This window comes from Gobius niger (assembly GCF_951799975.1).
Source record: "Gobius niger genome assembly, contig: SCAFFOLD_31, whole genome shotgun sequence".
In the NCBI taxonomy this organism is placed as follows: domain Eukaryota; kingdom Metazoa; phylum Chordata; class Actinopteri; order Gobiiformes; family Gobiidae; genus Gobius; species Gobius niger.
In genome coordinates, this window is record NW_027639303.1 from 163,575 (window position 1) to 229,630 (window position 66,056).

The window sequence follows — 66,056 nt, forward strand, 5'->3', positions numbered from 1 at the left end:
GAGCGCCACCTGCTGGTGCACATGCGGCTGCACAGCAGAGACAGACCTTACAGGTGCTCTGTGTGTAACAAACGCTTCAGGACAAAGTTGTATCTGCAGAACCACACGAGGACGCACACCGGAGAGAAACCTTTCAGGTGCCCCTTCTGTGAGCGAGCGTTTGCTCAGAAGTCGAACCTGCGCTCGCACATGAGCGTCCACACGGGAGAGAGGCCTTACAGCTGCTCAGTCTGCCCCAAAACCTTCAGGAAGAAGTGGAACCTGAAGAAACACCAGCAGACGCACGACAGCGGGACGACTGAGAGCCAGGGCTTCAGCGTGTGGGCGGAGGAGGGCGGGGCCAGTGTGGGCGGGGCCAGTGTGGGCGGGGCCAGTGTGGGCGGGGCCAGTGTGGGCGGGGCCAGTGTGGGCGGGGCCAGTGTGGGCGGCAGATTCACCACGCCGTGAGACGGTGGACGAAACTAAACTAAACAACCCCTTTGTTGAAACAGCCTCAGGTCAAAGTTCAGCAACAACTTTGATTTAGTTTTTATTTAAAGTTGAGTTTTCATGTTTTTGAACTCGGTTCTAACGTCTCACTTTAAAATCAGTCGTTCATTAATGATTATTTCCTTCTGATCAGAGGAAACATTTGTGATTTTGATTGTTCTGTGGGAAAAACGTGATGTCAGTGTCTCGTGTTCGTGACCTTTAAACTGAAGGTTCAGCTCAGACTCACCTTTTATTTGGAAAATGAGACGTTTGTTTTTGGTTCTTGTAATTATGACATAAATGTTTCTCTGATGTGAAACGTGGCCTCGTCTTCAGGTTTATTTAAAGCTCGAGCCGCGAGAGAAAAAACGCCTTCGTTCAAATAAAAGAAACAAAAACGACACAAAGAAACTGAAGCTTTGAAACGTCTGTTCTTTCCTCGGGTCGTTTTCACGTCGGGACATTTAGTTTTACTGTTTTTTTCTTGGTGATGAAGTTTGTGAATCTTTTGACTGAAAATAAAAGCTTTGTACTTGAACACAACTCTGGTCGTTTCCACATGTTCTCCTGAATCAGCACCTCCTGAACCAGCACCTCCTGAACCTCCTCCTGAACCTCCTCCTGAACCAGCACCTCCTCCTGAACCAGCACCTCCTCCTGAACCAGCACCTCCTCCTGAACCAGCACCTCCTCCTGAACCTCCTCCTGAACCTCCTCCTGAACCAGCACCTCCTCCTGAACCAGCACCTCCTCCTGAACAAGCACCTCCTGAACCAGCACCTCCTCCAGAACCTCCTCCTGAACCAGCACCTCCTGAACCTCCTCCTGAACCTCCTCCTGAACCAGCACCTCCTCCTGAAGCAGCACCTCCTCCTGAACCAGCACCTCCTCCTGAACCAGCACCTCCACATTGAACAACAGAAAGTCTGTTATTGTTTGTGTTTATACTGTTGTGTTTGGTGCAGTGGCCTGTCCTGACCGGAGGGGGCGGACCTGTGTCCGGCTGATACGTCACTTCCTGTAGCCTTCAGAGGCGCTAGCCTTTAGCCGTTAGCCTTTAGCTCCGAGCTAACTGCAGCGTAAACATGTCGAACCCGGAGCTGCTGCGCGCGTTAGTGACGCAGCGTCTTTGCGCCGCGGCTGAAGACGTGTGCGCGCTGTTCACCGCCGCCATAGCGCAGTACGAGCGGCAGGTGGCGCTGTTACAGAGGACCGTGGAGGAGCACGAGCGCAGGAGCCACGCGGAGCAGAAACCAGGTACAAACCTTCCCCTCCTGAGGCTGAGGCTCGTCCTGCTCAACGAAACAGAAACAGAAACAAACTGCAGGAACAGCAATGTCTGATTTACTTTTTCTATTTGTCATTTTAGAGAAATAAATAAATAACATGATTCATTTTTCTGCAGAATCATTTCATGTCATATTTCATTTAAATGTTCTCGTCTCGACCCAGAAACAAAGTGTAGTTTATGAATAAACAATGTCCTGTAGTTTAACCTCTGTCCTCAGTTCAGCTTCAGGAAAAGACAGTTTATTTGTGGAGCACAAGACAAACTCAAGACAAGTCAAAGCTTCAGCTGCAGAAATGACAAGAAAAACAAATCAAATCAAATCAATAAAACATCAACATAAAACTGATCAGTCACAGTAAAAGGCGAGAGTGCAGATCAAATACTTTCATATTCAGAGTAAAAAGAAGTGTTTTCAGCTGGAGTTGAACATAGTCAGAGCTGAGGCCTGTCTCACAGCCTCATGAATCCAGAGCTTTAGCCTCAGCGTGTTTAGTCCTGACTCTGGAGCCACCAGCAGACCCCTCCCTGAGACGGCTTAAACGGCTCTAGCGTGTCATGAAACCATGAAAGACTCAGAGCAGAGCTGTTCTATTGTCCGGGTGAAGCCAGTGCAGAGCCCGGAGCACTGGACTAATATGCTGGTGTTTCCTGGTTCTGCATGTTCTGCAGCTCTGACAGTGAGCAGCTGTTACAGTATCTGACCTGCTGCAGACAAACACATGGATCAGTCTCTCTAAGTCTGGTTTAGACTCTGTTCCTCTGATCTGAATGTGTTCCAGGAGGTAAAAGCTGCTGATGTTGTTGCTTTGATGTGACTAAGTTCAGGTCTGAGTCCAGGATCACTCTAAGATTTAGAGAAAGAGCCTCAAGGCGACAGAGAGTATCTACTGACTCTCCTGTATCAGTGACAGAGAGTATCTACGGACTCTCCTGTATCACAGACAGAGAGTATCTACAGACTCTCCTGTATCAGTGACAGAGAGTATCTACAGACTCTCCTGTATCACAGACAGAGAGTATCTACGGACTCTCCTGTATCACAGACAGAGAGTATCTACGGACTCTCCTGTATCACAGACAGAGAGTATCTACAGACTCTCCTGTATCAGTGACAGAGAGTATCTACGGACTCTCCTGTATCACAGACAGAGAGTATCTACAGACTCTCCTGTATCAGTGACAGAGAGTATCTACAGACTCTCCTGTATCACAGACAGAGAGTATCTACAGACTCTCCTGTATCAGTGACAGAGAGTATCTACAGACTCACCTGTATCAGTGACAGAGAGTATCTACAGACTCACCTGTATCAGTGACAGAGAGTATCTACAGACTCACCTGTATCAGTGACAGAGAGTATCTACAGACTCTCCTGTATCAGTGACAGAGAGTATCTACAGACTCTCCTGTATCAGTGACAGAGAGTATCTACAGACTCTCCTGTATCACAGACAGAGAGTATCTACAGACTCTCCTGTATCAGTGACAGAGAGTATCTACAGACTCTCCTGTATCACAGACAGAGAGTATCTACGGACTCTCCTGTATCACAGACAGAGAGTATCTACGGACTCTCCTGTATCACAGACAGAGAGTATCTACGGACTCTCCTGTATCACAGACAGAGAGTATCTACAGACTCTCCTGTATCAGTGACAGAGAGTATCTACGGACTCTCCTGTATCACAGACAGAGAGTATCTACGGACTCTCCTGTATCACAGACAGAGAGTATCTACGGACTCTCCTGTATCACAGACAGAGAGTATCTACTGACTCTCCTGTATCACAGACTGAGAGTATCTACAGACTCACCTGTATCAGTGACAGAGAGTATCTACAGACTCTCCTGTATCACAGACAGAGAGTATCTACTGACTCTCCTGTATCACAGACTGAGAGTATCTACAGACTCTCCTGTATCACAGACTGAGAGTATCTACAGACTCTCCTGTATCACAGACTGAGAGTATCTACAGACTCTCCTGTATCACAGACAGAGAGTATCTACAGACTCTCCTGTATCACAGACAGAGAGTATCTACAGACTCTCCTGTATCACAGACTGAGAGTATCTACAGACTCACCTGTATCACAGACAGAGAGTATCTACAGACTCTCCTGTATCACAGACAGAGAGTATCTACAGACTCTCCTGTATCAGTGACAGAGAGTATCTACAGACTCTCCTGTATCAGTGACAGAGAGTATCTACAGACTCACCTGTATCAGTGACAGAGAGTATCTACAGACTCTCCTGTATCAGTGACAGAGAGTATCTACAGACTCACCTGTATCAGTGACAGAGAGTATCTACAGACTCACCTGTATCAGTGACAGAGAGTATCTACAGACTCACCTGTATCAGTGACAGAGAGTATCTACAGACTCTCCTGTATCACAGACTGAGAGTATCTACAGACTCTCCTGTATCACAGACAGAGAGTATCTACAGACTCACCTGTATCACAGACAGAGAGTATCTACAGACTCACCTGTATCAGTGACAGAGAGTATCTACAGACTCTCCTGTATCAGTGAAACATGTACAAGTGGAATAATAGGGGTCCCATGATTGACCCCTGGGGGACTCCACAGGTCATGGCAATGAGTTGAACCAAGTGTGGTCCAGTGTGGACCAGTGTGGTCCAGTGTGGTCCTAGTGTGGTCCTAGTGTGGTGGTCCAGTGTGGTCCACTGTGGTCCACTGTGGTCCAGTGTGGTCCTAGTGTGGTCCTAGTGTGGTGGTCCAGTGTGGTCCACTGTGGTCCACTGTGGTCCAGTGTGGTCCTAGTGTGGTCCAGTGTGGTCCAGTGTGGTCCTAGTGTGGTGGTCCAGTGTGGTCCACTGTGGTCCAGTGTGGTCCAATGTGGTCCTAGTGTGGTCCAGTGTGGTCCACTGTGGTCCAGTGTGGTCCTAGTGTGGTCCAGTGTGGTCCTAGTGTGGTGGTCCAGTGTGGTCCACTGTGGTCCAGTGTGGTCCTAGTGTGGTCCAGTGTGGACCAGTGTGGTCCATTGTGGTCCAGTGTGGTCCACTGTGGAGGTCCACTGTGGTCCAGTGTGGTGGTCCACTGTGGAGGTCCACTGTGGTCCAGTGTGGTCCTAGTGTGGTCCAGTGTGGTCCAGTGTGGTCCTAGTGTGGTCCAGTGTGGTCCTAGTGTGGTCCACTGTGGTCCTAGTGTGGTCCACTGTGGTCCTAGTGTGGTCCTAGTGTGGTCCACTGTGGTCCTAGTGTGGTCCACTGTGGTCCTAGTGTGGTCCAGTGTGGTCCTAGTGTGGTCCTAGTGTGGTCCACTGTGGTCCTAGTGTGGTCCAGTGTGGTCCTAGTGTGGTCCACTGTGGTCCACTGTGGTCCAGTGTGGTCCTAGTGTGGTCCTAGTGTGGTCCACTGTGGTCCAGTGTGGTCCTAGTGTGGTCCTAGTGTGGTCCACTGTGGTCCAGTGTGGTCCACTGTGGTCCTAGTGTGGTCCTAGTGTGGTCCACTGTGGTCCTAGTGTGGTCCACTGTGGTCCACCGTGGTCCTAGTGTGGTCCACTGTGGTCCTAGTGTGGTCCAGTGTGGTCCACTGTGGTCCAGTGTGGTCCTAGTGTGGTCCAGTTTGGTTCACTGTGGTCCAGTGTGGTCCAGTGTGGTCCACTGTGGTCCACTGTGGTCCAGTGTGGTCCACTGTGGTCCACTGTGGTCCACTGTGGTCCACTGTGGTCCTAGTGTGGTCCTAGTGTGGTCCACTGTGGTCCACCGTGGTCCACTGTGGTCCACTGTGGTCCTAGTGTGGTCCTAGTGTGGTCCACTGTGGTCCACCGTGGTCCAGTGTGGTCCACTGTGGTCCACCGTGGTCCAGTGTGGTCCAGTGTGGTCCACTGTGGTCCAGTGTGGTCCACTGTGGTCCAGTGTGGTCCTAGTGTGGTCCACTGTGGTCCACCGTGGTCCAGTGTGGTCCAGTGTGGTCCACTGTGGTCCTAGTGTGGTCCACCGTGGTCCAGTGTGGTCCACTGTGGTCCACTGTGGTCCACTGTGGTCCAGTGTGGTCCACTGTGGTCCAGTGTGGTCCTAGTGTGGTCCTAGTGTGGTCCACTGTGGTCCACTGTGGTCCACTGTGGTCCAGTGTGGTCCACTGTGGTCCAGTGTGGTCCACTGTGGTCCTAGTGTGGTCCTAGTGTGGTCAACTGTGGTCCACTGTGGTCCAGTGTGGTCCTAGTGTGGTCCAGTGTGGTCCTAGTGTGGTCCAGTGTGGTCCTAGTGTGGTCCTAGTGTGGTCCAGTGTTGTTCAGTGTGGTCCACTGTGGTCCTAGTGTGGTCCTAGTGTGGTCCAGTGTGGTCCTAGTGTGGTCCACTGTGGTCCAGTGTGGTCCACTGTGGTCCAGTGTGGTCCAGTGTGGTCCACTGTGGTCCTAGTGTGGTCCCAGTGTGGTCCCAGTGTGGTCCACTGTGGTCCTAGTGTGGTCCTAGTGTGGTCCACTGTGGTCCTAGTGTGGTCCAGTGTGGTCCAGTGTGGTCCTAGTATGGTCCTAGTGTGGTCCACTGTGGTCCAGTGTGGTCCAGTGTGGTGGTCCACTGTGGTCCTAGTGTGGTCCACTGTGGTCCTAGTGTGGTCCAGTGTGGTCCACTGTGGTCCTAGTGTGGTCCACTGTGGTCCTAGTGTGGTCCACTGTGGTCCTAGTGTGGTCCTAGTATGGTCCTAGTGTGGTCCTAGTGTGGTCCACTGTGGTCCTAGTGTGGTCCTAGTGTGGTCCACTGTGGTCCTAGTGTGGTCCACTGTGGTCCTAGTATGGTCCTAGTGTGGTCCACTGTGGTCCAGTGTGGTCCAGTGTGGTGGTCCACTGTGGTCCAGTTTGGTCCAGTGTGGTCCACTGTGGTCCTAGTGTGGTCCACTGTGGTCCTAGTGTGGTCCAGTGTGGTCCTAGTGTGGTCCACTGTGGTCCTAGTGTGGTCCACTGTGGTCCTAGTGTGGTCCTAGTGTGGTCTAGTGTGGTCCACTGTGGTCCTAGTGTGGTCCCAGTGTGGTCCAGTGTGGTCCAGTGTGGTGGTCCACTGTGGTCCTAGTGTGGTCCACTGTGGTCCACTGTGGTCCTAGTGTGGTCCAGTGTGGTCCTAGTGTGGTCCACTGTGGTCCAATGTGGTCCAGTGTGGTCCACTGTGGTCCACTGTGGTCCAGTGTGGTCCACTGTGGTCCAATGTGGTCCAGTGTGGTCCACTGTGGTCCTAGTGTGGTCCAGTGTGGTCCTAGTGTGGTCCACTGTGGTCCAGTGTGGTCCAGTGTGGTCCAGTGTGGTCCAGTGTGGTCCAGTGTGGTCCACTGTGGTCCAATGTGGTCCTAGTGTGGTCCACTGTGGTCCTAGTGTGGTCCAGTGTGGTCCTAGTGTGGTCCAGTGTGGTCCAGTGTGGTCCAGTGTGGTCCAGTGAGGTCCAGTGTGGTCCTAGTGTGGTCCACTGTGGTCCTAGTGTGGTCCAGTGTGGTCCACTGTGGTCCTAGTGTGGTCCACTGTGGTCCTAGTGTGGTCCACTGTGGTCCTAGTGTGGTCCTAGTGTGGTCCACTGTGGTCCTAGTATGGTCCTAGTGTGGTCCACTGTGGTCCAGTGTGGTCCAGTTTGGTGGTCCACTGTGGTCCAGTTTGGTCCAGTGTGGTCCACTGTGGTCCTAGTGTGGTCCACTGTGGTCCTAGTGTGGTCCTAGTGTGGTCCACTGTGGTCCACTGTGGTCCTAGTGTGGTCCTAGTGTGGTCTAGTGTGGTCCCAGTGTGGTCCAGTGTGGTCCAGTGTGGTCCTAGTGTGGTCCTAGTGTGGTCTAGTGTGGTCCACTGTGGTCCTAGTGTGGTCCTAGTGTGGTCTAGTGTGGTCCACTGTGGTCCTAGTGTGGTCCCAGTGTGGTCCAGTGTGGTCCAGTGTGGTCCTAGTGTGGTCCTAGTGTGGTCCAGTGTTGTTCAGTGTGGTCCACTGTGGTCCTAGTGTGGTCCACTGTGGTCCTAGTGTGGTCCAGTGTGGTCCTAGTGTGGTCCTAGTGTGGTCCAGTGTTGTTCAGTGTGGTCCACTGTGGTCCTAGTGTGGTCCTAGTGTGGTCCAGTGTGGTCCTAGTGTGGTCCACTGTGGTCCAGTGTGGTCCAGTGTGGTCCAGTGTGGTCCAGTGTGGTCCACTGTGGTCCTAGTGTGGTCCACTGTGGTCCTAGTGTGGTCCAGTGTGGTCCTAGTGTGGTCCAGTGTGGTCCAGTGTGGTCCACTGTGGTCCTAGTGTGGTCCTAGTGTGGTCCAGTGTGGTCCACTGTGGTCCTAGTGTGGTCCCAGTGTGGTCCCAGTGTGGTCCACTGTGGTCCTAGTGTGGTCCTAGTGTGGTCCACTGTGGTCCTAGTGTGGTCCAGTGTGGTCCACTGTGGTCCTAGTATGGTCCTAGTGTGGTCCACTGTGGTCCAGTGTGGTCCAGTGTGGTGGTCCACTGTGGTCCAGTTTGGTCCAGTGTGGTCCACTGTGGTCCTAGTGTGGTCCACTGTGGTCCTAGTGTGGTCCAGTGTGGTCCACTGTGGTCCTAGTGTGGTCCACTGTGGTCCTAGTGTGGTCCTAGTATGGTCCTAGTGTGGTCCTAGTGTGGTCCACTGTGGTCCTAGTGTGGTCCTAGTATGGTCCTAGTGTGGTCCACTGTGGTCCAGTGTGGTCCAGTGTGGTGGTCCACTGTGGTCCAGTTTGGTCCAGTGTGGTCCACTGTGGTCCTAGTGTGGTCCACTGTGGTCCTAGTGTGGTCCAGTGTGGTCCACTGTGGTCCTAGTGTGGTCCACTGTGGTCCTAGTGTGGTCCACTGTGGTCCTAGTGTGGTCCTAGTGTGGTCTAGTGTGGTCCACTGTGGTCCTAGTGTGGTTCCAGTGTGGTTCCAGTGTGGTCCAGTGTGGTCCAGTGTGGTCCAATGTGGTCCTAGTGTGGTCCACTGTGGTCCTAGTGTGGTCCAGTGTGGTCCTAGTGTGGTCCACTGTGGTCCAGTGTGGTCCAGTGTGGTCCAGTGAGGTCCAGTGTGGTCCTAGTGTGGTCCACTGTGGTCCTAGTGTGGTCGAGTGTGGTCCACTGTGGTCCTAGTGTGGTCCACTGTGGTCCTAGTGTGGTCCACTGTGGTCCTAGTGTGGTCCTAGTGTGGTCCACTGTGGTCCTAGTATGGTCCTAGTGTGGTCCACTGTGGTCCAGTGTGGTCCACTGTGGTCCTAGTGTGGTCCACTGTGGTCCTAGTGTGGTCCAGTGTGGTCCACTGTGGTCCACTGTGGTCCTAGTGTGGTCCACTGTGGTCCAGTTTGGTCCAGTGTGGTCCACTGTGGTCCTAGTGTGGTCCACTGTGGTCCTAGTGTGGTCCTAGTGTGGTCCTAGTGTGGTCCAGTGTGGTCCAGTGTGGTCCAGTGTGGTCCAGTGTGGTCCTAGTGTGGTCCACTGTGGTCCTAGTGTGGTCCTAGTGTGGTCCACTGTGGTCCAATGTGGTCCAGTGTGGTCCAGTGTGGTCCTAGTGTGGTCCTAGTGTGGTCCTAGTGTGGTCCACTGAGGTCCTAGTGTGGTCCTAGTGTGGTCCACTGTGGTCCAATGTGGTCCAGTGTGGTCCAGTGTGGTCCAGTGTGGTCCAGTGTGGTCCACTGTGGTCCTAGTGTGGTCCTAGTGTGGTCCACTGTGGTCCAATGTGGTCCAATGTGGTCCAGTGTGGTCCTAGTGTGTTCCAGTGTGGTCCTAGTGTGGTCCAGTGTGGTCCAGTGTGGTCCACTGTGGTCCAATGTGGTCCAGTGTGGTGGTCCACTGTGGTCCTAGTGTGGTCCAGTGTGGTCCACTGTGGTCCAATGTGGTCCTAGTGTGGTCCACTGTGGTCCAGTGTGGTCCACTGTGGTCCAGTGTGGTCCAGTGTGGTCCACTGTGGTCCAATGTGGTCCTAGTGTGGTCCACTGTGGTCCAATGTGGTCCAGTGTGGTCCTAGTGTGGTCCAGTGTGGTCCTAGTGTGGTCCAGTGTGGTCCACTGTGGTCCAGTGTGGTCCAGTGTGGTCCACTGTGGTCCAATGTGGTCCTAGTGTGGTCCACTGTGGTCCTAGTGTGGTCCAGTGTGGTCCAGTGTGGTCCAGTGTGGTCCTAGTGTGGTCCAGTGTGGTCCACTGTGGTCCAGTGTGGTCCAGTGTGGTCCAATGTGGTCCAATGTGGTCCAGTGTGGTCCACTGTGGTCCTAGTGTGGTCCAGTGTGGTCCAGTGTGGTCCAGTGTGGTCCTAGTGTGGTCCCAGTGTGGTCCCAGTGTGGTCCAGTGTGGTCCTAGTGTGGTCCACTGTGGTCCAGTGTGGTCCAGTGTGGTGGTCCACTGTGGTCCAGTTTGGTCCAGTGTGGTCCAGTGTGGTCCTAGTGTGGTCCACTGTGGTCCTAGTGTGGTCCCAGTGTGGTCCCAGTGTGGTCCAGTGTGGTCCAGTGTGGTGGTCCACTGTGGTCCAGTTTGGTCCAGTGTGGTCCAGTGTGGTGGTCCACTGTGGTCCAGTTTGGTCCAGTGTGGTCCACTGTGGTCCTAGTGTGGTCCACTGTGGTCCAGTGTGGTCCACTGTGGTCCACTGTGGTCCTAGTGTGGAGGCATGTGACGTTCCCGCCTGGGCCGTAACACTGTGGCCTGGTTCACTTTTGGTTTATGCCGTGGTTTAGTATCGGCCCCAGTGTCGATGTTCTAACCCTCCAGACTGACCTTCACAAGCAGCTCTATAGTCAGTCTCAGGGTCTGACTCTGTGATGTTCAGTCAGTCTCAGGGTCTGACTCTGTGATGTTCAGTCAGTCTCAGGGTCTGACTCTCTGTGATGTTCAGTCAGTCTCAGGGTCTGACTCTCCGGGATGTTCAGTCAGTCTCAGGGCTCCTCAAACTCCTGCATCTCTGGGTTAAACTCACGCTCTGGATGTGAGACTCAGCGTGTGGAGGATTCAGTCAGCAGCAGAGTTGTAGCGCCCTCTAGTGGTCAGCACACCCACACTACAGTAGCTTTACATGGACAACAGTCACAGAGGTTCATCTGAGTCTCTGAGTTCAGGACCTTCATGGCCAAAGGTCAGAGGAACTTCCCTGAGCGTCTCAAAGTGAGTTAACGAGAGTCTCCTCTGTCCCTGCAGGTGTTCAGGCCATGACCGTCGCTGTGAAACAAGAGGAACCGGGTCACATCAAAGAGGAAGAGGAGCCGCCCCTCGCTCCTGGACCTTCTGACGCTCCTGCCGCTCCTGATGCTCCTGGATCTTCTGTCCGTGTGAAAACAGAGGAAGACGAGTCTGAGCATTACCTGACGCAGACTGAGAGCAGGGCCGTGGACACAGCAGAGGGTGGAGTGGGCGGAGCAGCAGTCGGAGCCACGCCCCCCCTGTCTCCCAGCGCGCCCCCCCTCCCCTCCAGCTCCGTGTCCCGGCAGAGCAGACGCCACTCCTGCCCCGAGTGCCAGAAGAGCTTCACGCGGCCGTCGGACCTGGAGCGCCACATGTCCGTCCACTCCGGCCTCAGACCTCACAGCTGCTCCGTCTGCGGGAAGAGCTTCAGTCAGAAGATCAACCTGAAGCGCCACATGCTGACGCACTCGCAGACGCCGCGGCCGCCGCCCGAGAGGAAGCACAGCTGCGGCCGCTGCGGGAAGAGCTTCACCAGGAACTCAGAGCTGAACCGCCACGCCGCCGTCCACACGGGCCGCAGACCCTTCAGCTGCTCCGTGTGCGGGAAGAGCTTCTACCAGAGGAGTCACCTGAAGCAGCACAACGCCACGCACTCTGGAGAGCGGCCCTTCAGCTGCTCCGTCTGTGGGAGGAGCTTCAGCGACCGCGGGAACCTCAGCACACACCTGAAGACTCACTCAGGGGTCCGGCCTTTCACCTGCGCCTTCTGTGGGAAGAGCTTCACCCAGAACATCAGCCTCACGAGACACCTGCGCCTCCACACGGGGGAGGAGAACATCAGCCTCCACACGGGGGAGGAGAACATCAGCCTCCACACGGGGGAGGAGAACATCAGCCTCCACACGGGGGAGGAGAACATCAGCCTCACGGGGGAGGAGAACATCAGCCTCCACACGGGGGAGGAGAACATGAGCCTCACGAGACACCTGCGCCTCCACACGGGGGAGGAGAACATCAGCCTCACGGGGGAGGAGGGAGAGAACATCAGCCTCACGGGGGAGGAGAACATCAGCCTCACGGGGGAGGAGAACATCAGCCTCATGGAGGAGGAGAACATCAGCCTCATGGAGGAGGAGAACATCAGCCTCCACACGGGGGAGGAGAACATCAGCCTCACGGGGGAGGAGAACATCAGCCTCACGGGGGAGGAGAACATCAGCCTCACAGGGGAGGAGGGGCAGGGAGGAGAGCATGTGCAGGAGGCCATGGAAAGTGATGATGAAGTTTAACGTATGACAGACTGGCCTTGTTAAAGGAACAGGTTCTTCCAGACTGAGATCTGTTCTGACTGATCTTAGACGAGTTGATACGTACCTGTCTGGTCTTTGTGTGTGCCCTCAGTCACGCACAATGACTGCCCTTTATGCCCTTTATGCCCTTTATGCCCTAGACTCAGTTAGACTAAAATGAACTTACACCATGCAGCTGCTCATCAGAAGTCTCTGGACGTCCCTGCAGCTGCTCAGACTTTGTTGTTTCTGCTTTTGTAAAGGTTTGTTCCTGTTTTGAGTTTAGTAAAATCTTTAACTGTTGTTTTTGTCGACACTGAAGCAAAAGTTTCACTGAATTAAAATCCTTTAAAAATGACGTTTGATGTTTCCTCTGATGTTGTGGCTTCTTTAAACCTTAAGTGAAGCTGAAACTTTAGTGAAAAAAAAAACATAAAGTCTCTTTAAAACTCTCTCCTCTATTTTCAACATTTAAACTTTCACCTGGAAACTCAAAAATACAAAACATGTTTCATTATTTCTCTAAGATTTATTTTGGAAAAACACTTTCGTAATCTCTGATCCCAAACCTGATTCATTAAGATTTTAATTTTAAAAAACACACATTTTTACAGACTTTCCACAAAAAAACATCTTATTTTAATCTAAACCAAAATCTTTTGTAACAAAACAAAAACACATTTAAACCCGACTCTGAAGATTATTTCCATGTGAGAGATTTAGTTTTCCTCATGTTCACGTCGGGCTCCTGTGAATCTGCCGGGTCTGAAACTGAAGCTGCTTTACCTGATTTTAATCCACGTTAACAATGAATGAATTTAGTTTTCACGGTTTGTGAAAGTTTTACATTTTAATGTTTCTTTTACTTTTTAACGGCTTTGGTCACAATGTTTCTATTTCTAAATAATGAATCAAACTGAGTCCAACAGCAGCGGAACCAGTTTCAGTTTCAGCTTCAGTTTCAGCTTCAGCTTCAGCTTCAGTTTCAGTTTCAGCTCCAGTTTCAGTTTCAGCTCCAGTTTCAGCTCCAGCTTCAGCTTCAGTTTCAGTTTCAGCTTCAGTTTCAGCTTCAGTTTCAGCTTCAGTTTCAGTTCCAGCTTCAGCTTCAGTTTCAGTTTCAGCTTCAGTTTCAGCTTCAGTTTCAGCTTCAGTTTCAGCTCCAGCTTCAGCTCCAGCTTCAGCTTCAGTTTCAGTTTCAGCTTCAGTTTCAGCTTCAGTTTCAGCTTCAGCTTCAGCTTCAGCTTCAGCTTCAGTTTCAGCTTCAGTTTCAGCTTCAGTTTCAGCTTCAGCTTCAGCTCCAGCTTCAGCTCCAGTTTCAGCTCCAGCTTCAGTTTCAGTTTCAGCTCCAGTTTTAGTTTCAGCTCCAGCTCCAGTTTCAGCTCCAGTTTCAGCTCCAGTTTCAGTTTCAGCTTCAGTTTCAGTTTCAGCTCCAGTTTCAGTTTCAGCTTCAGTTTCAGCTTCAGTTTCAGTTTCAGCTTCAGCTTCAGTTTCAGTTTCAGCTCCAGCTTCAGTTTCAGCTTCAGTTTCAGTTTCAGTTTCAGCTCCAGTTTCAGCTTCAGTTTCAGCTCCAGTTTCAGCTTCAGTTTCAGTTTCAGTTTCAGCTTCAGCTTCAGTTTCAGCTTCAGCTCCAGTTTCAGCTTCAGTTTCAGCTTCAGTTTCAGCTTCAGTTTCAGCTTCAGTTTCAGCTTCAGCTCCAGTTTCAGCTCCAGTTTCAGTTTCAGCTCCAGTTTCAGTTTCAGCTCCAGTTTCAGCTCCAGCTTCAGCTTCAGTTTCAGTTTCAGCTTCAGTTTCAGCTTCAGTTTCAGTTTCAGTTTCAGCTCCAGCTTCAGCTTCAGCTTCAGTTTCAGTTTCAGCTTCAGTTTCAGCTTCAGTTTCAGCTTCAGTTTCAGTTTCAGCTCCAGCTCCAGCTTCAGCTTCAGCTTCAGCTTCAGTTTCAGCTTCAGTTTCAGCTTCAGTTTCAGCTTCAGCTTCAGTTTCAGCTGCAGCTCCAGCTTCAGCTTCAGTTTCAGCTTCAGTTTCAGTTTCAGCTTCAGTTTCAGCTCCAGCTTCAGTTTCAGCTTCAGTTTCAGCTTCAGCTTCAGTTTCAGCTGCAGCTCCAGTTTCAGTTTCAGCTCCAGTTTTAGTTTCAGCTTCAGTTTCAGCTTCAGCTTCAGCTTCAGTTTCAGCTCCAGTTTCAGCTTCAGTTTCAGCTTCAGTTTCAGTTTCAGCTTCAGCTTCAGTTTCAGTTTCAGCTCCAGTTTCAGCTTCAGTTTCAGTTTCAGTTTCAGCTTCAGTTTCAGCTTCAGTTTCAGCTTCAGCTTCAGTTTCAGCTTCAGTTTCAGCTCCAGCTTCAGTTTCAGCTTCAGTTTCAGCTTCAGCTTCAGTTTCAGCTGCAGCTCCAGCTTCAGTTTCAGTTTCAGCTCCAGTTTTAGTTTCAGCTTCAGTTTCAGCTTCAGCTTCAGCTTCAGTTTCAGCTCCAGTTTCAGCTTCAGTTTCAGCTTCAGTTTCAGCTTCAGTTTCAGTTTCAGCTTCAGCTTCAGTTTCAGTTTCAGCTCCAGTTTCAGCTTCAGTTTCAGTTTCAGTTTCAGCTTCAGTTTCAGCTTCAGTTTCAGCTTCAGTTTCAGCTTCAGTTTCAGTTTCAGCTTCAGCTCCAGTTTCAGCTTCAGTTTCAGTTTCAGCTTCAGTTTCAGCTTCAGTTTCAGCTCCAGTTTCAGCTTCAGTTTCAGCTCCAGTTTCAGTTTCAGCTTCAGTTTCAGTTTCAGCTTCAGCTCCAGTTTCAGTTTCAGCTCCAGTTTCAGTTTCAGCTTCAGTTTCAGCTTCAGTTTCAGTTTCAGCTTCAGTTTCAGTTTCAGCTCCAGCTTCAGTTTCAGCTTCAGTTTCAGTTTCAGTTTCAGCTCCAGTTTCAGCTTCAGTTTCAGCTCCAGTTTCAGCTTCAGTTTCAGTTTCAGTTTCAGCTTCAGCTTCAGTTTCAGCTTCAGCTCCAGTTTCAGCTTCAGTTTCAGCTTCAGTTTCAGCTTCAGTTTCAGCTTCAGCTTCAGTTTCAGCTTCAGCTCCAGTTTCAGCTCCAGTTTCAGTTTCAGCTCCAGTTTCAGTTTCAGCTCCAGTTTCAGCTCCAGCTTCAGCTTCAGTTTCAGTTTCAGCTTCAGTTTCAGCTTCAGTTTCAGTTTCAGTTTCAGCTCCAGCTTCAGCTTCAGTTTCAGTTTCAGCTTCAGTTTCAGCTTCAGTTTCAGCTTCAGTTTCAGTTTCAGCTCCAGCTTCAGCTTCAGCTTCAGCTTCAGTTTCAGTTTCAGCTTCAGTTTCAGCTTCAGTTTCAGCTTCAGCTTCAGTTTCAGCTGCAGCTCCAGCTTCAGCTTCAGTTTCAGCTTCAGTTTCAGTTTCAGCTTCAGTTTCAGTTTCAGCTCCAGCTTCAGTTTCAGCTTCAGCTTCAGTTTCAGCTGCAGCTCCAGCTTCAGTTTCAGTTTCAGCTCCAGTTTTAGTTTCAGCTTCAGTTTCAGCTTCAGCTTCAGCTTCAGTTTCAGCTTCAGTTTCAGTTTCAGCTTCAGTTTCAGCTTCAGTTTCAGCTTCAGTTTCAGTTTCAGCTTCAGCTTCAGTTTCAGTTTCAGCTCCAGTTTCAGCTTCAGTTTCAGTTTCAGTTTCAGCTTCAGTTTCAGCTTCAGTTTCAGCTTCAGTTTCAGCTTCAGTTTCAGTTTCAGCTTCAGCTCCAGTTTCAGTTTCAGCTCCAGCTTCAGTTTCAGTTTCAGCTTCAGTTTCAGCTTCAGTTTCAGCTTCAGTTTCAGCTCCAGCTTCAGTTTCTGCTTCAGCTTCAGTTTCAGCTTCAGTTTCAGCTCCAGCTTCAGTTTCTGCTTCAGCTTCAGTTTCAGCTCCAGCTTCAGTTTCAGCTCCAGCTTCAGCTTCAGTTTCAGCTTCAGTTTCAGCTTCAGTTTCAGCTTCAGTTTCAGCTCCAGCTTCAGCTTCAGCTTCAGTTTCAGCTTCAGTTTCAGCTCCAGCTTCAGTTTCAGCTCCAGTTTCAGCTTCAGCTTCAGCTTCAGCTTCAGCTTCAGTTTCAGCTTCAGTTTCAGCTCCAGCTTCAGCTTCAGCTTCAGTTTCAGCTTCAGCTTCAGTTTCAGCTCCAGTTTCAGCTTCAGTTTCAGCTTCAGTTTCAGCTTCAGTTTCAGCTCCAGTTTCAGTTTCAGTTTCAGTTTCAGCTTCAGTTTCAGCTTCAGTTTCAGTTTCAGTTTCAGCTTCAGCTTCAGTTTCAGCTTCAGTTTCAGTTTCAGCTTCAGTTTCAGCTTCAGTTTCAGCTTCAGTTTCAGCTTCAGTTTCAGTTTCAGTTTCAGTTTCAGCTTCAGCTTCAGTTTCAGCTCCAGTTTCAGTTTCAGCTTCAGCTTCAGTTTCAGCTTCAGTTTCAGCTTCAGTTTCAGCTTCAGCTTCAGTTTCAGCTTCAGTTTCAGCTCCAGTTTCAGATCCAGCTCCAGTCGGTGCTGAAGCCTCGCATCATGTCTCTGTCAGAAGCTGGTCAGTGACATCATCTGCAGACCTTCTGGAGCTGAAGAGCGTCAGAGTCAGAGCTGCAGACCTGTAACATCAGGGCAAAGGTTAACCCTTGTTGCCCCATAAGTCAGAGTTACACTCGTGGTCACCATTTTGTTTCTCTAATATTTCACTCATAAAATAACATTTTGAAATAAATGTGGTTCTATCTTTAGTTTGACTTCATAAAAATGCACTGATGGTAAATTTACCAGTTTTTATTATGTTTTGAGTCGGTGGGACATGTTTATGTAAAAAAAGTCACATTTTGAGCCAAAAATGTCCCTGTAACACTGAAAATCCTGAAGTGGATGTAACTGGAAGTATTTGGTGAATTGGGCACTGGGAGAGGCTCAAAGGTAGAGCAGGTTCTGTTTCTGAAAAATGTTTCATTATTGAATGAGAGCAAATAGTTACACTCGTGGTCTCTGGCAGAATCCCATTCATTTCAATGGACATGAGCCGATCCTCCATGTTTTCTGTCTTTGACCTTTTGTCCCCACTTCATTTGTGCTTCAGATATGAAACCATTATTATGTTTCCATCCCAGAGGACCTCCTCTACATGCACATTCACCAGATTTTGAATTCACATATTTTTACAATAGTTACAGGCCCTAAAGCCTGAAAACAGCAGCAGCTCCATTCACTTCAATGGCAGTGTCCTCCATGTCTGTGATTCCAGCTATATTTTTGACTTTGGCCTTTCATACCAACTTCATTTCAACTCCAAATCCATAGCTTTGTTAAATATACTCTCCACAGAGCCTCCACTACATGCACATGTACCACATTTTGAATTCAGTCATTTTTTCATAGTTTTAGGACCCAAAAACCAGTGCTATAACCCAGTTTCCAAATACAGCCAAACTGTGATTCTCGCTCTGTTATTTCAGGAAAGTCTCTATATTCTCATCAAAAATCTGCTCAAAGCAGAGTTTACATCTTAATTCATGAACTTTTATCAAAATATTAAATGTTCAGGGCAGTTTGACAGATATATATTATACAAAATCATCTTTTTTGATCATGATCTCTCCTAAAACTACTCAGACACTGATATGCATCAGATTTTATGATCTGTGATAAAGTTTTGAGTGTTCACAGCCTTTTGTCTCTGCAGGTGAACAGTAGAGCAGCTCATGTTTGGTTCAGGTGACGTTTATTAACACTCAAACTAAACTGTACCAAATACAGCTTCAGCTCCAACACAGAGACAACACATCACAGTGAACATGTTCCTGGACCTTTAGAACAAATAAAAACACAATTCAAACACAGACACATCGTCCAACACAGACGTTCCTCCATCACAGCTCAGTTAGAAAAACAAACGACCCACAGTCCACATCTGCACCAGCTGCTCTAAGAAACATTTATTTATATTCCATTTTATATGTCCTGTTATTTTTGTGAATATTTAAAATGCTTTCATTAGGTTTTTTTCTGAATTTGACCATATTTCCACATTCTGAGGCCGTATTTGACACAGTAAGTCCGAGAGTCCACACAGGTTTACATGAACATAACACAGGCTGTTCACCTGCAGAGACACAAGGCTGTAAACACTCAAAACTTTATCACAGATCATAAAATCTGATGCACATCAGTGTCTGAGCAGTTTTAGGAGAGATCATGACCAACAAAGATGATTTTGTATAAATAAATGTGCATTTGTTTGGTGTTTATAGAATATCAGTTGTTTGTATAACTTTTACAGCTTTGTTTTTCCAAACACATTCTGCTCTACTGTACTTTACTTTCACCGTCAAACTGCACTGAACATTTAATATTGTGATTAAAGTTCATGAATTAAGATGTAAACTCTGCTTTGAGCAGATTTTTGATGAGAATATAGAGACTTTCCTGAAATAACAGAGTGAGAATCACAGTTTGGCTGTATTTGGAAACTGGGTTATAGCACTGGTTTTTGGGTCCTAAAACTGTGGAAAAATGACTGAATATAAAATGTGGTACATGTGCATGTAGTGGAGGCCCTGTGGAGTGTATATTTAAAAAAGTTATGGATTTGGAGTTGAAATGAAGTTGGTATGAAAGGCAAAAGTCAAAAATATAGCTGGAATCACAGACATGGAGGACACTGCCATTGAAGTGAATGGAGCTGCTGCTGTTTTCAGGCTTTAGGGCCTGTAACTATTGTAAAAATATGTGAATTCTAAATCTGGTGAATGTGCATGTAGAGGAGGTCCTCTGGGATGGAAACATAATAATGGTTTCATATCTGAAGCACAAACGAAGTCGGTACAAAAGGTCAAAGACAGAAAACATGGAGGATCGGCTCATGTCCATTGAAATGAATGGGGTTTTGCCCCAGAGACCACGAGTGTAACTATTTGCTCTCATTCAAAAATGAAACATTTTTCAGAAACAGAACCTGCTCTACCTTTGAGCCTCTCCCAGGGCCCAATTCACCAAATACTTCCAGTTACATCCACTTCAGGATTTTCAGTGTTACAGGGACATTTTTTGGCTCAAAATTTGACTTTTTTTACATAAACATGTCCCACCGACTCAAAACATAATAAAAACTGGTAAATTTACTATCAGTGCATTTTTATGAAGTCAAACTAAAGATAGAACCACATTTATTTCAAAATGTTATTTTATGAGTGAAATATTAGAGAAACAAAATGGTGACCACGAGTGTAACTATTTGTTCTCATTCAAATGAATGAGAAAATTCAAAAATTGCATTAACACAAAAGTTTGACTATTTCCACTTGGAAACTGACCAGAGTCCGAGTTTTCCTCAGGAGTAGATTTTTGATATTTTATGACTGTTGTTTGTTCAGGATTTGGTGTTTTGTTACATACACGAGGCCTACAAACTGAAAAAAAATGAAAAGCACATTTTTTTTGTATCAGGCCATTAGTCTGAAGCTACACTAGAGATAGAACCCAAACTTATTGAAAAATTATATTTTATGGCTGAGATATTAGAGAAACAAAATGACCCCAGGTGACCACGAGTGTAACTCTTTCTCATAACATTGTAATCACTGAATCAAAAAATGCAAAAAAAAATACTGGTAAAAGTCATGGATGTTACGCATATCCGAGAACTCAGACCATTTGATAAAACTATGACAGAGAAACACATGGACAAAGTGGCCCTGGGGACGACACAAGGGTTAAAGCGTGAAGCAGACGCGCTTCACGCTCAGTTTGTTCATCTGTCCCTGATCAGAACAGAGTGAATGTACTCGAGTATCTGAGGACTTTACTCGAGTTTATGTTTCAGAATCAAATAATATAAAATAACAAATCAATACTACAAGTACTGCAGTACTTTCACCTCAGGAACCTTGACTTTAGTACAAGTACAAGCTGTTTTATACTTTATGGACCCCCTCGCAAACGAGATGGAACATCTCAAGGGGCATCCCATAAATAAACTTACTTACTAACTTACTTACTCGAGTAACAAAACGATTGTAAGCCCCGCCCCCTCCCTCTATGCCCCGCCCCTCCCTGTAAGCCCCGCCCCCTCTCTTACTCGTGAGTCCTTCGGTGACGCTGCTCAGCGACTGGACGGTGCTGCCTCCTGCAGGCGGCGCTCTGTCACTGCGGCTCTGAAGGACAAACATGTGTCAGCGCGGTCACATGACGAAGGTCACATGACAAAGAGTCAGCGTATGTTTTTAATTGAAATATCTTCTGATTTCCGTAACTATGAGCTCCTAATGCTGCAAATTCAACAAATGACCATTTCCAGTGAATTACAAGCTTTAAAATGTAGAGAGTATGTGAGTAATGTATGAGTAGCAGAATAATCTGGAACAGTGGATTTTGAAGGTTTTTACTATATTTACTTTAGAAATAAATACTGTTGTCACTGTCTCCACATTTAAATGATCCTCCACCAGTTACAGACTGAACATGACGCTGACTCTCAGTCGACAGTTTAGGAAATCAGAGAAACGCTGAGTCTGATCAGACTCCAACATACAACATCACAAAACATGTCAGCGTGTTGACATGCTGATATGTCAGCATGTCAACACGCTGACATGTTAGCATGCTAACATGTCAGCATGTTACTTCTAACGGACTGTTGTTCAACAAAGCGCAGGACGAGAGGAGGCGAACTCGAGGCCGGGCTTAGTGCTGCAGGTGAAGCTCCTTTAAACATCTCTTCACAAAGGTGTCACGTTAGCCTTTAGCCTTTAGCCGCGAGTGCTAATCTTCTCTTCATCAGTGTTTCAGTGGATTTGAGCTGAATCTCTGGCAGTTTAAAGCACCTTGTTCTAAACGGGGCTAACTGGACTAGCTCTTTGCTAACAACAACAGAGCATCCACAGGTGAACGCCCTGCCCCCTGCTGGCCGGGAGCCTCTGCTTCAGGTCAGTGTCATGTGACCGGGACCAGATCAGACTTCACATGTAAACGACTCTCCCTGCCACAGACACACCTGAGGGTTCTCCTGAAGGTTCCTCTGAAGGTTCTCCTGAAGGTTCCCCTGAAGGTTCTCCCGGAGGTTCCCCTGAAGGTTCTCCCGGAGGTTCCTCTGAAGGTTCTCCTGAAGGTTCCTCTGAAGGTTCTCCTGAAGGTTCCCCTGAAGGTTCTCCCGGAGGTTCCTCTGAAGGTTCCCCTGAAGGTTCTCCCGGAGGTTCCTCTGAAGGTTCTCCTGAAGGTCCTCCCGGAGGTTCCTCTGAAGGTTCCCCTGAAGGTTCCTCTGAAGGTCCTGGCCTGTGGAGAAGCTGAGCAGCAGAGTGAGCTCCTGAGGATCCTCTCGAACCGCAGCCGACAGCAGCTGCAGCAGAACACATGTGGTCACTATGGTAACGGTGTGGTCTCTCAGGTCACATGACAGAAGAGTCTGACCCGTCCGAGGCGCGGCTCTCCCAGCAGCGTCCTGAAGGGGGCGTGGTTCTGGGCGTGGCTCCTCAGGTGAGCGCAGACGTGGTCCACCTGCTGCCGCCAGAACCCTACAAACAAAGGAAGGACCACCCAATGAAACCACGTCACCACAGGGGGCGGGGCCTCACGTCACCACAGGGGGCGGGGCCTCAGAAACCACGTCACCACAGGGGGGCGGGGCCTCAGAAACCACGTCACCACAGGGGGCGGGGCCTCAGAAACCACGTCACCACAGGGGGCGGGGCCTCAGAAACCACGTCACCACAGGGGGGCGGGGCCTCAGAAACCACATCACCACAGGGGGCGGGGCCTCAGAAACCACGTCACCACAGGGGGCGGGGCCTCAGAAACCACGTCACCACAGGGGGCGGGGCCTCAGAAACCACGTCACCACAGGGGGCGGGGCCTCAGAAACCACGTCACCACAGGGGGCGGGGCCTCAGAAACCACGTCACCACAGGGGGCGGGGCCTCAGAAACCACGTCACCACAGGGGGCGGGGCCTCAGAAACCACGTCACCACAGGGGGCGGGGCCTCACGTCACCACAGGGGGCGGGGCCTCAGAAACCACGTCACCACAGGGGGGCGGGGCCTCAGAAACCACGTCACCACAGGGGGCGGGGCCTCAGACTGACCTCTCCCGGGGCTGACGCCGTTCTGACTCCGCCTCCTCGGACTCTGGTCTGGCCTGGTCCTCAGAGCAGTGGCTGATGGGAAATAGAGTCCGGCCGTCTGAGTGCCGCGCTCTGCTGTGGGCGGGGCTTTCCCAAAGGGGGCGTGGCTCTCAGCATTAACCTGAATCAACATGGAAACAGAGTCGGATGCCCTTCCATTGTCCTGTTCATAAATGTGTCTCACCTGATTGGCTGCGGCGCTCTGTGTGGGCGGGTCTCCACAGGCGGCACAGAAGAGGGCGGAGTCAGGGGCGGAGGCTCCACACCTGAGACATGTGACGCACCCATGTGAGCCACAGGGGGCGCCGTCGCTCAGCGCAGAGTCACAGAGGACACAGCGAGAGCAGGAGGCGGGGCTCAGCGCTCCACAGCCACAGGGGGCGCCGTACTGCTGTTTACACAGGATACAGCTGTTTATATACAGCTGTTCACACTCACTTACAGCGGCTCAGTCTCACCACGGGCTGTAGGGGGCGCTGTAGGGGGCGCTGTAGGGGGCGCTGTAGGGGGCGCTGCTCGCTGAACGAAGCGTCACAAACGAAACACGACTTTGAAGAAACCGGACAAAGAGACTCACAGCAGAAACACGACCTCATCTGAGGGGGCGGGGTCAGAGAGGGGGCGGGGTCAGAGAGGAGGCGGGGTCAAAGAGGAGGCAGGGTCAGGGAGGGGGGCGGGGTCAGAGAGGAGGCGGGGTCAAAGAGGAGGCAGGGTCAGAGAGGGGGCGTGGTCAGAGTTAAAACAGTTTTTCTTGTAATGAACTCAGCCTTAGTTAAATCGTGATGAGTGGAGCGTGTGCTACCTGTGCGCGCTCTGCAGGGGGCGCTGCAGCAGGGAGCGCCTCAACACCAGCTCCACACACAGAGCAGTGAACAGCTGTAGGGTCTGACGGTCTGGGCCCCAGGCAGACTGGACACCTGCAGGAAGCGAACAGAGTCAGTGTGAACACGAGAGAGTCAGAGGAACAGCTGTTAGAGTCGCCCCGATGGAAGGGTGGGGGGTTGGGGGGGTTCTGGGGGTTTGAGGGGGTTTAAGGGGTTCTGGGGGTTTGAGGGGGGGGTTCTGCGGGTCAGTGTAGTTCTCCGGCGTCTGACGTGTCTCACCTCAGAAAGTCGGTCTGTCTCTGGATGCGGTTCTTCTCAGTGAGACTCAAAGCCTTTAGGAAACTCTGAAACACAGAGTCAGGACTAAACAAAGGGCAGTTCAAAGCCTTTCAAACCCAAACAGAGTCGTGTAAACCATTTATGTTCTCCTGAATCTTAAGAACATTTAGAGAAGACCCCGGGTCTCACCGAGTCGTCCGGGCTGAGGGCCGGCCTGAGCGGAGTCTTCATCGTCTTCATCGTCTTCATCTTCAGGGTCAGGTCTGGAACAAAGCCACACGTTTGGAGCTTAATCTGTGTAAATAAACCTTTATATTATACGGCTCTTCACAACGTAAACAGAAGCTCCGTTGATTTGAATGGGATTTCCCAACGTTCTCCCGGTCATTATTTCCTGATAAAGGACGTCTGAGTTGGTGTTTTCATATCACTCCTCACGTACGTAGCAGCGAAAACTATCTGTCCCGTCACTGAGAGAGAAGTCGGGGAATCGTGAGTCTGACTTTCAACTTTACCCAGAGATTCACCACCTCCTCCAACTGCACCTTCAGCTAAGTAGCTAGGCTAGCAGCTAGCCTTGCTGCTTCAACTTTTGGGAACTATTTGTCGCGGAAGTCATTAAATAAACCTTTCGACCTTCATAAAAGTGTAGAAGTTTATGTTGTGTGTTCAGTTGGAAAGTGGCCGAATAATAAGCGGATCATGTATAGAACACTGGTCATTATCGGACCGGTCCGGTTCGCCCGGTCGGTGCTTATTTTTCCGATAATGACCAGCGTTCTATACATTATCCCTCACATATTTGTTTCTCACCTTTACAGGAAGTGTGTGTCTTTGAACAGGAAGTGTCCCGCTGCAGTAAAAGCCTGGGCTGAAACACATGAGCACAAACTTCAACTCAGCGGCTAAAAACAGGTCATTTCTGTGAGAGAGACGGCTGTGACTGGTCAGGACTCACCTGTGGAGGCGTGTCATTGGTCAGGACTCACCTGTGGAGGCGTCTCATTGGTCAGGACTCACCTGTGGAGGCGTGTCATGGGTCAGGACTCACCTGTGGAGGCGGGACTCACCTGTGGAGGCGTGTCATGGGTCAGGACTCACCTGTGGAGGCGTGTCATGGGTCAGGACTCACCTGTGGAGGCGGGACTCACCTGTGGAGGCGTCTCATTGGTCAGGACTCACCTGTGGAGGCGTGTCATGGGTCAGGACTCACCTGTGGAGGCGTGTCATTGGTCAGGACTCACCTGTGGAGGCGTGTCATTGGTCAGGACTCACCTGTGGAGGCGTGTCATTGGTCAGGACTCACCTGTGGAGGCGTGTCATTGGTCAGGACTCACCTGTGGAGGCGGGACTCACCTGTGGAGGCGTGTCATTGGTCAGGACTCACCTGTGGAGGCGTGTCATTGGTCAGGACTCACCTGTGGAGGCGTGTCATTGGTCAGGACTCACCTGTGGAGGCGTCTCATTGGTCAGGACTCACCTGTGGAGGCGTGTCGTTGGTCAGGACTCACCTGTGGAGGCGTGTCATTGGTCAGGACTCACCTGTGGAGGCGTGTCAGTGGTCAGGACTCACCTGTGGAGGCGTGTCATTGGTCAGGACTCACCTGTGGAGGCGTGTCATTGGTCAGGACTCACCTGTGGAGGCGTGTCATTGGTCAGGACTCACCTGTGGAGGCGTGTCAGTGGTCAGGACTCACCTGTGGAGGCGTGTCAGTGGTCAGGACTCACCTGTGGAGGCGGGACTCACCTGCGGAGGCGTGTCATTGGTCAGGACTCACCTGTGGAGGCGTGTCATTGGTCAGGACTCACCTGTGGAGGCGTGTCAGTGGTCAGGACTCACCTGTGGAGGCGTGTCAGTGGTCAGGACTCACCTGTGGAGGCGGGACTCACCTGTGGAGGCGTGTCATTGGTCAGGACTCACCTGTGGAGGCGTGTCAGTGGTCAGGACTCACCTGTGGAGGCGGGACTCACCTGTGGAGGCGTGTCAGTGGTCAGGACTCACCTGTGGAGGCGTGTCAGTGGTCAGGACTCACCTGTGGAGGCGGGACTCACCTGTGGAGGCGGGACTCACCTGTGGAGGCGTGTCAGTGGTCAGGACTCACCTGTGGAGGCGTGTCATTGGTCAGGACTCACCTGTGGAGGCATGTCAGTGGTCAGGACTCACCTGTGGAGGCGGGACTCACCTGTGGAGGCATGTCAGTGGTCAGGACTCACCTGTGGAGGCGGGACTCACCTGTGGAGGCGGGACTCACCTGTGGAGGCGTGTCATTGGTCAGGACTCACCTGTGGAGGCGTGTCATTGGTCAGGACTCACCTGTGGAGGCATGTCAGTGGTCAGGACTCACCTGTGGAGGCGGGACTCACCTGTGGAGGCGTGTCATTGGTCAGGACTCACCTGTGGAGGCGTGTCGTTGGTCAGGACTCACCTGTGGAGGCGTGTCATTGGTCAGGACTCACCTGTGGAGGCGGGACTCACCTGTGGAGGCGTGTCAGTGGTCAGGACTCACCTGTGGAGGCGTGTCAGTGGTCAGGACTCACCTGTGGAGGCGTGTCAGTGGTCAGGACTCACCTGTGGAGGCGTGTCATTGGTCAGGACTCACCTGTGGAGGCATGTCAGTGGTCAGGACTCACCTGTGGAGGCGTGTCATTGGTCAGGACTCACCTGTGGAGGCGGGACTCACCTGTGGAGGCGTGTCAGTGGTCAGGACTCACCTGTGGAGGCGTGTCAGTGGTCAGGACTCACCTGTGGAGGCGGGACTCACCTGTGGAGGCGTGTCAGTGGTCAGGACTCACCTGTGGAGGCGTGTCAGTGGTCAGGACTCACCTGTGGAGGCGGGACTCACCTGTGGAGGCGTGTCATTGGACAGGACTCACCTGTGGAGGCGTGTCAGTGGTCAGGACTCACCTGTGGAGGCGGGACTCACCTGTGGAGGCGTGTCAGTGGTCAGGACTCACCTGTGGAGGCGTGTCAGTGGTCAGGACTCACCTGTGGAGGCGGGACTCACCTGTGGAGGCGTGTCATTGGTCAGGACTCACCTGTGGAGGCGTGTCAGTGGTCAGGACTCACCTGTGGAGGCGTGTCATTGGTCAGGACTCACCTGTGGAGGCGGGACTCACCTGTGGAGGCGTCTCATTGGTCAGGACTCACCTGTGGAGGCGTGTCATGGGTCAGGACTCACCTGTGGAGGCGGGACTCACCTGTGGAGGCGTGTCATGGGTCAGGACTCACCTGTGGAGGCGTGTCATGGGTCAGGACTCACCTGTGGAGGCGGGACTCACCTGTGGAGGCGTCTCATTGGTCAGGACTCACCTGTGGAGGCGTGTCATGGGTCAGGACTCACCTGTGGAGGCGTGTCATTGGTCAGGACTCACCTGTGGAGGCGTGTCATTGGTCAGGACTCACCTGTGGAGGCGTGTCATTGGTCAGGACTCACCTGTGGAGGCGTGTCATTGGTCAGGACTCACCTGTGGAGGCGGGACTCACCTGTGGAGGCGTGTCATTGGTCAGGACTCACCTGTGGAGGCGTGTCATTGGTCAGGACTCACCTGTGGAGGCGTGTCATTGGTCAGGACTCACCTGTGGAGGCGTCTCATTGGTCAGGACTCACCTGTGGAGGCGTGTCGTTGGTCAGGACTCACCTGTGGAGGCGTGTCATTGGTCAGGACTCACCTGTGGAGGCGTGTCAGTGGTCAGGACTCACCTGTGGAGGCGTGTCATTGGTCAGGACTCACCTGTGGAGGCGTGTCATTGGTCAGGACTCACCTGTGGAGGCGTGTCATTGGTCAGGACTCACCTGTGGAGGCGTGTCAGTGGTCAGGACTCACCTGTGGAGGCGTGTCAGTGGTCAGGACTCACCTGTGGAGGCGGGACTCACCTGCGGAGGCGTGTCATTGGTCAGGACTCACCTGTGGAGGCGTGTCATTGGTCAGGACTCACCTGTGGAGGCGTGTCAGTGGTCAGGACTCACCTGTGGAGGCGTGTCAGTGGTCAGGACTCACCTGTGGAGGCGGGACTCACCTGTGGAGGCGTGTCATTGGTCAGGACTCACCTGTGGAGGCGTGTCAGTGGTCAGGACTCACCTGTGGAGGCGGGACTCACCTGTGGAGGCGTGTCAGTGGTCAGGACTCACCTGTGGAGGCGTGTCAGTGGTCAGGACTCACCTGTGGAGGCGGGACTCACCTGTGGAGGCGTGTCAGTGGTCAGGACTCACCTGTGGAGGCGTGTCATTGGTCAGGACTCACCTGTGGAGGCATGTCAGTGGTCAGGACTCACCTGTGGAGGCGGGACTCACCTGTGGAGGCATGTCAGTGGTCAGGACTCACCTGTGGAGGCGGGACTCACCTGTGGAGGCGGGACTCACCTGTGGAGGCGTGTCATTGGTCAGGACTCACCTGTGGAGGCGTGTCATTGGTCAGGACTCACCTGTGGAGGCATGTCAGTGGTCAGGACTCACCTGTGGAGGCGGGACTCACCTGTGGAGGCGTGTCATTGGTCAGGACTCACCTGTGGAGGCGTGTCGTTGGTCAGGACTCACCTGTGGAGGCGTGTCATTGGTCAGGACTCACCTGTGGAGGCGGGACTCACCTGTGGAGGCGTGTCAGTGGTCAGGACTCACCTGTGGAGGCGTGTCAGTGGTCAGGACTCACCTGTGGAGGCGTGTCAGTGGTCAGGACTCACCTGTGGAGGCGTGTCATTGGTCAGGACTCACCTGTGGAGGCATGTCAGTGGTCAGGACTCACCTGTGGAGGCGTGTCATTGGTCAGGACTCACCTGTGGAGGCGGGACTCACCTGTGGAGGCGTGTCAGTGGTCAGGACTCACCTGTGGAGGCGTGTCAGTGGTCAGGACTCACCTGTGGAGGCGGGACTCACCTGTGGAGGCGTGTCAGTGGTCAGGACTCACCTGTGGAGGCGTGTCAGTGGTCAGGACTCACCTGTGGAGGCGGGACTCACCTGTGGAGGCGTGTCATTGGACAGGACTCACCTGTGGAGGCGTGTCAGTGGTCAGGACTCACCTGTGGAGGCGGGACTCACCTGTGGAGGCGTGTCAGTGGTCAGGACTCACCTGTGGAGGCGTGTCAGTGGTCAGGACTCACCTGTGGAGGCGGGACTCACCTGTGGAGGCGTGTCATTGGTCAGGACTCACCTGTGGAGGCGTGTCAGTGGTCAGGACTCACCTGTGGAGGCGGGACTCACCTGTGGAGGCGTGTCAGTGGTCAGGACTCACCTGTGGAGGCGTGTCATTGGTCAGGACTCACCTGTGGAGGCGTGTCGTTGGTCAGGACTCACCTGTGGAGGCGTGTCAGTGGTCAGGACTCACCTGTGGAGGCGTGTCATTGGTCAGGACTCACCTGTGGAGGCGTGTCAGTGGTCAGGACTCACCTGTGGAGGCGTGTCTGTGGTCAGGACTCACCTGTGGAGGCGTGTCAGTGGTCAGGACTCACCTGTGGAGGCGTGTCAGTGGTCAGGACTCACCTGTGGAGGCGGGACTCACCTGTGGAGGCGTGTCAGTGGTCAGGACTCACCTGTGGAGGCGTGTCATTGGTCAGGACTCACCTGTGGAGGCGGGACTCACCTGTGGAGGCGTGTCAGTGGTCAGGACTCACCTGTGGAGGCGTGTCATTGGTCAGGACTCACCTGTGGAGGCGGGACTCACCTGTGGAGGCGTGTCATTGGTCAGGACTCACCTGTGGAGGCGTGTCAGTGGTCAGGACTCACCTGTGGAGGCGGGACTCACCTGTGGAGGCGTGTCAGTGGTCAGGACTCACCTGTGGACGCGTGTCAGTGGTCAGGACTCACCTGTGGAGGCGTGTCAGTGGTCAGGACTCACCTGTGGAGGCGGGACTCACCTGTGGAGGCGTGTCAGTGGTCAGGACTCACCTGTGGACGCGTGTCAGTGGTCAGGACTCACCTGTGGAGGCGTGTCATTGGTCAGGACTCACCTGTGGAGGCGTGTCATTGGTCAGGACTCACCTGTGGAGGCGTGTCAGTGGTCAGGACTCACCTGTGGAGGCGTGTCAGTGGTCAGGACTCACCTGTGGAGGCGTGTCATTGGACAGGACTCACCTGTGGAGGCGTGTCATTGGACAGGACTCACCTGTGGAGGCGTGTCAGTGGTCAGGACTCACCTGTGGAGGCGTGTCATTGGACAGGACTCACCTGTGGAGGCGTGTCAGTGGTCAGGACTCACCTGTGGAGGCGTGTCAGTGGTCAGGACTCACCTGTGGAGGCGGGACTCACCTGTGGAGGCGTGTCAGTGGTCAGGTCGTGGCTCACGGTGAACACCTTGGTGACGGTGGCGCTCTCCGCTCCGTCCTGGACGCGTTGGGCCGTCGCTCGCACAGTGACCCGACCCGGGGGCAGGACGAAGGGGCCGGAGTATCTCCTGGAGCCAGAGCGCGGTTTGGAGCCGTCCAGCGTGAAGACGATCTCCACGTCTCGGGAATCTGCGACCGTCAGATCAGATTCAGTCAGAAAGGGCTGAAGGTTCCGTCTCAGGTTCAGATCCGGGTATGTTTGGGAGACTCTGTACCTGAGCTCAGACAGAGCCGTGTGGAGCTGCTGATGTGGGACTTATGTTTCTCATCTGGACGATCGAGAGGCAGGATCAGAGGAGCCGACACCGAGCCGGCCGCCATCACGGAAACAACACTGTAGGAAACAAAGCTTATTGTTATCCCCCTTTAACCAAGTGCATTCTCTCCAGTTCAGCTTTACCCAAATCTAAAAGGTCACAGCCTAGAGGTCAGAGACACATTAAACTGATCTTTTTCCTGACGTTGTTGCCGTGTTTCTCTGATGCTCTTTTGTTGTATTTTAATCGTCGTTTTCGTCTCATTTTTGTCGCTATTTTGATGCTTTTATCTTTTTTTTTTTTCAACAATATTTTTATTGAATTTTCTCAAAAAGCAAGAATTGTTTCACAGGCTTTGATAGAAGTACAAAATGTATTTAAGTATTTATAATAATAATATATTAGTATATAGAGGCATACAAAACAGTGGCAGCCCGACCCATGCATACCACAATAACCCCCCCCCCCCAAAGGTGCAATAGTAAAAATTATAATACAATAAATAAAATAAAATCACTCCAAAACTCCAAATGCTATGCTACGCTCATAAAGTTACAAATCTCCACTTTCCATCAACACATGTGACAGATCCACCCTTTCCAAATAAGTAATAAACGGTTGATTCCCCTTTACCTTTCAAATATATATTTCTTTTCTAATGCTAGAGCTGATGCCATTTCTCGTACCCAATAGATACAGACGCATCTCGCCATAGAAGGGGGCGGGGCCTCGCCAAGGGGGAAAATAGAATCTTTTAGGAAACACAATTTTCCACTCTTTTTAGACGTTTTCTGGTGGAATATGAACTTATTTATCACATAAATAAAGTCAAGTGTAAATCGGGTCCATGTGGATATTTTCTCACAGCAGATTGTTCTAACAATTTTGAGAAAAATCTCTAATTTTTCAAAAACTACTGTAACAAATGCTGAATTGTGAATATAGTTTCTACTAAATAAAGATACAAAGACATGGGGAGGAGCAAAGTGGTTCAACAGCCCATAAATACATTAAAAAAACGGAGAATGCTAACATGATGCTACATGTTAGCATCGGGCTAATGGTAAATGGTCTCAACTTATATAGCACTTTTCCACCTACATTAGGCACTCAAAGCGCTTTACAGCAAGGATCCACTCACCCATTCATGCTCTCATTCATACACCAATGTACGCAGACACTGGGGGCAATGTGGGTGAAGTGTCTTGCCCAAGGACACAACGACAATGTGCACTTTCAGGAGGTGGGATTCGAACCCCCGACCTTCCGATCATGAGACGACCTGCTCTACCATCTGCGCCACTGTCGCCCCTAATGCTAACCCTAGCTAGCGCCTGCTATGACTGCCGTTTTTTCACTTCTACTGAACAATCTGCTGTGAGAAAATATCCATATGGACCTGATTTACACTTGACTTTATTTATGTGATAAATAAGTTCATATTCCACCAGAAAACGTCTAAAAAGAGTGAAGAATTGTGTTTCCCAGAAGATTCTATTTTCCCCCTGGGTGAGGCCACGCCCCCTTCTATGACGAGTGCGTCTGTATCTATGCCCTTCTATTGGACATTCCATTTTGTTTTCCAGAAAAGTGCTATTAAACGTTTAGCGTGAAGTGGACCAAAATTAACAAGAGTCTTATCATTTTTAGGTATAAAAATATCTGTAGTATGAACAGTTTGTGATTTCTTTGTATTGTAATGTTTAGCACAGTATTAATAGCCTGTCCAATGCTCCTCCAACACTCCCACATGCAGTGACACAGGGCACCTCTCGCTTTATTGCACTTTACACATGTATCTGGGATGTTACTATCAAATGAATGTAGTTTGACAGGAGATATATATGTAGTAGTCGACCTGTAAAAGTTGTAATCTTGTATTTACAGTCTGAGTTTGGGCTTTTAAACACAGTGCTTCCCATTCGTCCAAAGAAATGTCATTTTGATGCTTTTATCAAGACGTTTTTAGATTTGGGTAAAGCCAAACTGTAGGAAATGTGCTCGGTTCAGGCGGGGGTTAAGAGGTTAAACAGAGCACATTTCCCTCAAACAGCTTCTTTGAAAAACTCGCCAAAATAGAGACAAAAACGAAGAAAACGAGGATGAGAACACAGAAAAACAGTCAGTCAGAAAGTAAACTCACCAAACCGCGGCTCGATCCGTAAAACCACGTTCTTTATGTTCACAAAATGATTTCAAAGTTCAGAATCACAAAACTTCGAAGCGCCGTCAGCTGGTGTTAGGCGTCTCCATGGCAACCGCTCTGACTGCGCATGCGCTGTGGGTAAAAACACAAAGTTTATTAAGTTTTATTATTTAAGATTAACGATGAAAGTCATACTTTTGGTCTCGGTGAGTCTGAGCGCGGCCCGTGAAGTCTGTGGAGGAATAACTGTGGGGAATAAAAGTGTTAGCTCCAGAGGCTAACATGCTAACAGCCCTCCGTGTAAGTCAATGTGGGAGTTAGCATGTGTGGCCAAGCAGTTTCACCAGTTATTTCGGTAAAAAACCATGTAAAAAACAAACAAAACAAAAAACGCTCTTATGATGTCATGGTTATGGAGACGCACGCGCTCAGGATACTGTAATAATGTCACGATTACGTAACAATGATGACACTTGTATTGGTTTATTATTTATGTTTGAAGAAAGTACCGGAATAACCGCGTTAGCTCCAGATGCTAACATGCTAACAGCCCTCCGTGTAAGTCAATGGGGAGTTAGCATGTGTGGCTAACCAGAGTTATTTCAGTGAAACACTCATATAACGTGACGGTTAGTGTTGGGTCAGGAAAGTGTAATAATGCCACGAATGACGTAATAATGATAATAATCGTGTTATTTTATATTTGTGTTTCAGGGATTCTGCTCAGGCGGTGTTTGGGCTTCAGTGAGGACCCCGGCTCCGGCTGATGACACTCGTGTTCAGACCGAACTCTGACCAAACACCGCGTTTAACGGGATATATGTGATTCACCGGGACACACCGGGACACACCGGGACGCACCGGGACACGGGACATGGCGGAGGTCAAAGTGAAGAAGGAGAAGGACGTGTACGAGCCCGCGGAGGTGGAGAAGCGGTGAGGCTCACTAAAGCGTGCTTAACCTCTTAACCCCCGCGTTAACCGAGTGCGTTTTCTCTATTTCAGCTTTACCCAAATCTAAAAGTTTACCTACACAACTCATATAAGCTCTTCCTCGTTATGACTCACGTTTTCGTCCTTTTTGGTTGTGTTTTCAGCACGTGTTTGTGTTTTGGTGTAATTCTTTAACATTTTTGTGGCTTGATAACACAAACAAAACAAACGTGACAAAAGTCTGACAAAAGTGTGTCTTTTTAAAAAAAGCACGTAATAGTAATCTTTGATCAGCTTTGTAGGTCTTAGCTTTCAAATGAGCTCCAGTTGCAAAGCTTTTAGGTTTGGATAAAGCAAAGCGTGCCCTGATGTGGATCTGTCGCTACAGTAATAATAATGTTCTGTAATGTGTTAGGACTCTCTCCTGAACAATGCTTTTTTTTATACCCATGTTATTTTAAAGGATCTGTATCTGCTATTTTAGCCATTCCAAAGTGAAGTATAGACATGTATATGATATATTGTACCTCTAACACTATGCAGCACTCATGTTTGTGATAAATATATCATAACTCTATCATCGCTCTATCATAGCTCTATCATAACTCTATCATAACTCTATCATAACTCTATCATAACTCTATCATAGCTCTATCATAGCTCTATCATAGCTCTATCATAGCTCTATCATAGCTCTATCATAACTCTATCATAGCTCTATCATAACTCTATCATAACTCTATCATAACTCTATCATAACTCTATCATAGCTCTATCATAACTCTATCATAACTCTATCATAGCTCTATCATAGCTCTATCATAGCTCTATCATAGCTCTATCATAACTCTATCATAGCTCTATCATAGCTCTATCATAGCTCTATCATAACACTATCATAGCTCTATCATAGCTCTATCATAGCTCTATCATAACACTATCATAGCTCTATCATAGCTCTATCATAGCTCTATCATAACACTATCATAGCTCTATCATAGCTCTATCATCGCTCTATCATAACTCTATCATAGCTCTATCATAACTCTATCATAGCTCTATCATAGCTCTATCATCGCTCTATCATAACTCTATCATAACTCTATCATAGCTCTATCATAACTCTATCATAGCTCTATCATAGCTCTATCATAACTCTATCATCGCTCTATCATAGCTCTATCATAGCTCTATCATAGCTCTATCATAGCTCTATCATAACTCTATCATAACACTATCATAGCTCTATCTTAGCTCTATCATAACTCTATCATAGCTCTATCATAGCTCTATCATCGCTCTATCATAACTCTATCATAGCTCTATCATAGCTCTATCATAACTCTATCATAGCTCTATCATAACTCTATCATAACTCTATCATAACACTATCATAGCTCTATCATAGCTCTATCATTGCTCTATCATAGCTCTATCATAACTCTATCATAACTCTATCATAACACTATCATAGCTCTATCATAGCTCTATCATAGCTCTATCATAGCTCTATCATCGCTCTATCATAACTCTATCATAACACTATCATAGCTCTATCATAGCTCTATCATAGCTCTATCATCGCTCTATCATAACTCTATCATAGCTCTATCATAACTCTATCATAACTCTATCATCGCTCTATCATAACTCTATCATAACTCTATCATAACTCTATCATAACTCTATCATAGCTCTATCATAGCTCTATCATAGCTCTATCATAGCTCTATCATCGCTCTATCATAACTCTATCATAACTCTATCATAGCTCTATCATAACTCTATCATCGCTCTATCATAACTCTATCATAACTCTATCATAACTCTATCATAACACTATCATAGCTCTATCATAGCTCTATCATAGCTCTATCATAGCTCTATCATCGCTCTATCATAGCTCTATCATAGCTCTATCATAGCTCTATCATAGCTCTATCATAGCTCTATCATAGCTCTATCATAACTCTATCATAACTCTATCATAGCTCTATCATAGCTCTATCATAGCTCTATCATAGCTCTATCATAACTCTATCATAACTCTATCATAGCTCTATCATAACTCTATTATAGCTCTATCATAACTCTATCATAGCTCTATCATAACTCTATCATAACTCTATCATAGCTCTATCATAACTCTATCATAGCTCTATCATAGCTCTATCATAACTCTATCATAACTCTATCATAGCTCTATCATAACTCTATCATAACTCTATCATAGCTCTATCATAGCTCTATCATAGCTCTATCATAGCTCTATCATAACTCTATCATAACTCTATCATAGCTCTATCATAACTCTATTATAGCTCTATCATAACTCTATCATAGCTCTATCATAACTCTATCATAACTCTATCATAGCTCTATCATAACTCTATCATAGCTCTATCATAGCTCTATCATAACTCTATCATAACTCTATCATAGCTCTATCATAACTCTATCATAGCTCTATCATAACTCTATCATAGCTCTATCATCGCTCTATCATAACTCTATCATAACTCTATCATAACTCTATCATAGCTCTATCATAACTCTATCATAACTCTATCATAACTCTATCATAACTCTATCATGACTCTATCATAGCTCTATCATAACTCTATCATAGCTCTATCATAACTCTATCACAGCTCTATCATAGCTCTATCATAGCTCTATCATAACTCTATCATAACTCTATCATAGCTCTATCATAGCTCTATCATAGCTCTATCATAGCTCTATCATAACTCTATCATAGCTCTATCATAGCTCTATCATAGCTCTATCATAGCTCTATCATAACTCTATCATAACTCTATCATAGCTCTATCATAGCTCTATCATAGCTCTATCATAACTCTATCATAGCTCTATCATAGCTCTATCATAGCTCTATCATAACTCTATCATAGCTCTATCATAGCTCTATCATAACTCTATCATAACTCTATCATAGCTCTATCATAACTCTATCATAGCTCTATCATAACTCTATCATAGCTCTATCATAACTCTATCATAGCTCTATCATAACTCTATCATAGCTCTATCATAACTCTATCATAGCTCTATCATAGCTCTATCATAACTCTATCATAGCTCTATCATAGCTCTATCATAACTCTATCATAGCTCTATCATAACTCTATCATAGCTCTATCATAGCTCTATCATAACTCTATCATAACTCTATCATAACTCTATCATAGCTCTATCATAACTCTATCATAGCTCTATCATAGCTCTATCATAGCTCTATCATAACTCTATCATAACTCTATCATAACCCTATCATAGCTCTATCATATCTCTATCATAACTCTATCATAATTCTATCATAACTCTATCATAACTCTATCATAACTCTATCATAACTCTATCATAACTCTATCATAACTCTATCATAACTCTATCATAACTCTATCATAGCTCTATCATAACTCTATCATAGCTCTATCATAACTCTATCATAGCTCTATCATAGCTCTAATATATTACTGACGTGTTCTTACTGACGTGTTCTTACTGACGTGTTCTTACTGACGTGTTCTTACTAACGTGTTCTTACTGTGTGCAGGATAAAGGACCTGTGTGAGCAGTTTCCTCATGGCATCACGGACCATGTGATCCAGAACGACATGCCGCACCTGGAGCCACAGCAGAGGGCGGCGGCCATCAACAAACTGCTGTCTGTGGTACGACACGTGTAATAACAACCTGTCTGTGGTACGACACGTGTTATAACAACCTGTCTGTGGTACGACACGTGTAATAACAACCTGTCTGTGGTACGACACGTGTAATAACAACCTGTCTGTGGTACGACACGTGTAATAACAACCTGTCTGTGGTACGACACGTGTTAGAACAACCTGTCTGTGGTACGACACGTGTAATAACAACCTGTCTGTGGTACGACACGTGTAATAACAACCTGTCTGTGGTACGACACGTGTAATAACAACCTGTCTGTGGTACGACACGTGTAATAACAACCTGTCTGTGGTACGACACGTGTAATAACAACCTGTCTGTGGTACGACACGTGTAATAACAACCTGTCTGTGGTACGACACGTGTAATAACAACCTGTCTGTGGTACGACACGTGTTAGAACAACCTGTCTGTGGTACGACACGTGTAATAACAACCTGTCTGTGGTACGACACGTGTAATAACAACCTGTCTGTGGTACGACACGTGTTAGAACAACCTGTCTGTGGTACGACACGTGTAATAACGACCTGTCTGTGGTACGACACGTGTAATAACAACCTGTCTGTGGTACGACACGTGTAATAACAACCTGTCTGTGGTACGACACGTGTTAGAACTGTCTGTGGTACGACACGTGTTAGAACAAACTGTCTGTGGTACGACACGTGTTAGAACAACCTGTCTGTGGTACGACACGTGTAATAACGACCTGTCTGTGGTACGACACGTGTAATAACAACCTGTCTGTGGTACGACACGTGTAATAACAACCTGTCTGTGGTACGACACGTGTTAGAACTGTCTGTGGTACGACACGTGTTAGAACAAACTGTCTGTGGTACGACACGTGTTAGAACAACCTGTCTGTGGTACGACTCGTGTTATAACAAACTGTCTGTGGTACGACACGAGAGCCTTTTCCAGCTACATTTCAGCTGCGAGCAGAGTTTAACCGCAGCACTTACGGAGTTTGGAGACGAACTTTCCAGCTCCTTTTCTCCGAGTCTGTTAGCTTCTCTTTCTCCGCTCTCCGCTGTCTCCTCCTCCTCGCGGCTGAGGTCCGTCTCCTTTTCTGATCAAATCCACAGAAATACGTCCCACATCTTCGTGTTGTCGACGTTTATCTCCATTTTGACAGAACTATCTCCAGGTTGAAGCTCGTAGTAGCAGCAGCTGCAGCAGCATGAACTGTGTTGTTGTGACAGTGATCACGTGACACTGTTGACCAATCAGGAGACGCGCACATGTTTCCCACACTCACAAACAGAGGCCTGTATTTTCTGATCTGGTAAAATGGCCCACATTACCCGTAAATAAACACTTGGGGACTCCTGCCACAGCTGTCCCATGTTCTTTAGCAGGTCATAGTTGCAGAAGAAGAGATTTAGTTTGTCACAAAGTTACTGCCTGTAAACAGTTCATCAGGACCTCTAATGTCGGCCGACAGTGCAACATTAATGTTTAACTGGATAAACAGTTAGTAAACACAAGTGCATCTTCTTGAACATGAATTATTTTCATCACATTATCACAGTAGAACGTTCTCAAGCAGTTTGTGATGCATTTTAGAAACTCGTTCTCAAAGACTTACTTTTAGTCATTATTTGGGCAGCACACATATTCTGAATGGCTTCGGCAGAATTCAAGCGAGCCAATCTAGATGAATCTAGATTAAAAAAATGAATCTATGCCCACGTCTAATTATGACAATCTGTCTGTGGTTCGACACGTGTTATAACAAACTGTCTGAGGTTCGACACGTTCAGTTCATAATGATTTCAGACATTTATAAGACAATAGAGATCAGACTTTATTAACTGGACAAATTCACTTGTTACACGTTTACTGAAACAACCCTTTGGTCCAATTCTCTTTCCTCCTTTTGCTGAAATCTTAAGACATGAACTCTGCTTCTGCTCGTTTAAACCCCGCTCTGACTCTGAGCTTTATCCAAACAAGTCCTTGAGCCTCTCGTAAAGCTCTCGCTCGTCCGGGTCGGTCGGCAGGTTGAACTCCTGTGTGGAGACCATCATGGTGTCGTCCGGAGCGACGCAGTACTGTCTGCTCAGCTCCTCCTCGTCCAGCTGTGTCCCCGGGCTTTTACCCAGACAGGCCGCCAGGTGGAGCCGCGCCTTCAGGCCGGAGAACTTCAGGACCAGGGAGAGCGCCAGGGTGACCACGGAGAAGGGAACGGACCCGCCTGAAACCAGAGAGAACACGGCTTCAAACAGAACTTCAGGACCAGGGAGAGGGGAACGGACACGCCTGAAACCAGAGAGAACACGGCTTTAATCAGAACTTCAGGACCAGGGAGAGGGGAACGGACACGCCTGAAACCACAGAGAACACGGCTTTAAACAGAACTTCAGGACCAGGGAGAGCGCCAGGGTGACCACGGAGAGGGGAACGGACACGCCTGAAACCACAGAGAACACGGCTTCAAACAGAACTTCAGGACCAGGGAGAGCGCCAGGGTGACCAGGGAGAAGGGAACGGACACGCCTGAAACCAGAGAGAACACGGCTTTAACTTCAGGACACGCCTCAACGGACACGCCTGAAACCACAGAGAACACGGCTTTAATCAGAACTTCAGGACCAGGGAGAGGGGAACGGACACGCCTGAAACCACAGAGAACACGGCTTCAAACAGAACTTCAGGACCAGGGACAGAACTGTTTGTCCTCCTGGAGCAGTGCCCAGCCCGAGACGGGGAAGGACCTTTCAGGCGCTCACCTCTGGCTCTGGGCAGGAGGAACGGCAGCAGGACTCACCTCTGGCTCTGGGCAGGAGGAACGGCAGCAGGACTCACCTCTGGCTCTGGGCAGGAGGAACGGCAGCAGGACTCGGGCTCGGTCTGAGTGTTTGTTGTTTTCCCGCAGGAGTTTGAATTCGCTCCAGGCCTTGTCGTGCGGTGCGTTCAGGGGACTCAGGAAAATCTCAGGAATGGCCTCTGGAGGAATCACAAAGTCAGATCAGTCCCGTTATCGTGAAGATAAATGTAGAGTTTAGTCTGGTTAATGATGATCAGTAAAGTTCGTGACTCGCCTCCGCCCGGGCTCAGGTGGTTCCAGGTGCTGGAGGGCGGGGTCGGCTGGTGCTCGTGGTCAGTCCCGGCTGAAGAACAGCTGGAGGAACCGCAGACGAACTGACAGTGTCTCGGCTCGATGGTCCCTGAAACATGGGTGAGGGTTAGTAACTGACCCGTGGGTTAAGGTTAGTAACTGACCCGTGGGTGAGGGTTAGTAACTGACCCGTGGAGATGGGTTAAGGTTAGTAACTGACCTGTGGAGATGGGTTAAGGTTAGTAACTGACCTGTGGCGATGGGTTAAGGTTAGTAACTGACCTGTGGCGATGGGTTAAGGTTAGTAACTGACCTGTGGGTTAAGGTTAGTAACTGACCTGTGGCGATGGGTTAAGGTTAGTAACTGACCTGTGGCGATGGTTAAGGTTAGTAACTGACCTGTGGAGATGGGTTAAGGTTAGTAACTGACCTGAGGCGATGGGTTAGGGTTAGTAACTGACCTGTGGCGATGGTTAAGGTTAGTAACTGACCTGTGGGGATGGGTTAAGGTTAGTAACTGACCTGTGGCGATGGGTTAAGGTTAGTAACTGACCTGTGGAGATGGGTTAAGGTTAGTAACTGACCTGTGGAGATGGGTTAAGGTTAGTAACTGACCTGTGGCGATGGGTTAAGGTTAGTAACTGACATGTGGCGATGGTTAAGGTTAGTAACTGACCTGTGGGGATGGGTTAAGGTTAGTAACTGACATGTGGCGATGGTTAAGGTTAGTAACTGACATGTGGCGATGGTTAAGGTTAGTAACTGACCTGTGGGGATGGGTTAAGGTTAGTAACTGACCTGTGGCGATGGGTTAGGGTTAGTAACTGACCCGTGGGTTAAGGTTAGTAACTGACCCGTGGGTTAAGGTTAGTAACTGACCTGTGGCGATGGGTTAAGGTTAGTAACTGACATGTGGCGATGGTTAAGGTTAGTAACTGACCTGTGGCGATGGTTAAGGTTAGTAACTGACCTGTGGCGATGGGTTAAGGTTAGTAACTGACCTGTGGCGATGGGTTGAGGTTAGTAACTGACCTGTGGGGATGGTTAAGGTTAGTAACTGACCTGTGGCGATGGTTAAGGTTAGTAACTGACCTGTGGAGATGGGTTAGGGTTAGTAACTGACCTGAGGCGATGGGTTAAGGTTAGTAACTGACCTGTGGCGATGGGTTAAGGTTAGTAACTGACCTGTGGCGATGGTTAAGGTTAGTAACTGACCTGTGACGATGGGTTAGGGTTAGTAACTGACCTGAGGCGATGGGTTAAGGTTAGTAACTGACCTGTGGCGATGGGTTAAGGTTAGTAACTGACCTGTGGCGATGGTTAAGGTTAGTAACTGACCTGTGACGATGGGTTAGGGTTAGTAACTGACCTGAGGCGATGGGTTAAGGTTAGTAACTGACCTGTGGCGATGGGTTAAGGTTAGTAACTGACCTGTGGCGATGGTTAAGGTTAGTAACTGACCTGTGGAGATGGGTTAAGGTTAGTAACTGACCCGTGGAGATGGGTTAAGGTTAGTAACTGACCTGTGGCGATGGGTTAAGGTTAGTAACTGACCTGTGGAGATGGGTTAAGGTTAGTAACTGACATGTGGCGATGGTTAAGGTTAGTAACTGACCTGTGGGGATGGGTTAAGGTTAGTAACTGACATGTGGCGATGGTTAAGGTTAGTAACTGACCTGTGGAGATGGGTTAAGGTTAGTAACTGACATGTGGCGATGGTTAAGGTTAGTAACTGACCCGTGGAGATGGGTTAAGGTTAGTAACTGACCTGTGGCGATGGGTTAAGGTTAGTAACTGACATGTGGCGATGGGTTAAGGTTAGTAACTGACCCGTGGAGATGGGTTAAGGTTAGTAACTGACCTGTGGTGATGGGTTAAGGTTAGTAACTGACCCGTGGAGATGGGTTAAGGTTAGTAACTGACCTGTGGGGATAGGTTAAGGTTAGTAACTGACCTGTGGGGATGGGTTAAGGTTAGTAACTGACCTGTGGGGATGGGTTAAGGTTAGTAACTGACCTGTGGTGATGGGTTAAGGTTAGTAACTGACCTGAGGCGATGGGTTAAGGTTAGTAACTGACCTGTGGCGATGGGTTAAGGTTAGTAACTGACCTGTGGAGATGGGTTAAGGTTAGTAACTGACCTGAGGAGATGGGTTAGGGTTGGTAACTGACCCGTGGCGATGGGTTAAGGTTAGTAACTGACCTGTGGCGATGGGTTAAGGTTAGTAACTGACCTGAGGAGATGGGTTAAGGTTAGTAACTGACCTGTGGAGATGGGTTAAGGTTAGTAACTGACCTGTGGAGATGGGTTAAGGTTAGTAACTGACCTGTGGCGATGGGTTAGGGTTAGTAACTGACCCGTGGAGATGGGTTAGGGTTAGTAACTGACCCGTGGAGATGGGTTAGGGTTAGTAACTGACCCGTGGCGATGGGTTAAGGTTAGTAACTGACCCGTGGAGATGGGTTAGGGTTAGTAACTGACCCGTGGCGATGGGTTAAGGTTAGTAACTGACCCGTGGAGATGGGTTAGGGTTAGTAACTGACCCGTGGAGATGGGTTAGGGTTAGTAACTGACCCGTGGAGATGGGTTAGGGTTAGTAACTGACCCGTGGCGATGGGTTAAGGTTAGTAACTGACCCGTGGAGATGGGTTAGGGTTAGTAACTGACCCGTGGCGATGGGTTAAGGTTAGTAACTGACCCGTGGAGATGGGTTAGGGTTAGTAACTGACCCGTGGAGATGGGTTAGGGTTAGTAACTGACCCGTGGAGATGGGTTAGGGTTAGTAACTGACCCGTGGCGATGGGTTAAGGTTAGTAACTGACCTGTGGCGATGGGTTAAGGTTAGTAACTGACCCGTGGCGATGGGTTAGGGTTAGTAACTGACCTGTGGCGATGCCATACGCCGCCGTGGCGTTGATGGTGCAGTTCCACGGCTGATACAGAACCACGTCCAGCAGTGAGGGCAGGGGGAGGAGCATGCTTGACGGCATCAGGTTTCCACTGATTCTCCCGTGAGCCACGAAGATCAGGTCGATCTCTCTGCTCCCAAAGCCCCGCCTCCTGCGGCGCTCGCGTTCAAGCTGAGTCTTCATCATCTGGAACAGGTCGACCAATCCCAGGAAGGCGTCGGTGTTGCCCTCCTCCTGAAGCCACGCCCTCAGGTACTCGTCTCGGACCATTCTCTGAGCGCGCTGCAGCAGGCGGGCGTGGCCTCGGGTACGCCAGCGTGTCTGTGGGGGCGGGGCCTGCGCTGCGAATTGGGCTCGCTTTCTGCCCGGCTCCTCCTTCTCTCTGCCCGGCTCCTTCTCTCTGCCCGGCTCCTCCTTCTCTCTGCCCGGCCCCTCCTTCTCTCTGCGTGGCTCCTCCTTCTCTCTGCGTGGCTCCTCCTTCTCTCTGCCCGGCTCCTCCTTCTCTCTGCGTGGCTCCTCCTTCTCTCTGCGTGGCTCCTCCTTCTCTCTGCCCGGCTCCTCCTTCTCTCTGCCCGGCCCCTCCTTCTCTCTGCCCGGCCCCTCCTTCTCTCTGCCCGGCTCCTCCTTCTCTCTGCCCGGCTCCTCCTCTGGGCAGCGCCCCCTGCAGTGCTCCTGGGCGTACTGCAGCAGTTTGGTCCTCTGGCAGACGCAGCCCGGGTCCGCGATGCACTCCTCCACGTCCTTCAGCTCCACAAACGCCTCACTGCCTCAGAAACGACGGGAAACAAAAACGCTCCGCCACTTTAACAAGCGCTGAAGAAGCAGAACTGACCTGATGCACCGGAAGGCGCCTCGCAGCTCCTCCACCACTTTCATCATCCGCTCTGCCACGCTGCGCAGGGATTGGCTGAGCTCCGTCACATGGTCACGCTGCAGCTGCTCCTCCCACCTCCTCAAGGCGCCGGCTCCGCCCTGAGACACGACACCACGTTTAAACTCCTGAACTCCGAACAGGCCCCTGGTTCCACTCCTGGTTCAATACCAGTGCTTTACCGATACTTGTTTTACCCTGAACGATCCTCTTTCCAATACCTATTCTAAAACATAGATGTTGTCTGGAGCCCGAACACAGGACAATAAAAGATCACTTCTTTTTAATTTCCTCTAATCCTGGACCTGGATGACCTCTTTGACTGATGTAGTTGATCTGATCCTGGAGGAATGTACTGGAGTGTCTGGGTGACTTACCCGGCTCACGGCGCTGTCCTCTTGGCTCGTTTGGACGTGCGGCTCCGCTCCGAGGCTGAAGAAGTCCAGGATCTGCAGCAGGTTCTTGGTGAGGGTTCGGTCGATGCGAGGAGCCGACTCGTCCGTGCTGATCAACGCCCTGAAGTTCAGCTCGTCCTCACTGAAGCCTCCGCGTTTCCCCAGAGTCTGCAGCAGCTGCTCCAGCACCGAGGAGCCTTTCAGGTCTTCTGACGCGCTCTGCTGCTGATGGAACAGCTGCAGGATGTCGCTGCAGATGCGTGTGGCCGTCTGCTCGTGCCGTTTAGCCTCGCTGAGGGCGGGGCTGGACTCCAGAAGCTCCGCCTTCTCTCTGTCAGGGGAAACGGGATCAGACTAAAGGCTCTTTCACCGAGATCTGGAGCGGCTGAAGTATCACCTGCTGTGGGCGTCGCTCGCGGACCTCAGCTCCGCCGCGGCGAGGCTCAGGGCGTCGGCACACTCCGCTCTGTGGCCCATCCAGAAGAAGATCAGATCCAGCAGCCGCTCCGCCATCTGCAGGGGAAGAAATGTTATTGGTCTGAACTGAAGCGTCTGTAGAATCCACAGAGTCTGATGGAGTCACTGCAGATCTCTGACCGTGGATCGTCTTTCCTTTATCTTCTAACGTCACCGTAGAAACAGCTGCATCAGAGGTTTCACATCTTTACAAAGAACCTCAACAAGGGCTGGTCCCACAACATCTGAACAAGAAGGACCAAAGAGAGTAGAGGAGCTGAGCAGCTCTTTCAGTGGCAGACCGAACACTCGATCTGTGGACTTTCCCCAGTGCGTTTTAAAGCGTTTCCCTCCTGGTCTACGACGCCTCGATTTACTTCCTAATGGTTTATTTTATTTCCTGGGTGTTTCTTAAAGTGAATTTCTCCACTGATCAGTAAAGGCTTCTCTTGTCACAGTCTCAGAAGAGAGCGTTTAATACCCCGGTCCAGACGACTGTACAGACTTAAGAGTGTTTCAGTGAACAGACGAGAAAACCTCCTGAAGGAAACCCTGTGTCTCCGTCAGAGGACGTGCTGAAACATCCCGAACTTCTCTTACTTTTTAAATAAGTGATGAAGATGTTTCACTCCAGCTCCTTTTCTGACTTTCACCTTTTGTACGACTTCATTTGTGCTTCAGATATGAACTCATAATGTTTCCATCCCAGAGGAGCCCAGGAAGTGACATCAGACATAACACATTTGGGGGTTTTATATACGTATATATCGCTAGGCAACCAGTCTGCACCATCGGCCCCTCCGACCACCAACCACTCACTCAGTCACTCACTAAGCGAAACTGAAACGTGTGACTTGACGAGCACATGGCGACTGCGCTGCATTTTCTTTTCTTTCACTTTGGAGCTCTGGTTTTTATTTAGTTTTGTATTCTGAGCCCAGGGCCACATTTTATTGTAAAGCAGCTTTGTCAATGTTTTACTGATATTACAAATACTGCCTGATAATGAACATTTAGGCAGTTTGATTTAAAACAGACTCACTAGTCATTTATATCGCGCTGAGCCGTGGAACCGTTACACTCCTACACTTTTTATATTTCTTCTTTCTGTCTGATGTCACTTCCAGGGCTCCGTAATACACACTTTCATCAGACTTTGAATTGTCCCACCTTCACATCAGTTACAGCAGTGGTCCCCGCACCCCTGGTTGGGAAACACTGAGTTACAGAGCCTAAAGCAGCATTTATTTCAGAGATATATTTCCGTCTTCATCCTTTCATACCAACTGTTATTGAATATTCCCTCCTCGACATGCACTCTACACAAACTAAGCCAGATTTAGGACCCAAAAAAATATAACCCAGTTTTTAAACATGGCCTCATATATATATCGCATCTCTTCTATTTTCATCAAAAACACAAAACTAAACCAGAGCAGCTTCAGGAAATACTCACTTCCTCCACGTCGTCTTCAAACCACAGCAGAACACTGAGCCTCTGCTTCAGCCTCCGGGAGAGCCCGCCCCCTCACTCTCTCTGGGCTCTGATTGGTGCAGTGTGTGCTGCTTCAGCCTCCGGGAGAGCCCGCCCCCTCACTCTCTCTGGGCTCTGATTGGTGCAGTGTGTGAACATGTGACTTCCCAGAAACAGCTGAAGGGTTTATCAGGTTTATCTCCCAGACTTTATGAGGGTCGTTCAAGATAAAACGTTCAAGGCTGTAAACCTTTAGATTTGGGTAAAGCTGAACTGGAGAAAATGCCCTCGGGGAAGGCGGGGGTTAAAGGGATATTTCAGGATTTTTGACATAGGGTTTGTAACCCTATGTCAAAAATCCTGAAATATCCCTTTAAGATGTCTGTGTAGGCTCTCAGTCGTACAGGAGTTATTATCGTTGCCATCAGATACTCCCCCATACACCAGCATTATTATCATAACCATATTATCGCAGTTACTCTCAGTAATGTAGTTACTCTCACTGATGTAGTTACTCTCAGCGATGTAGTTACTCTCAGCGATGTAGTTACTCTCACTGATGCAGTTACTCTCAGCGATGTAGTTACTCTCACTGATGCCCTCCCGGTCTGTGTTTTGTTTCAGGGGCAGCTGGAGCTCCTGAGGAACAGCTCTGGGCTTTTGTACCGACTGAAGGACTCGCAGGGCTCCAGGTGAGAGCTTTAGGGTTATTGTTAGCTTTAGCGGAATTGTTAGCTTTAGGATTATTTTTAGCTCTAGGGTTATTGTTAGCATTATTGTTAGATTTAGCATTAGCGTTGTTGTTAGCACTAGTGTTAATGGTAGCATTAGGGTTATTGATATTGTTAGCGTTATTGTTAGCTTTAAGGTTATTGTTAGCTTTAGGGTTATTGTTAGCTTTAGGGTTATTGTTAGCTTTAGCGGAATCGTTAGCTTTAGGGTTATTGTTAGCTTTAGGGTTATTGTTAGCTTTAGGGTTATTGTTAGCTTTAGCGGAATCGTTAGCTTTAGGGTTATTGTTAGCTTTAGGGTTATTGTTAGCTTTAGGGTTATTGTTGGCTTTAGGGTTATTGTTAGCTTTAGGGTTATTGTTAGCTCTAGGGTTATTGTTAGCTTTAGGGTTATTGTTAGCTTTAGGGTTATTGTTAGCTCTAGGGTTATTTTTAGCTTTAGGGTTATTGTTAGCTTTAGGGTTATTGTTAGCTCTAGGGTTATTGTTTACTTTAGGGTTATTGTTAGCTTTAGGGTTATTGTTAGCTTTAGCGGAATTGTTAGCTTAAGGGTTATTGTTAGCTTTAGGGTTATTGTTAGGGTTAGCGGAATTGTTAGCTTTAGGGTTATTGTTAGCTTTAGGGTTATTGTTAGCTCTAGGGTTATTGTTAGCTTTAGGGTTATTGTTAGCTTTAGGGTTATTGTTAGCTCTAGGGTTATTGTTAGCTTTAGGGTTATTGTTAGCTTTAGGGTTATTGTTAGCTCTAGGGTTATTTTTAGCTTAAGGGTTATTGTTAGCTTTAGGGTTATTGTTTACTTTAGGGTTATTGTTAGCTTTAGGGTTATTGTTAGCTTTAGCGGAATTGTTAGCTTAAGGGTTATTGTTAGCTTTAGGGTTATTGTTAGCTCTAGGGTTATTGTTAGCTTTAGGGTTATTGTTAGCTTTAGGGTTATTGTTAGCTTTAGAGTTATTGTTAGCTTTAGCGGAATTGTTAGCTTAAGGGTTATTGTTAGCTCTAGGGTTATTGTTAGCTCTAGGGTTATTGTTAGCTTTAGGGTTATTGTTAGCTTTAGGGTTATTGTTAGCTTTAGGGTTATTGTTAGCTTTAGAGTTAATGTTAGCTTTAGCGGAATTGTTAGCTTAAGGGTTATTGTTAGCTTTAGGGTTATTGTTAGCTCTAGGGTTATTGTTAGCTTTAGGGTTATTGTTAGCTTTAGGGTTATTGTTAGCTTTAGCGGAATTGTTAGCTTTAGGGTTATTGTTAGCTTTAGGGTTATTGTTAGCTTTAGGGTTATTGTTAGCTTTAGCGGAATCGTTAGCTTTAGGGTTATTGTTGGCTTTAGGGTTATTGTTGGCTTTAGGGTTATGGTTAGCTTTAGGGTTATGGTTAGCTTTAGGGTTATTGTTAGCTTTAGGGTTATTGTTAGCTTTAGGGTTATTGTTGGCTTTAGGGTTATTGTTAGCTCTAGGGTTATTGTTAGGGTTAGCGGAATTGTTAGCTTTAGGGTTATTGTTAGCTTTAGGGTTATTGTTAGCTCTAGGGTTATTGTTTACTTTAGGGTTATTGTTAGCTTTAGGGTTATTGTTAGCTTTAGCGGAATTGTTAGCTTAAGGGTTATTGTTAGCTTTAGGGTTATTGTTAGCTCTAGGGTTATTGTTAGCTTTAGGGTTATTGTTAGCTTTAGGGTTATTGTTAGCTTTAGAGTTATTGTTAGCTTTAGCGGAATTGTTAGCTTAAGGGTTATTGTTAGCTCTAGGGTTATTGTTAGCTCTAGGGTTATTGTTAGCTTTAGGGTTATTGTTAGCTTTAGGGTTATTGTTAGCTTCGGGGTTATTGTTAGCTTCGGGGTTATTGTTTGCTTTAGGGTTATTGTTAGCTTTAGGGTTATTTTTAGCTTTAGGGTTATTGTTAGCTTTAGGGTTATTGTTAGCTTTAGGGTTATTGTTAGCTTCGGGGTTATTGTTAGCTTCGGGGTTATTGTTTGCTTTAGGGTTATTGTTAGCTTTAGGGTTATTTTTAGCTTTAGGGTTATTGTTAGCTTTAGGGTTATTGTTAGCTTTAGGGTTATTGTTAGCTTTAGGGTTATTGTTAGCGTTAGGGTTATTGTAAGCTTTAGGGTTATTGTTAGCTTTAGGGTTATGGTTAGCTTTAGGGTTATTGTTAACTTTAGGGTTATTGATAGCTTTAGGGTTATTGTTAGCTTTAGGGTTATTGTTAGCTTTAATGTTATTGTTAACTTTAGGGTTATGGTTAGCTTTAGGGTTATGGTTAGCTTTAGGGTTATGGTTAGCTTTAGGGTTATGGTTAGCTTTAGGGTTATGGTTAGCTTTAGGGTTATTTTTAGCTTTAGGGTTATTGTTAACTTCAGGGTAATTGTTAGCTTTAGGGTTATTGTTAGCTTTAGGGTTATTTTAGCTTCAGGGTTATTGTTAGCTTTAGGGTTATTGTTAGCTTTAGGGTTATTGTTAGCTTTAGGGTTATTGTTAACTCTAGGGTTATTGTCAGCTTTAGGGTTATTGTTAGCTTTAGGGTTATTGTTAGCTTTAGGGTTAGTTTAGCTTTAGGGTTATTTTAGCTTTAGGGTTATTGTTAGCTTTAGGGTTATTGTTAGCTTTACGGTTGTTGTTAGCTTCAGGGTTATTGTTAGCTTCAGGGTTATTGTTAGCTTTAGGGTTATTGTTAGCTTCAGGGTTATTGTTAGCTTCAGGGTTATTGTTAGCTTTAGAGTTATTGTTAGCTTTACGGTTATTGTTAGCTTCAGGGTTATTGTTAGCTTTAGGGTTATTGTTAGCTTTAGGGTTATTGTTAACTCTAGGGTTATTGTTAGTTTCAGGGTTATTGTTAGCTTTAGGGTTATTGTTAGCTTTAGGGTTATTGTTAGCTTTACGGTTATTGTTAGCTTCAGGGTTATTGTTAGCTTTAGGGTTATTGTTAGCTTTAGGGTTATTGTTAGCTTTAGGGTTATTGTTAGCTTTACAGTTATTGTTAGCTTCAGGGTTATTGTTAGCTTTAGGGTTATTGTTAGCTTTAGGGTTATTGTTAGCTTTAGGGTTATTGTTAGCTTTAGGGTTATTGTTAACTTTAGGGTTATTGTTAGCTTTAGGGTTATTGTTAGCTTTAGGGTTATTTTAGCTTTAGGGTTATTGTTAGCTTTAGGGTTATTGTTAGCTTTACGGTTATTGTTAGCTTAAGGGTTATTGTTAGCTTCAGAGTTATTGTTAGCTTTAGGGTTATTGTTAGCTTTAGGGTTATTGTTAGCTTTATGGTTATTGTTAGCTTCAGGGTTATTGTTAGCTTTAGGGTTATTGTTAGCTTTAGGGTTATTGTTAGCTTTAGGGTTATTGTTAGCTTCAGGGTTATTGTTAGCTTCAGGGTTATTGTTAGCTTTAGGGTTATTGTTAGCTTCAGGGTTATTGTTAGCTTTAGGGTTATTGTTAGCTTCAGGGTTATTGTTAGCTTTAGGGTTATTGTTAGCTTTAGGGTTATTGTTAACTCTAGGGTTATTGTTAGCTTTAGGGTTATTGTTAGCTTTAATGTTATTGTTAGCTTTAGGGTTATGGTTAGCTTTAGAGTTATTGTTAGCTTTAGGGTTATGGTTAGCTTTAGAGTTATTGTTAGCTTTAGGGTTATTGTTAGCTTTAGGGTTATTGTTAGCTTTAATGTTATTGTTAGCTTTAGGGTTATGGTTAGCTTTAGAGTTATAGTTAACTTTAGGGTTATTGTTAGCTTTAGTTTTATTGTTAGCTTTAGGGTTATTGTTAGCTTTAGGGTTATTGTTAGCTTTAGGGTTATTGTTAGCTTTAGGGTTATTGTTAGGGTTAGGGTTATTGTTAGCTTCAATTTTTTTGTTAGCTTTAGGGTCTTTGTTTCCTTCAGCATTAGCGTTAATGTCAGTATTAGCATTTTTGTTATTTTAGCTTTAGGGTTATTGTTAGCTTTAGGGTTATTGTTAGCTTTACGGTTGTTGTTAGCTTCAGGGTTATTGTTAGCTTCAGGGTTATTGTTAGCTTTAGGGTTATTGTTAGCTTCAGGGTTATTGTTAGCTTCAGGGTTATTGTTAGCTTTAGAGTTATTGTTAGCTTTACGGTTATTGTTAGCTTCAGGGTTATTGTTAGCTTTAGGGTTATTGTTAGCTTTAGGGTTATTGTTAACTCTAGGGTTATTGTTAGTTTCAGGGTTATTGTTAGCTTTAGGGTTATTGTTAGCTTTAGGGTTATTGTTAGCTTTACGGTTATTGTTAGCTTCAGGGTTATTGTTAGCTTTAGGGTTATTGTTAGCTTTAGGGTTATTGTTAGCTTTAGGGTTATTGTTAGCTTTACAGTTATTGTTAGCTTCAGGGTTATTGTTAGCTTTAGGGTTATTGTTAGCTTTAGGGTTATTGTTAGCTTTAGGGTTATTGTTAGCTTTAGGGTTATTGTTAACTTTAGGGTTATTGTTAGCTTTAGGGTTATTGTTAGCTTTAGGGTTATTTTAGCTTTAGGGTTATTGTTAGCTTTAGGGTTATTGTTAGCTTTACGGTTATTGTTAGCTTAAGGGTTATTGTTAGCTTCAGAGTTATTGTTAGCTTTAGGGTTATTGTTAGCTTTAGGGTTATTGTTAGCTTTATGGTTATTGTTAGCTTCAGGGTTATTGTTAGCTTTAGGGTTATTGTTAGCTTTAGGGTTATTGTTAGCTTTAGGGTTATTGTTAGCTTCAGGGTTATTGTTAGCTTCAGGGTTATTGTTAGCTTTAGGGTTATTGTTAGCTTCAGGGTTATTGTTAGCTTTAGGGTTATTGTTAGCTTCAGGGTTATTGTTAGCTTTAGGGTTATTGTTAGCTTTAGGGTTATTGTTAACTCTAGGGTTATTGTTAGCTTTAGGGTTATTGTTAGCTTTAATGTTATTGTTAGCTTTAGGGTTATGGTTAGCTTTAGAGTTATTGTTAGCTTTAGGGTTATTGTTAGCTTTAGGGTTATTGTTAGCTTTAATGTTATTGTTAGCTTTAGGGTTATGGTTAGCTTTAGAGTTATAGTTAACTTTAGGGTTATTGTTAGCTTTAGTTTTATTGTTAGCTTTAGGGTTATTGTTAGCTTTAGGGTTATTGTTAGCTTTAGGGTTATTGTTAGCTTTAGGGTTATTGTTAGGGTTAGGGTTATTGTTAGCTTCAATTTTTTTGTTAGCTTTAGGGTCTTTGTTTCCTTCAGCATTAGCGTTAATGTCAGTATTAGCATTTTTGTTATTTTAGCTTTAGGGTTATTGTTAGCTTTAATGTTATTGTTAGTTTTAGGGTTATTGTTAGCTTTAGGGTTATTGTTAGCTTTAGGGTTAGTTTAGCTTTAGGGTTATTTTAGCTTTAGGGTTATTGTTAGCTTTAGGGTTATTGTTAGCTTTACGGTTGTTGTTAGCTTCAGGGTTATTGTTAGCTTCAGGGTTATTGTTAGCTTTAGGGTTATTGTTAGCTTCAGGGTTATTGTTAGCTTCAGGGTTATTGTTAGCTTTAGAGTTATTGTTAGCTTTACGGTTATTGTTAGCTTCAGGGTTATTGTTAGCTTTAGGGTTATTGTTAGCTTTAGGGTTATTGTTAACTCTAGGGTTATTGTTAGTTTCAGGGTTATTGTTAGCTTTAGGGTTATTGTTAGCTTTAGGGTTATTGTTAGCTTTACGGTTATTGTTAGCTTCAGGGTTATTGTTAGCTTTAGGGTTATTGTTAGCTTTAGGGTTATTGTTAGCTTTAAGGTTATTGTTAGCTTTACGGTTATTGTTAGCTTCAGGGTTATTGTTAGCTTTAGGGTTATTGTTAGCTTTAGGGTTATTGTTAGCTTTAGGGTTATTGTTAGCTTTAGGGTTATTGTTAACTTTAGGGTTATTGTTAGCTTTAGGGTTATTGTTAGCTTTAGGGTTTTTTTAGCTTTAGGGTTATTGTTAGCTTTAGGGTTATTGTTAGCTTTACGGTTATTGTTAGCTTAAGGGTTATTGTTAGCTTCAGAGTTATTGTTAGCTTTAGGGTTATTGTTAGCTTTAGGGTTATTGTTAGCTTTATGGTTATTGTTAGCTTCAGGGTTATTGTTAGCTTTAGGGTTATTGTTAGCTTTAGGGTTATTGTTAGCTTTAGGGTTATTGTTAGCTTCAGGGTTATTGTTAGCTTCAGGGTTATTGTTAGCTTTAGGGTTATTGTTAGCTTCAGGGTTATTGTTAGCTTTAGGGTTATTGTTAGCTTCAGGGTTATTGTTAGCTTTAGGGTTATTGTTAGCTTTAGGGTTATTGTTAGCTTTAGGGTTATTGTTAACTCTAGGGTTATTGTTAGCTTTAGGGTTATGGTTAGCTTTAGAGTTATTGTTAGCTTTAGGGTTATTGTTAGCTTTAGGGTTATTGTTAGCTTTAATGTTATTGTTAGCTTTAGGGTTATGGTTAGCTTTAGAGTTATAGTTAACTTTAGGGTTATTGTTAGCTTTAGTTTTATTGTTAGCTTTAGGGTTATTGTTAGCTTTAGGGTTATTGTTAGCTTTAGGGTTATTGTTAGCTTTAGGGTTATTGTTAGGGTTAGGGTTATTGTTAGCTTCAATTTTTTTGTTAGCTTTAGGGTCTTTGTTTCCTTCAGCATTAGCGTTAATGTCAGTATTAGCATTTTTGTTATTTTAGCTTTAGGGTTATTGTTAGCTTTAATGTTATTGTTAGTTTTAGGGTTATTGTTAGCTTTAGGGTTATTGTTAGCTTTAGGGTTAGTTTAGCTTTAGGGTTATTTTAGCTTTAGGGTTATTGTTAGCTTTAGGGTTATTGTTAGCTTTACGGTTGTTGTTAGCTTCAGGGTTATTGTTAGCTTCAGGGTTATTGTTAGCTTTAGGGTTATTGTTAGCTTCAGGGTTATTGTTAGCTTCAGGGTTATTGTTAGCTTTAGAGTTATTGTTAGCTTTACGGTTATTGTTAGCTTCAGGGTTATTGTTAGCTTTAGGGTTATTGTTAGCTTTAGGGTTATTGTTAACTCTAGGGTTATTGTTAGTTTCAGGGTTATTGTTAGCTTTAGGGTTATTGTTAGCTTTAGGGTTATTGTTAGCTTTACGGTTATTGTTAGCTTCAGGGTTATTGTTAGCTTTAGGGTTATTGTTAGCTTTAGGGTTATTGTTAGCTTTAAGGTTATTGTTAGCTTTACGGTTATTGTTAGCTTCAGGGTTATTGTTAGCTTTAGGGTTATTGTTAGCTTTAGGGTTATTGTTAGCTTTAGGGTTATTGTTAGCTTTAGGGTTATTGTTAACTTTAGGGTTATTGTTAGCTTTAGGGTTATTGTTAGCTTTAGGGTTTTTTTAGCTTTAGGGTTATTGTTAGCTTTAGGGTTATTGTTAGCTTTACGGTTATTGTTAGCTTAAGGGTTATTGTTAGCTTCAGAGTTATTGTTAGCTTTAGGGTTATTGTTAGCTTTAGGGTTATTGTTAGCTTTATGGTTATTGTTAGCTTCAGGGTTATTGTTAGCTTTAGGGTTATTGTTAGCTTTAGGGTTATTGTTAGCTTTAGGGTTATTGTTAGCTTCAGGGTTATTGTTAGCTTCAGGGTTATTGTTAGCTTTAGGGTTATTGTTAGCTTCAGGGTTATTGTTAGCTTTAGGGTTATTGTTAGCTTCAGGGTTATTGTTAGCTTTAGGGTTATTGTTAGCTTTAGGGTTATTGTTAGCTTTAGGGTTATTGTTAACTCTAGGGTTATTGTTAGCTTTAGGGTTATTGTTAGCTTTAATGTTATTGTTAGCTTTAGGGTTATGGTTAGCTTTAGAGTTATTGTTAGCTTTAGGGTTATGGTTAGCTTTAGAGTTATTGTTAGCTTTAGGGTTATTGTTAGCTTTAGGGTTATTGTTAGCTTTAATGTTATTGTTAGCTTTAGGGTTATGGTTAGCTTTAGAGTTATAGTTAACTTTAGGGTTATTGTTAGCTTTAGTTTTATTGTTAGCTTTAGGGTTATTGTTAGCTTTAGGGTTATTGTTAGCTTTAGGGTTATTGTTAGCTTTAGGGTTATTGTTAGGGTTAGGGTTATTGTTAGCTTCAATTTTTTTGTTAGCTTTAGGGTCTTTGTTTCCTTCAGCATTAGCGTTAATGTCAGTATTAGCATTTTTGTTATTTTAGCTTTAGGGTTATTGTTAGCTTTAATGTTATTGTTAGTTTTAGGGTAATTGTTAGCTTTAGAGTTGTTTTTAGCTTTAGGGTTATTGTTAGCTTTAGCGTTGGCGTTTTTATTAGAATTAGCTTTAGCGTTATTGTTTTTTTTCTCAGCATTCGTGTTATTTAGCGACTCGCCTGATCTAAAATGTTTGTCTTTCAGTAAAATGAAAGGTTCGGACAATCAGGAGAAACTGGTTTATCAGATCATCGAGGACGCGGGAAACAAAGGTCAGGCCTTTACCCCAGAACTCTGACCCCACTGTGACCTAGCCCTGACCTAACCCTAACTCTGACCCTGACCTGTCATAGGGATCTGGAGCAGAGACATCCGCTTTAAGAGTAACCTTCCTCTGACGGAGATCAACAAGATCCTGAAGAACCTGGAGAGCAAGAAGCTCATCAAAGCCGTCAAGTCTGTGGCCGTGAGTCTGTCTACTGTCAATACTGTACTAAAGGAGCTGTGAGTCTGTCTACTGTCTATACTGTACTAAAGGAGCTGTGAGTCTGTCTACTGTCTATACTGTACTAAAGGAGCTTTTAGTCTGTCTACTGTCTATACTGTACTAAAGGAGCTGTGAGTCTGTCTACTGTCTATACTGTACTAAAGGAGCTGTGAGTCTGTCTACTGTCTATACTGTACTAAAGGAGCTTTTAGTCTGTCTACTGTCAATACTGTACTAAAGGAGCTGTGAGTCTGTCTACTGTCTATACTGTACTAAAGGAGCTGTGAGTCTGTCTACTGTCTATACTGTACTAAAGGAGCTTTTAGTCTGTCTACTGTCTATACTGTACTAAAGGAGCTGTGAGTCTGTCTACTGTCTATACTGTACTAAAGGAGCTGTGAGTCTGTCTGTGTGTCTCTGTGTCCCCTCTTTGCCTGTATAACATGTATGTGTGTCTGTGTCCCCTCTTTGCCTGTATAACATGTCTGTGTGTGTCTCTGTGTCCCCTCTTTGCCTGTATAACATGTCTGTGTGTGTCTCTGTGTCCCCTCTTTGCCTGTATAACATGTCTCTGTGTGTCTCTGTGTCCCCTCTTTGCTTGTATAACATGTCTCTGTGTGTCTCTGTGTCCCCTCTTTGCCTGTATAACATTTATGTGTCTCTGTGTCCCCTCTTTGCCTGTATAACATGTCTCTGTGTGTCTCTGTGTCCCCTCTTTGCCTGTATAACATGTCTCTGTGTGTCTCTGTGTCCCCTCTTTGCCTGTATAACATTTATGTGTCTCTGTGTCCCCTCTTTGCCTGTATAACATGTCTCTGTGTGTCTCTGTGTCCCCTCTTTGCCTGTATAACATGTGTGTGTGTCTGTGTCCCCACGTGACCAGGCGTCCAAGAAGAAGGTGTACATGTTGTATAACGTCCAGCCCGACCGCTCGGTGACGGGAGGAGCCTGGTACAGCGACCAGGACTTCGAGTCCGAGTTTGTGGAGGTTCTCAACCAGCAGTGCTTCAAGTTCCTCCAGAGCAAGGTCTGTCAGCTCTCAGATCGCCTCCAGTACCTTGTTCATACTGTCAGCTCTCAGATCGCCTCCAGTACCTTGTTCATACTGTCAGCTCTCAGATCGCCTTCAGTACCTTGTTCATACTGTCAGCTCTCAGATCGCCTCCAGTAACCTCTCTCCTCAGGCTGAGGCGGCGCGTGACGGCAAACACAGCCCGATGGTGCAGAGAAACTCCTCCTTAGCCACGTCTCACGAAGTCTGGAAATACATCAGCGAACTGGGCATCAGCAAGGTCTGTGTGTAACCATGGAGACCGCCCGGAACACTGTACACAGATGTTTGTCCTGAACACTGTAGACACATGTTTGTCCTGTAGGTGGAGCTCTCCATGGAGGACATCGAGACCATCCTGAACACTCTGATCTACGACGGTAAAGCGGAGATGACGGTGATCGCGGCGAAGGAAGGCGCCGTGGGCAGCGTGGACGGACAGATGAAGCTGTACCGCGGGGTCAACGCCATCGCCACGGCAACCGGCCTGGTCAAGACGCCCTGCGGACTCTGCCCGGTAACGTTAATAAAGATCAGACTTATTGAAGTGTCTGGTTGTTAATAAAGATCAGACTTGTTTGATCCGTAGTGTCTCTGTAACGTCTCGGTTGTTAATAAAGATCTGAATTGAAGTGTTTGTCTCGGTTGTTAATAAAGTTCTGAATTGAAGCCTCTGCTCCTCAGGTGTTCGACGACTGCAGTGACGGGGGGGAGATCTCGCCGTCCTCCTGCGTTTACCTCAGCGAGTGGCTGGACTTCTGACGTTCACACTTTTCTTCTTCATGAGCTCATGTTTGTACAGACTTTAGTTCGACCCGACGGCGCCCCCTCTGGCTCCACACGGACCTGCAGGAGATCCTTTGTTTCCTTATGTTCTAACTTAAATAAACCCGTGTTTCTCTGACCTGAGACTTTATTTGTTTGTTTGTTTGGACTCGTGAATGTGACGACACAAACTCACTCTGTATCGGCCCATTGTACATGTTTTAGTGACAGTTTATTAGTCTACTGTAGTTTGTATCTGGCCACTAGAGGGCGCTGCATTACTGCTGCTGATTCTGACCTGAGATCCTGATAAGCATGAGCCTCTGCTGCCCCCTCCTGGTGGGACTCAGCGAGCGCAGGCAGAAAACGCTCCTCTCTCCTCCTGTAAGAAACCGAGGCTGCTTCCGAAACCCTCAGATTGCTAAGAGCTCTTACGCCAAACCGGATGTGCGTCAGCGTCCGCCATGACAAGTTGCTTCCGAATTGGTCTGTCAGTTAGGAAGTAGTTAGGAAAAGGAGCCTTGATGCTAACTATCATAGCCACTTTAGCATAGGGACCTCTGGTGCTAACTATCATAGCCACTTTAGCATAGGGACCTCTGGTGCTAACTATCATAGCCACTTTAGCATAGGGACCTCTGATGCTAACTATCATAGCCACTTTAGCATAGGGACCTCTGATGCTAACTATCATAGCCACTTTAGCATAGGGACCTCTGATGCTAACTATCATAGCCACTTTAGCATAGAGACCTCTGGTGCTAACTATCATAGCCACTTTAGCATAGTGACCTCTGATGCTAACTATCATAGCCACTTTAGCATAGGGACCTCTGATGCTAACTATCATAGCCACTTTAACATAGGGACCTCTGGTGCTAACTATCATAGCCACTTTAGCATAGTGACCTCTGGTGCTAACTATCATAGCCACTTTAGCATAGGGACCTCTGATGCTAACTATCATAGCCACTTTAGCATAGAGACCTCTGGTGCTAACTATCATAGCCACTTTAGCATAGGGACCTCTGATGCTAACTATCATAGCCACTTTAGCATAGGGACCTCTGATGCTAACTATCATAGCCACTTTAGCATAGGGACCTCTGATGCTAACTATCATAGCCACTTTAGCATAGGGACCTCTGATGCTAACTATCATAGCCACTTTAGCATAGGGACCTCTGATGCTAACTATCATAGCCACTTTAGCATAGGGACGTCTGATGCTAACTATCATAGCCACTTTAGCATAGGGACCTCTGATGCTAACTATCATGGCCACTTTAGCATAGGGACGTCTGATTGATTGAGCCCGGGACTTTTCTCTGACTCCGGTGAGGAATAAGAACGTAATTAGCTTGTTGCACAATGTGGCTACGCTAGTTCCTGTGAGCTGAGGCTGTGGGCGCTAGCACTTCCTGTTTGTATTCATGTCCGTTAGGATGAGCTTAGACACGTTCGATTCATCGTGTTTCCTACAGACTCTGGTGGACGGTGAGTTTCTGGTAGACGATCACTTACCGCAGGTTAACGAGTCGCTACAGAGTAAATGTTTCTGTAGAGATCTATGATCACAGGCGTCTCCTCTGAGCTCGTTACATCAAGGTTTGAACACAGTTAATGATCATCGACCAGGAACTCACTGCCCACAACAAAATGTGATTATTATTCCAGGACAAGAATAAAGACGGGAAGTCCTGGCGCTCACAACTTCAGGTCAGAGGAGCTAGCATAGCCACGCCGTGCAACAAGCTAACGTAGTGCGTTATCGGCATCACGACCTCACGACCTTTGTGTCTGAAGGAAACCGTGAAGAAGAAACGGAAACGACTCCAAAACAAGAGCTTTTATTTCATGCAAAACAATAATAATAATCTGTCAAACTCTTAAGCGTGTTTCCATAGCAGCAGTTGTAGCTTCTCAGTCCTTGCAGAGGCTCAGTTCTTGCAGCTGCTCAGTCCTTGCAGCGGCTCAGTCCTTGCAGCTGCTCAGTCCTTGCAGCGGCTCAGTCCTTGCAGCTGCTCAGTCCTTGCAGCTGCTCAGTCCTTGCAGCTGCTCAGTCCTGCGCCTCCGCCTCGGTGGATCCTCACGTGCCTCTTGTACGACGCCAGGAAAGAGAAGTGTTTGCCACAGACCGAGCAGCTGAAAGGCTTCTCTCCCGTGTGCACGCGCAGGTGCTTCTTCACGTTGCCCTTGTCAGTGAAGTGTTTGCTGCAGAACGGACAGCTGAAGGGTTTCTCCCCCGTGTGGATGCGCTCGTGTCTGCGGAAGTTACTGACGTCCACGAAGCCTCTCCCGCAGACGGAGCAGCTGTAGGGCCGCTCGCCGGAGTGGATCAGCGCGTGTTTCCTCAGGTCCGACACGAACTGGAAGCCTTTCCCGCAGACGGAGCAGCTGTGCGGCCTCTCCCCGGAGTGGACCAGGCCGTGCTTCTTCAGCGCCGAGTTAAAGCGGAACGACTTCGTGCAGACGGGGCAGCTGAAGGGCCTGTCCTTCATCAGGGGCCTGTCCTTCATCAGGGGCCTGTCCTTCATCAGGGGCCTGTCCTTCATCAGGGGTTTATCCAGCCTGTCCTTCATCAGGGGCCTGTCCTTCATCAGGGGTTTATCCTTCATCAGGGGCTTGTCCTTCATCAGGGGCCTGTCCTTCATCAGGGGTTTATCCTTCATCAGGGGCCTGTCCTTCATCAGGGGCCTGTCCTTCATCAGGGGTTTATCCAGCCTGTCCTTCATCAGGGGCCTGTCCTTCATCAGGGGCCTGTCTTTCATCAGGGGTTTGTCCTTCATCAGGGGCCTGTCCTTCATCAGGGGCCTGTCCTTCATCAGGGGTCTGTCCTTCATCAGGGGCCTGTCCTTCATCAGGGGCCTGTCCTTCATCAGGGGCCTGTCCTTCATCAGGGGCCTGTCCTTCATCAGGGGCCTGTCCTTCATCAGGGGCCTGTCCTTCATCAGGGGCCTGTCCAGCCTGTCCTTCAGCGCAGTCACAGGTTTATCTCCGGGCGGAGGCTCACAGGGAGGCGTGGAGTGGAGGGAGCTGTGGAGCCGTCTCCTCCCCCTCGCTCGGTTCTGTCCGGCTCTGATGAAGCTCGACGTCGACGTCTGTGACTCGTCTGAGGAGAAACAGAGGAACAGTTAAAACATACACTACGTTACCCATAATGCATGTGTTCACTGGCAGCTCGTTGCTTTGCCTGTTCTAACATTGTGCGTCCTTCAGACCCTGCAGCTGCTCCTGAGTCAGACCCTGCAGCTGATCCTGACTCAGACCCTGCAGCTGCTCCTGAGTCAGACCCTGCAGCTGCTCCTGAGTCAGACCCTGCAGCTGGTCCTGAGTCAGACCCTGCAGCTGCTCCTGAGTCAGACCCTGCAGCTGATCCTGACTCAGACCCTGCAGCTGATCCTGACTCAGACCCTGCAGCTGGTCCTGACTCAGACCCTGACTCAGACCCTGCAGCTGATCCTGACTCAGACCCTGATTCAGACCCTGCAGCTGATCCTGACTCAGACCCTGCAGCTGGTCCTGACTCAGACCCTGCAGCTGGTCCTGACTCAGACCCTGCAGCTGATCCTGACTCAGACCCTGACTCAGACCCTGACTCAGACCCTGACTCAGACCCTGCAGCTGCTCCTGACTCAGACCCTGCAGCTGATCCTGACTCAGACCCTGACTCAGACCCTGACTCAGACCCTGCAGCTGCTCCTGACTCAGACCCTGCAGCTGCTCCTGACTCAGACCCTGCAGCTGATCCTGACTCAGACCCTGATTCAGACCCTGCAGCTGATCCTGACTCAGACCCTGCAGCTGATCCTGACTCAGACCCTGCAGCTGATCCTGACTCAGACCCTGATTCAGACCCTGCAGCTGATCCTGACTCAGACCCTGCAGCTGATCCTGACTCAGACCCTGACTCAGACCCTGCAGCTGCTCCTGACTCAGACCCTGCAGCTGGTCCTGACTCAGACCCTGCAGCTGATCCTGACTCAGACCCTGCAGCTGATCCTGACTCAGACCCTGCAGCTGGTCCTGACTCAGACCCTGCAGCTGCTCCTGACTCAGACCCTGCAGCTGCTCCTGAGTCAGACCCTGCAGCTGATCCTGACTCAGACCCTGCAGCTGATCCTGACTCAGTCCCTGCAGCTGCTCCTGACTCAGACCCTGCAGCTGGTCCTGACTCAGACCCTGCAGCTGCTCCTGACACAGACCCTGACTCAGACCCTGCAGCTGGTCCTGACTCAGACCCTGCAGCTGCTCCTGAGTCAGACCCTGCAGCTGATCCTGACTCAGACCCTGCAGCTGATCCTGACTCAGACCCTGCAGCTGGTCCTGACTCAGACCCTGCAGCTGGTCCTGACTCAGACCCTGATTCAGACCCTGCAGCTGATCCTGACTCAGACCCTGCAGCTGATCCTGACTCAGACCCTGCAGCTGATCCTGACTCAGACCCTGATTCAGACCCTGCAGCTGATCCTGACTCAGACCCTGCAGCTGATCCTGACTCAGACCCTGACTCAGACCCTGCAGCTGCTCCTGACTCAGACCCTGCAGCTGGTCCTGACTCAGACCCTGCAGCTGATCCTGACTCAGACCCTGCAGCTGATCCTGACTCAGACCCTGCAGCTGGTCCTGACTCAGACCCTGCAGCTGCTCCTGACTCAGACCCTGCAGCTGCTCCTGACTCAGACCCTGCAGCTGCTCCTGAGTCAGACCCTGCAGCTGATCCTGACTCAGACCCTGCAGCTGATCCTGACTCAGACCCTGCAGCTGCTCCTGACTCAGACCCTGCAGCTGGTCCTGACTCAGACCCTGCAGCTGGTCCTGACTCAGACCCTGACTCAGACCCTGCAGCTGGTCCTGACTCAGACCCTGCAGCTGATCCTGACTCAGACCCTGACTCAGACCCTGCAGCTGGTCCTGAGTCAGACCCTGCAGCTGCTCCTGAGTCAGACCCTGCAGCTGATCCTGACTCAGACCCTGCAGCTGATCCTGACTCAGACCCTGCAGCTGGTCCTGACTCAGACCCTGACTCAGACCCTGCAGCTGATCCTGACTCAGACCCTGATTCAGACCCTGCAGCTGATCCTGACTCAGACCCTGCAGCTGGTCCTGACTCAGACCCTGCAGCTGGTCCTGACTCAGACCCTGCAGCTGATCCTGACTCAGACCCTGACTCAGACCCTGACTCAGACCCTGACTCAGACCCTGCAGCTGCTCCTGACTCAGACCCTGCAGCTGATCCTGACTCAGACCCTGACTCAGACCCTGACTCAGACCCTGCAGCTGCTCCTGACTCAGACCCTGCAGCTGCTCCTGACTCAGACCCTGCAGCTGATCCTGACTCAGACCCTGATTCAGACCCTGCAGCTGATCCTGACTCAGACCCTGCAGCTGATCCTGACTCAGACCCTGCAGCTGATCCTGACTCAGACCCTGATTCAGACCCTGCAGCTGATCCTGACTCAGACCCTGCAGCTGATCCTGACTCAGACCCTGACTCAGACCCTGCAGCTGCTCCTGACTCAGACCCTGCAGCTGGTCCTGACTCAGACCCTGCAGCTGATCCTGACTCAGACCCTGCAGCTGATCCTGACTCAGACCCTGCAGCTGGTCCTGACTCAGACCCTGCAGCTGCTCCTGACTCAGACCCTGCAGCTGCTCCTGAGTCAGACCCTGCAGCTGATCCTGACTCAGACCCTGCAGCTGATCCTGACTCAGTCCCTGCAGCTGCTCCTGACTCAGACCCTGCAGCTGGTCCTGACTCAGACCCTGCAGCTGCTCCTGACACAGACCCTGACTCAGACCCTGCAGCTGGTCCTGACTCAGACCCTGCAGCTGCTCCTGAGTCAGACCCTGCAGCTGATCCTGACTCAGACCCTGCAGCTGATCCTGACTCAGACCCTGCAGCTGCTCCTGACTCAGACCCTGCAGCTGGTCCTGACTCAGACCCTGATTCAGACCCTGCAGCTGATCCTGACTCAGACCCTGCAGCTGATCCTGACTCAGACCCTGCAGCTGATCCTGACTCAGACCCTGATTCAGACCCTGCAGCTGATCCTGACTCAGACCCTGCAGCTGATCCTGACTCAGACCCTGACTCAGACCCTGCAGCTGCTCCTGACTCAGACCCTGCAGCTGGTCCTGACTCAGACCCTGCAGCTGCTCCTGAGTCAGACCCTGCAGCTGATCCTGACTCAGACCCTGCAGCTGATCCTGACTCAGACCCTGCAGCTGCTCCTGACTCAGACCCTGCAGCTGGTCCTGACTCAGACCCTGATTCAGACCCTGCAGCTGATCCTGACTCAGACCCTGCAGCTGATCCTGACTCAGACCCTGCAGCTGATCCTGACTCAGACCCTGATTCAGACCCTGCAGCTGATCCTGACTCAGACCCTGCAGCTGATCCTGACTCAGACCCTGACTCAGACCCTGCAGCTGCTCCTGACTCAGACCCTGCAGCTGGTCCTGACTCAGACCCTGCAGCTGATCCTGACTCAGACCCTGCAGCTGATCCTGACTCAGACCCTGATTCAGACCCTGCAGCTGATCCTGACTCAGACCCTGCAGCTGATCCTGACTCAGACCCTGACTCAGACCCTGCAGCTGCTCCTGACTCAGACCCTGCAGCTGGTCCTGACTCAGACCCTGCAGCTGATCCTGACTCAGACCCTGCAGCTGATCCTGACTCAGACCCTGCAGCTGCTCCTGACTCAGACCCTGCAGCTGCTCCTGACTCAGACCCTGCAGCTGCTCCTGAGTCAGACCCTGCAGCTGATCCTGACTCAGACCCTGCAGCTGATCCTGACTCAGACCCTGCAGCTGCTCCTGACTCAGACCCTGCAGCTGCTCCTGACTCAGACCCTGCAGCTGGTCCTGACTCAGACCCTGCAGCTGCTCCTGAGTCAGACCCTGCAGCTGCTCCTGACTCAGACCCTGCAGCTGGTCCTGACTCAGACCCTGCAGCTGGTCCTGACTCAGACCCTGACTCAGACCCTGCAGCTGGTCCTGACTCAGACCCTGCAGCTGGTCCTGACTCAGACCCTGACTCAGACCCTGCAGCTGGTCCTGACTCAGACCCTGCAGCTGATCCTGACTCAGACCCTGACTCAGACCCTGACTCAGACCCTGCAGCTGGTCCTGACTCAGACCCTGCAGCTGATCCTGACTCAGACCCTGACTCAGACCCTGCAGCTGATCCTGACTCAGACCCTGACTCAGACCCTGCAGCTGATCCTGACTCAGACCCTGCAGCTGCTCCTGACTCAGACCCTGCAGCTGGTCCTGACTCAGACCCTGCAGCTGATCCTGACTCAGACCCTGACTCAGACCCTGCAGCTGATCCTGACTCAGACCCTGCAGCTGATCCTGACTCAGACCCTGCAGCTGGTCCTGACTCAGACCCTGCAGCTGGTCCTGACTCAGACCCTGATTCAGACCCTGCAGCTGATCCTGACTCAGACCCTGCAGCTGATCCTGACTCAGACCCTGCAGCTGATCCTGACTCAGACCCTGATTCAGACCCTGCAGCTGATCCTGACTCAGACCCTGCAGCTGATCCTGACTCAGACCCTGACTCAGACCCTGCAGCTGCTCCTGACTCAGACCCTGCAGCTGGTCCTGACTCAGACCCTGCAGCTGATCCTGACTCAGACCCTGCAGCTGATCCTGACTCAGACCCTGCAGCTGATCCTGACTCAGACCCTGCAGCTGATCCTGACTCAGACCCTGCAGCTGCTCCTGACTCAGACCCTGCAGCTGGTCCTGACTCAGACCCTGCAGCTGCTCCTGACTCAGACCCTGCAGCTGCTCCTGACTCAGACCCTGCAGCTGCTCCTGAGTCAGACCCTGCAGCTGATCCTGACTCAGACCCTGCAGCTGATCCTGACTCAGACCCTGCAGCTGCTCCTGACTCAGACCCTGCAGCTGCTCCTGACTCAGACCCTGCAGCTGGTCCTGACTCAGACCCTGCAGCTGCTCCTGAGTCAGACCCTGCAGCTGCTCCTGACTCAGACCCTGCAGCTGGTCCTGACTCAGACCCTGCAGCTGGTCCTGACTCAGACCCTGACTCAGACCCTGCAGCTGGTCCTGACTCAGACCCTGCAGCTGGTCCTGACTCAGACCCTGACTCAGACCCTGCAGCTGGTCCTGACTCAGACCCTGCAGCTGATCCTGACTCAGACCCTGACTCAGACCCTGACTCAGACCCTGCAGCTGGTCCTGACTCAGACCCTGCAGCTGATCCTGACTCAGACCCTGACTCAGACCCTGCAGCTGCTCCTGACTCAGACCCTGCAGCTGCTCCTGACTCAGACCCTGCAGCTGCTCCTGACTCAGACCCTGCAGCTGCTCCTGAGTCCCTCTGACCACCTCACATTCACACACATCGCTCGTCCTGGCCTGTTGTACATGTTTTAGCGGTCGGGGAAACCACCACAGAGAGACCGCGTTCAGGAGGGAATCGAACCCGGGACCTTCTTGCTGTGAAGCACGAGCGCTAACCACTGAGCCACCGAGCCGCCGCGCTCACGTCATGTTTTACAAAGTGTTTCCTCATGATGATTATAAATGTTATAAAGACAAAGATTCATTAACCTTTAGCCCCACCTGAGCGGCTTTGCCCAAATCTAACCCTCCTGGAGCTCACAGCCTGCAGGGCAGAGCAACGCAGGATAAAACATGTATAACATCTCCTCCTCTACAGCCTGCAGGGCAGAGTAACGCAGGATAAAACATGTATAACATCTCCTCCTCTACAGCCTGCAGGGCAGAGTAACGCAGGATAAAACATGTATAACATCTCCTCCTCTACAGCCTGCAGGGCAGAGTAACGCAGGATAAAACATGTATAACATCTCCTCCTCTACAGCCTGCAGGGCAGAGCAACGCAGGATAAAACATGTATAACATCTCCTCCTCTACAGCCTGCAGGGCAGAGTAACGCAGGATAAAACATGTATAACATCTCTTCCAGAGAGCCGGGTCTCTCACCTGAGCCGTGTTTGGGGCCGTGTTTCCCCCGTGAACGGCAGCCTCAGCCCCGGGTCCTCCGCCGCGGTGGTCCGGGGGTTATAGCGCCGTCTAGCGGTGCAGTTCCCGGCCGTGCGCCTCCTCCTCGGGCTCCCTCAGCCCCGCGTCCCGCTCCAGCTTCACCTCGGCCATGTTTCG

General features: G+C 48.4%; 4 protein-coding genes across 7 annotated transcripts; 1 reads left to right on the forward strand and 3 right to left on the reverse strand.

Moving 5' to 3' along the window:
* Positions 1–19,756: 19,756 nt before the first annotated feature.
* Positions 19,757–32,112, reverse strand: dzank1 (double zinc ribbon and ankyrin repeat domains 1; the record flags this gene model as incomplete). The annotated part of the gene is made up of 14 exons (XM_079583067.1): positions 31,979–32,112; positions 29,794–29,912; positions 29,502–29,707; positions 24,076–24,133; positions 23,452–23,525; positions 23,263–23,327; positions 22,962–23,076; positions 22,618–22,755; positions 22,344–22,550; positions 22,121–22,280; positions 21,450–21,553; positions 21,037–21,378; positions 20,042–20,197; positions 19,757–19,804 (listed from the first exon to the last, which is right to left on the reverse strand). Exons 2-14 carry the CDS (start codon positions 29,897–29,899, stop codon positions 19,757–19,759), a joined length of 1,779 nt encoding a protein of 592 aa, XP_079439193.1. The 5' UTR covers positions 29,900–29,912; positions 31,979–32,112.
* Positions 32,113–32,165: 53 nt separating this feature from the next.
* On the forward strand, positions 32,166–56,947 carry polr3f (polymerase (RNA) III (DNA directed) polypeptide F). Of its 4 annotated transcripts, none has more exons than XM_079583058.1 (10): positions 32,166–32,281; positions 32,696–32,917; positions 36,495–36,612; positions 46,428–46,495; positions 54,796–54,863; positions 54,945–55,057; positions 55,962–56,105; positions 56,263–56,370; positions 56,455–56,646; positions 56,814–56,947. In XM_079583058.1, the coding sequence occupies exons 2-10, from the start codon at positions 32,856–32,858 to the stop codon at positions 56,889–56,891; spliced, it is 951 nt and encodes a 316-aa protein (XP_079439184.1). In that variant the 5' UTR covers positions 32,166–32,281; positions 32,696–32,855; the 3' UTR covers positions 56,892–56,947. The 4 variants fall into 4 exon arrangements, with proteins under 4 accessions (XP_079439184.1, XP_079439187.1, XP_079439185.1 ...); XM_079583061.1 differs by having other exon boundaries at positions 32,171–32,187; XM_079583059.1 differs by having other exon boundaries at positions 32,276–32,336.
* LOC306982592 (uncharacterized protein) lies at positions 38,540–42,943 on the reverse strand. The gene is made up of 4 exons (XM_079583057.1): positions 42,583–42,943; positions 39,682–39,807; positions 39,446–39,586; positions 38,540–38,834 (listed from the first exon to the last, which is right to left on the reverse strand). Exons 1-4 carry the CDS (start codon positions 42,875–42,877, stop codon positions 38,581–38,583), a joined length of 816 nt encoding a protein of 271 aa, XP_079439183.1. The 5' UTR covers positions 42,878–42,943; the 3' UTR covers positions 38,540–38,580.
* Positions 43,772–45,840, reverse strand: LOC306982594 (uncharacterized protein; the record flags this gene model as incomplete). The annotated part of the gene is made up of 3 exons (XM_079583062.1): positions 45,786–45,840; positions 44,271–44,386; positions 43,772–44,204 (listed from the first exon to the last, which is right to left on the reverse strand). Exons 2-3 carry the CDS (start codon positions 44,384–44,386, stop codon positions 43,772–43,774), a joined length of 549 nt encoding a protein of 182 aa, XP_079439188.1. The 5' UTR covers positions 45,786–45,840.
* Positions 56,948–66,056: the final 9,109 nt, after the last annotated feature.

Coding starts and splice junctions, on each gene's coding strand:
- polr3f (XM_079583058.1), top strand. CDS start 32,856: ATGGCGGAGGTCAAAGTGAAGAAGGAGAAGGACGTGTACGAGCCCGCG. Junction 32,918..36,494: donor CCCGCGGAGGTGGAGAAGCG/GTGAGGCTCACT, acceptor TACTGTGTGCAG/GATAAAGGACCTGTGTGAGC. Junction 56,371..56,454: donor GCGAACTGGGCATCAGCAAG/GTCTGTGTGTAA, acceptor TTTGTCCTGTAG/GTGGAGCTCTCCATGGAGGA.
- LOC306982592 (XM_079583057.1), bottom strand. CDS start 42,877: ATGGTCCGAGACGAGTACCTGAGGGCGTGGCTTCAGGAGGAGGGCAAC. Junction 39,587..39,681: donor CCACCTGAGCCCGGGCGGAG/GCGAGTCACGAA, acceptor TGATTCCTCCAG/AGGCCATTCCTGAGATTTTC. Junction 38,835..39,445: donor CCTCCTGCCCAGAGCCAGAG/GTGAGTCCTGCT, acceptor CTCTGGTTTCAG/GCGGGTCCGTTCCCTTCTCC.